At 45.8% G+C, this 72,089-nt stretch overlaps 1 protein-coding gene across 1 annotated transcript; it reads left to right on the top strand.

Moving 5' to 3' along the window:
* Positions 1-29,015: 29,015 nt before the first annotated feature.
* Positions 29,016-57,224, top strand: KCNJ9 (potassium inwardly rectifying channel subfamily J member 9). Its single transcript, XM_063439203.1, has 3 exons — positions 29,016-29,481; positions 31,024-31,974; positions 55,610-57,224. The coding sequence occupies exons 2-3, from the start codon at positions 31,062-31,064 to the stop codon at positions 55,927-55,929; spliced, it is 1,233 nt and encodes a 410-aa protein (XP_063295273.1). The 5' UTR covers positions 29,016-29,481; positions 31,024-31,061; the 3' UTR covers positions 55,930-57,224.
* Positions 57,225-72,089: the final 14,865 nt, after the last annotated feature.

Genomic DNA, 72,089 nt, shown 5'->3' with positions numbered 1-72,089 from the left:
CAGGCTAGAGATACCTCCACTGGCAACTCCTCAGATGGCTATCAGAGGTGCTTCCTGGGGCTGTGCAGCACTGCCTTTCAGTGTCCCCACCCTCTCCATGGACACAATGAACTTTCCTCACAGAGATGCATTGAGTCAATGTATCTCTATGAGGAGATGCTGATTGGCCAGGGCTGTGTTTGCATTGTGCTGGCTCTGCCCTGATCTGCCTCCTTGACAAACTCAGCCAATCCAATGTGAAAGCATTGTGATTGGCTCAGTACACAACTACTGATGATGTCGGCCAAGTAGGCAGTTCAAGGGCAGAGCTAGCAACACAGACTGCAGTAAAGGTAATATTTTGCTATATTTAGGGGGCAATGCGGAGTTGGGGAGGGGGCCAAATTATGCTTATTAACACTATAGGGTCAGAAATACATGGTTGTGTTCCTGATCCTATAGTGTTCCTTTAACATCAATGCTTTCACTTTCGATTAAGAATTAAAAAAATAAAAATTTGCCACGAAGCCAATAAATCAGTGACTGCGGATAAACTAATAAATTTACCTTTCACTGAAGACTCACCAAGCCAACCCTTGCTGTTTACCCTACAAAAACATTACACCTCAATAAACTAGCCTCTGTTATAACCCAGACTCTGACAATGAAACCAAGCTTTCCTAATAATCAGAAGAAACCCGTTTCTGCCAATAACTATTACAAATAAACCAACTGCCAATGAATCTATCATTGCAAATAAATCAACAACTCCCAGTATACCACCAAATGCAAGACTAACCAACAACTGCCAATAAGCCAACAATTGCAAGATGAACCTCTACAATAATTCAACATCTGCCAATGATCTAAGAAAAAATGCTGCCTCTAAGACACAACGTCTCACAGAGAATGATAAACCAAATTCTAATAGTAATTCAATAGCTTCTAAAAAAAAAAAAAACGAAACAAACTAATCATTCAAAATAAAACTACAACTGCTAATAAACCAACAATTGTCAATTCACAAATCATTGCAAATAAACCAACTACCAATAACCAAATTGCCAATTAACCATCCATTTTTCAATAAACCAAATGCCGGTAAATTAACCATTGCTATTCAATAACTGCAAGATTAGCCAACCTATACTCCTAAAACATCTGCTAGTAAGCTAAAATACATTCTACCAGTGGAATGCTGACAATAACCCAACACCTCAAACAAAACAATACAAAAATTCTACTAATAATAAAAAGGCAACTTAACCAACAACTGCCAATATACCAATCATTGCCAATACATCGACAACTGCAAATTAACCAACGTGTGTGGATAGGCCAGTGTCTGCCAACAAGCGATTAAACCAACTGCTGATAAACCAAACACTGAAAGTAAACCAACATATGCCAATAAACACCCTTTGTCAATGACCAACCTTCCACGCCCTCTTACAATAGACTAGTAAACAATCTCCGTTTGCCCTAAATTTATATTCCTGAGTGACAATCTCCCCCTCACCATTGTATATTCTCTTGTGAAACCAACCAAAAACACGTGAAAGTAGATGCTGATTACCTGTCCTAAAGGCTTTAATCGGGTCATTGTATGTCATTGTTCTTATTACGGCTAGATAACGAACTCCTCAAACAAGTGAATATTCATATCCTTGTTCCTAATGGTCCTGTAGCGAGAGCAACTTTTCTGTTTACTCCAAAACCTGAATTAAAGGTTTGTTTATGTTATCAGATATACGACCCTTCTTCATCTAATTCTCAACAGTTTTTTTTTTTATGTTTAAAGTTCAGCCTACACTGATTATAATCCAATAACCTTCATAATGTGTCCATGCCATGAACAAATGGCCCTCTCAAACTCATCCAAAAAATCAGACAGTATCCTCTTATTTTCTTCCTTGTGAATCTCTTCTCTCTGTGTTTGGGAAAAAGTGAAGTTATTGAGGCAGAGTTTCTTATCTTCTGGCAAAGAGTGTGGGATAGTACTCAGAGTCTGTGCTTCAGTGTTGACCCCACAGGTCCTCCAGAGAAACAAAGGTTTAATTTATGGGTTGAAAAACACTAAATAAAATATTTCTATATATCCTCCGTAGACTATATTATAAAAAATGACTTCTTCTGTGAACAGTTCTAAAGAAAAAATAATGTACTTTATCCTTTCGGTAGTTTTTGAACCAATTGTCTCAATGGCAGATCATCCGAAAGCTTGGTTACAGGTGTTAGGAAACACACCTACACTGACGCATCTTTATTGATCCAGTTGAGGTCTTAGTATCCTGGTGTCCACTTTGCACATGTGCATCAATTCAAGGGTCTTGCTCTAATTTTAATACACCTGGGTTCATTTCACCACACTCCCAAGGTTCTTGCTGCAGTGTAGATACAATTGTGTCAATACCAAAACTGCAACCGTGTTGGCATTATTGTTACTAGGTTGCTGTTGCATCATTCTGGCCGCAATTAAACTTAAAAGACACATGCTGCAACCTTCACCCTTTTTGTGTTTTCCTAATTATTGTCATCCTGTTTTTTTTTGTTTGTTTTTTTATTTCGTATGCAAAATGTTAGAAGACATGTAACAGGTTTGGAAAGAGGGTGCATTGTTGCCTACGCAAAGGCATATTACATCAAACAAACAAAAGGAAGGCTTATTACATATTTCGTAGTGGTTCCGACCTAGGTAAAGGTGGGCAATTCATAACATTTGATAGAGAACAGTTTACCCACGCAGGGGTAGTGTTGTAGATTTGATAGATGGTTTGAGATGCAGGGTTGTTACATCAGCAGTTTTGCAACATTAGCCTACGCAGAGGCTTATAACGTATGATCCCAGTGATTTTTGAGGTCGGCATTTTGTTTCATTTTGTATTCTACCTTTCTTAAGTACATTGGGTGTGTGTGGTCTCATGGGGCATAGTTACTGTGGTGATATTGTTTTACGATAGATTGCATAGTGGTCGCTGTTGCGTGCATTCCATAGGGAATCGGTTAGCCGATGTTAGAGTGCTATATAGTGTATCTAGGTCAGGTTTAGTAGAGGTGTAAAGCGGTACGTCTCTATTGGTTGCCTTGTAGGAATGTCCGTGTTCAGAACCCGTGTCGTGGGGCCCTTGTGTTGTTTCTCTCTGTTCGAGGCTGTCTCCGGGTTGGGGTCAGTCGGGCTAACTGCGTGTTTTCGTGTGGTTGTGGGTATGGGGGATGTGTGCTTGTGGGTGTGCCGCTGGTGGTGTTAGTTTAGTATTTTGGGGGTTAATGGCTTATAGTCCTGATGGGTGGGGGGCTCGTTTGGCGGGCTTCTATGGGTAGTGTTAGCCTCCCATTATCTAGTGTAGTGCCCTGGTCCTTGAGTCTGGTTTCATTCGCCCTGGATCTCAGTCTCAACCTTCCCATGTCTACGGTCGGGGTTCAGTGTTGGTTCAGGGCAGGTTCGTGTCTCGACTTATCGGACCGTGTGCGCGTTAGGGGTGTTGAGGTGGCGAGTGATTGAGTCGGGGTGAGTTCTTGGGTGTCCTCCCTCCTCCTCTCTACTTGGGCATGATGTTGTCACTTGTGTCTTGTGGAGGTTAGGACAGTGGGGAGGGGTCTGGTGTTCTGTGTGGTACCGCATGGTCCTGTGGTGGTGTGTCTGTGGTCGTTCTGTCTTCGTGTTTTGTGGGGGAGTATGTCATGTTCCTGGGGGGGGGATTCAGGGGCGGGGTCTCCCCAGGGGCCTGAGCCCCCACGTCCCGCCAGCGCCCAGGCCCCTCCTCGGTACAGTCTGTTGCATGTGTTCCCGTTGCGGTCTTCGGGTGTAGCTGCCTTGGTCCTCAAGTGCCCTGTCTCCAGGTGTTTGTGCAGTGATCTCCTGGTCTGCGGGGTGCGTTGCCCTTAGATCCGTAGGCCCTCAACCGTCGTTGTCCGTCCTTCGTGGGCGTGGTCCCGGGTTTTGTCTAGTGGTGAGCCATTGTAGCCAATGGAACCATGTCTTCAGGTATGTCTGGGGTCTTCCTTTTGCTGTCAGGATCATTTCCTCTATGGTCCTTATGTCTTCTACCCTTGTTATCCAGTCCGTCAGGGTTGGTACTATGGATTTTTTCCAGAATGTTGGGATCAGGCTACGTGCCGCATTTACCAGATACGGGGTGATCGTTTTTTTGTAGGCGGGGGGGCTGTAGAGGTGTCAGGTGTAGTAGGTAGTTTGCTGGTGTGAGTTCTATGGCGTTGTCTGTGAGCGTTGTGACCACCTGATGTATGTCGTGCCAGAAAGGTTCGATCTGTGGGCATGTCCACCAGATGTGATATAGCGTGCCCAGTTCAGTTCCGCATCTCCAACATTCTGGTGTGCTTGTGTCATACATAGAAGCGAGTTTCTCTGGTGTTTTATACCAGTGCAATATCATTTTGTATCCCGATTCTTGGTATCTAGTGCTTATGGAGGTTTTGTGTGTCATCGTGAATGCTGTGGTCCATTGGTCTTGGGTCAGCGGATGCCCAAGGTCTCGTTCCCAGTATCTGGTAAAGAAGGGAAGTCGGGTGTCTCCCTGTGGTGAGTTTAGCAGTCGGTACAGGAGTGATATGGCGTGCGGCGTGTGGGCGTCTTGCGTACAGATGGCCTCAAACGTGGTCAGGGGCCTAAGCATGTTTTGTTGCAGTTTCTGACTTGTGTTATAGACCTGGCTATAATTATTGACCTTAATTTGTTCCAGTCCTGTTTCCAGCATTTCCTAATTTGGCTACGTTATTGACCATGAGCATTCCTTCACTGTCCTTGTGTACTAGACCCGACTACCTTATTGACCATGAGTTGTTCCTCTTGTGAATACCAGACCCAACCCTGTTCTTGACCTTGGATTGCTGATAGTTTTCTATTGATATTATTTTATGTACTCCTCCTGATATTTTTCTATCTCCATCTAGCATTAACTCCCAGCCACTTTAAGGTCCGGTAATATGCCTATATAACATTTCTCAGTTCCTTAGGTAGGATTGATTATATGTTGCTGAGGACCATCACGTATGCGGAGAAGTCCATAGTCTATACTCGCCTCAAAGCTTTATAAATAAAGAGAGAAGACTGTTTCCCTAAGACCTTAACATTTGAGTATGACCAGGCAAAATCTACATGACTTGTTTTTATTGAGCTGGTAAACCAGAAAAGAAAATTGTCCAAGTCAAATCGAAAGAAGCCGAATACAGGTTTCAAAATTGAATCTTGAGCATCAAATATTATAAGTGAGGAGACCAATACAATGTTCAGCTGTTTTATTCCTAAAGTATTTTTATTGAGGTTTTCAGACTAATTAAACAATGATTAATCAATGGAGATTGGGGGATATAACAACGCAATTTACCGTACCAATGTTTTCATTTACATTATAGCTACCAAAGCTATTAGAAAAGATAACTGCAGGAATGCTACTTGTAAATATAGGCAGCTAGGGACCAAGTTTTCATGACTGCAGACCCCAAATCCTCCCAGAACCACCCGCTGCCTATTAACGACACAGACACAAAGTATAGTGGAAACAACAGCCACAACTTTATTAGCAATTTAACATTCCAAACCAGCCAGTCTTCACCCTTTACACACTGTCAGCTGTTGTGGGGAACAACCCAACAGATGGTTAACCCTTCAATTTCATAAGCCTGTGGCAGCTTGCACTTACCATCAGCCTCACTTGCAGACTGCGGGACTGAGGTGTACGCCATTCTCCCTCATTAAATCCTGATTGTCCCCCTCTAATGCCCGATGGTGTAGAACAACCCCTCCAATCTGCTGAACAAATCGTGATATTTTCATATTAACTTTCCTACGACTCCTCTCTGGCAAATTGCGCCAAACAGGATGCGTAACAATTTCCGACTAAATTAAAACTAACTCCCAGAATAGAGTATGGCTGTGCATCCAGTCATGTTTGATCGCATGAATCAGTTTGATAGTATGCTACTGCCTTAGATCCTTACCCCAGTGCAACACAGTTTGGGTAGAACTGAACACACCTTAAACCTTTTAAACCACTCCATCTAATTTACATTGCATACAATTAAATACCCAGGTTGTGACCATATGTTCTCTCCCCTGCCCACCAGGTAGATGAGTGTCGCAATATCCATGCATAGTTCAGCGGACAACCTAAATAAAACAAGTTAAACTAAATGAAGGGGAATATAAAGCCAATACCGGGACAATGCCCCAAGCGCCTCAGCGTATCTACCAGAAACTTGTGTAGCGGTCCCTATCCTAAAGGGGTGAGGAAAATAATGAACAGGGTAAACACTCAAGCTAACCAATGAGGAACAAAAAATCCAGCTAAATTGATATTTCATCAGAGAAGACATGTCAGCATGTATCAACAGTGCAACCAGGGAAACTGCTTGAGTTTGCAGGAACTGCCAAAGCAACAGCAGAACCCTTTTCCACCTGATTCTTTTGGACTCTCCCACCCCATTTCGAAAAGATGCGTGACGCGACTTTAATTGTTTACCGACCCCATCCCAGACAGGTATGACAAGTGATGAATTAGTCGACATGACCCGTGGGGTTTCTTTTTAGGCACCAGACCCAATGGTGAAACTTGCAAATTGACAAACAAAGGTCTATCAAAAAGACATGCCATTTGACTCAACTCAATCTCATTTGCCAATTTGTCAGTCAGGATTTCTTCTTTTCCTATTACCGATTTAAAGTAATGAGAAAACTGACTGAACAAACGGAATCCAGAAACCTCGTGAAAAATAATCCCACAACTCCTCTGTCTCCCTAACTCTGGAATACTGACTTAACCATGGTAGCTTCCTTGCCACACTCACTGGAGTCCTCCAAAACTTCATCGTTCTTGGACTGTGGTTTCCCTTTCTTAAAGCAGTACTCTGCAGGGGGAGAACACCCACAGTGGGAACCTTCATGTCTGAATCGACATGAACTGTACCATCTGCAATGGTGGTCATTAAATAGTCAACATCAACAAGAACAGTCTCGCTCAACTGATCCAACCAGATAGAAACCACATTATAAACCTTGGGAACAAAGTATCCTTACCCATTTTTTCCAAGGGGATTTCTAAAAACGGTAAACTTCTGATGACCTGTAGATGGCTACCTTTCTGGGTCAATCAAGCAAATCAGAGGAAGAAGTGTTCTGCACAGTGGCGTACATACCGGGGTCACAGGGGTCGCGGCTGCGACCGGGCCCGGCCCACCAGGGGGCCCGGCCGCCCTGCGACCCAGGTATGTACTCACTGGGCCAGCCTCTTCTCCTGGGGGGCCCAGGAGCCGGCCACCTCCGGGCCCCCCGAGGCTGGCCCTGCTTACACCCGGCGGGCAGTCAGGCTGGCGGGCGCGCGAGGGAGCACTCTCCCCTGAGTGCTCCCTCTTCAGCTCCCTCGCGCACCGCACTGAAACCGGAGCCGGAAGATGACGTCATCTTCCGGCTCCGGCATCAGTACGCGGCGCGCGAGGGAGCTGAAGAGGGAGCACTCAGGGGAGAGTGCTCCCTCGCGCGCCCGCCAGCCTGACTGCCCGCCGGGTGACACCACTGGACCCCAGGGAATCCCCTCAGCTCTCCCACAGGTAAGGAGGCTGGGGGGATTAAATAGAAAAAAAAAACAAAAAAAAATGTGTGTGTGTGAGAGTGTGTGTTAGTGTGAGTGTGTGTTAGTGAGTGTGTTTGTGTGAGTGTGTTAGTGTGTGTGTTAGTGTATGTTCGTTAGTGTGTGTGTGTGTTAGTGTATGTTTGTTAGTGTGTGTGTGAGTGTTAGTGTATGTTAGTTAGTGTGTGAGTGTATGTTAGTGTGTGTGTGTGAGTGTGTGTGTGTGTGTGAGAGTGTGTGTGTTAGTGAGTGTGTTAGTGTGTGTTAGTGAGTGTGTATGTTAGTGTGAGTGTGTGTTAGTGAGTGTGTGTGAGTGTATGTTAGTGAGTGTGTGTTAGTGAGTGTGTGTGTGTGTGAGTGTATGTTAGTGAGTGTGTGTTTGTGTTAGTGTGTGTGTGAGCGTGTGTTAGAGTGTGTTAGTGTTAGAGTGTTTGTCTTAGTGTTAGAGTGTGTGTGTTAGTATTAGAGTGTGTGTGTGTTAGTGTGTGTGTGTGTGTGTTAGAGTGTGCGTGTTAGTGTTAGAGTGTGTGTCTGTGTGCGTCTGTTAGTGTTAGAGTGTGTATGTATGTTTGTCACTGAGTGTGTGTCTGTCAGTTAATGTGTGCGTGTGTGTCTTAAGCACTTACCTTTCTCCAGCGCTGGACTCCCTTGGCGCTGGGGATCTCTCCGCCCCGATCCGCCTCTCAGCTCCGAATGCACATGCGTGGCAAGAGCCACGCGCGCATTCAAACCGCCCATAGGAAAGCATTCCTCAATGCTTTCCTATGGACGTTCAGCGTCTTCTCACTGTGATTTTCACAGTGAGAAACGCAGAAAATCCTCTAGCGGCTGTCAATGAGACAGCCTCTAGAGGCTGGATTAACCCTCAGTGAAACATAGCAGTTTCTCTGAAACTGCTATGTTTTCAGCTGCAGGGTTAAAACTAGAGAGACCTGGCACCCAGACCACTTCATTGAGCTGATGTGATCTGGGTGTCTGTAGTGGTCCTTTAAGTGTATGTGTTTATGCATGCACTGGCGTACATAACGTGGTCACAGGGGTCGCAGCCCTGCGACCAGGTGCCCGCCGCCATGTGTTGCGGCCCCAGCCCGCGCAGAGTAAGCGTGCGCGGGGGGGGCCCACGGATCAGTTTTCGCACCGGGGCCCCATGGGTTGTGTGTACGCCACTGGTTCTGCAGTTGTGTATATTAACAGATGTACTTAAACATTGAAAGTTTGTTGTTTAGAATTTGAGTGTTGAATAAGGAAGTGTTATATTTCTGGTATGCCCAAAATGGACTGGATCTGGTGTGCATTATGTCAGTAACATGGCTGGTACCGTGGTGGCCCATTACTGAATACCATGTCAAGTTGTAGGCACCACTAAGAGTTGAAAACACAATTTCCATTTTTCCAATTTACTGCACCAACGTATATTATATACCTTTTTAAATGGACAAAAGTATTTTAATTTGATGTGACATTCTGATTTCTAAAAAAAAAAAAAAAAATTTTAAATGGCAATAATTATTTTTACATAATTAATAAAACTAAAGAATATTCAGAATAAACTCATTTATTTGCCCTGATGTACAGAGTACATCATATGTCTAGCTTTATTTTGGCAGCTGGAAATCACAAAATACCATGAGTAAAATACAATTTCAATGTGGAGTGATTTTAGACTTTGACATGTGTGACTGTAGTCACCCTTACTGGGAGCAGAAGGGCACGTTACATAGGTTCATGATTTGTTCTAATGTTTTAGTTACACTGTACCCATTATAGATGCACGGTGTGTATAATATAATTGGTTGTGGTTCAATGTTTTGTGTGCTCTCCTGTCCTTCTGATGCTTGCTACCAACTAGGTGTATTTGGCTATGGAGCCTGTATAGCACCATCTGCTGGTAGCAACAGCTATATCCACTACTTGAAATGAAAAATGTGTTAATTTGCATATTCAGGTAGATTCACATTGTGAATTCTGCAGGCAGGAGAGAGAGTGCTTTTTATTATCTCCCCCACCCCATTATAAATATGTAATTATGTTATTATAAGTTCCTGTGTGTTTCCTGATATGATTTGATTATTTGTATTTTTATTGGGTTGTGACCATAAGTTAAATGTAATAAGCATATGTGCAAGTCCTGAGAAAAAATAACGATGTGTATGTTAGTTCCTTTTGGAACTGTGTCCTGTGTGGATTTTTACGGATCCCAGAAACAGAGTCTTTGAACCTGTTGGCTGGTTGCACAATTCCTCTAGCCCAGGGGCAAATCAAAAAGAGAGCTAGAGAGCCGCAAGCATCTTTATAAAGACAAGAGCTATCACATTGCAGGCATATCTGCCTAAAAGGAAAACTGCAGAGGAATGGGCTGAGGGGACAATACCTGCCTGGAAGAAGGGCTACAGAGGAATAGGCAGAGGGGACGACATCTGCCTGGAATAAGGGTTGCAGAGGAATAGGCTTAAGGGACTTTACTTGCCTGGAAGGAGAGCTGCAGCCTGGTCGGGTTGTAAATGCTCCAGAGAGACCGCAGTCAAGCTTTGGCGATTGAGGATGAAGTGCTCCAGGGTACCGGCAAGCGGCTAGGTAGTGAATTGGGCGAAGGTGCTCGGGCGTAGTGCAGAAGCTCCGTCTAGTGGCGGACGTACCACGGTCACAGCTTCAACCGGGCCCATCACTCCAGGGGGCCCGCTCGTCCTGTGGTCCCTTGTGACCGAGTGCGCATCCATGTGGTGCGACTCGGACTGCACTGTACAACCGCCAAGGCAGCATGTTCAAGAGAGCATCGGGTGGCCCATGCTGTTAGGGCCACACAATGCAATGTATTTCCAGGGGCCGGTCAGCTCTTTAACAGCACGGCCAGGCCCCCTGTGATGAGGTCAGAGCGCTGGGAGGTAGTGACAGCCCCGGTCACTTCCTCCCAGCTTACAGACAGTGCCCCGAGGTAGGAAGACGAGAGAAGGGAGTCAGTGGCCCCAGCTGACAGAATAGAGTCCAGTTATAGAGTGATAGGTGTGGTTCCCCAGTAACCAGCAGAGAAATGGGCCCTGCTGATAAAAATGCTGCATGACGGAATTATTCTGTCATGGGTTCTTAATTGTAGAACATTGATGGCTGAATAATGCCATCAGCCATCCTTAACAAATTCATTTCAAACATGTATTCATCACAGTAGATGTAATTGGGTTACATACGAAGCATTGGGTTGGTTGTTTTGCTGATAGACATTCAAGCATCATGAGATGCATTTGATGTGACACAGCATGAATAAGGAATTGTGTGCTCGACAAAAAAAGCAAGCAGAACAGCATTAGTTACAGAATTCTATTATATAACTAATGCAACTGTATATCTGTGTGTTGCATTGAGCATTTATTGTTGCATTATTCTGCTCTGCATATGACCAGTGTACAGTCGCCATATGGGCAGTCGGATTCCAGGACAACCCCCCACATACCTAACCCAATAACGCACTGACACTCAGGTATATGGTAAAATTTGTCCACAGCTTTATTTAAACAATCCTGAATCATAACAATTTATTGATTACAATATTATTAACCATAATAATAATTTAACAAACATGGGTAATTGCCCCCCCATACTCCGCATCCTTCTGTTAATATAAAAGGCAATGACCCCCATATAAATAATATATATATATATATATATATATATATATATATATATAACATATTCCAACTTAAAGTGCCAAACATAAATTAACCATGGCAGGGGTATGCCCGGATACCCCTGCCCCACCAGGTTCTGAGCCACCGACAGGACTCAGAACCTACCAACCACCAATGACCACAGTTTTACGTCTCCATGACGTTCATCCTAGGGAGCCTATTTCTTCTACTTCAGCTTCCTATCCCGCTGCTGTGAAAAAACGGGATAACCTCAATCAGGAACCAAAAAACTCAGGGAGGGTGGGTGGGACAAACTCAGCCAGGTAGGAAATGAAAAGTGAATGATTTAAAATGGATGCCTATTTAAATAGCCCAGCCTACTTACCCATAACTCTCTTCCTTCCTTGCTTCCTCCTATGCCCACCTCATGACCACTGTCAAGGCCTTTTTCCGCTTAGCTGCGCTTTGGCTACATGGGGCTACATTATACCAAGCTGAATTGATGTGTATTGTGTTACAATGTTCTGATCTGCATTGCATATTAAGCTGCTGTGTATTGTGCTGCGTTGTTTTCTGCTTGTTATGCTGCCTTGCATTGTGTTGAGCTGTGCTGAATATTGGATTGCAGCGCAAGTAACATTTTCTTTTCTTTGGTTTTTACTATATATTGGGGCTGATGTGTGTTGTAGTCCTTGCAGCTTAAGCGCAGGACTTCTCTTTTTGTATTTGTATTTACTTTGTATCACACAGCCTGGTTACAATGCTGCTACCCATCCCATGTGTTCCCTATTAAGGGTTAATAAGTAAAGGGGTGTATATAAAAAAATACCCCTTTCTGTCTCATTAGAGATATCTTTGCCAGAAGCTCAAGGAAGCAGGCTGAAGGGTCAGTGTTAGGACCCGCTTAGGGGGGGTCTGCCTTGATGTTGGCAGGCGGGCATCCCTCCAATGGCCATTGGAGCAACTAAATGACCTCCATTTGTCTAAATATACATAGGGATTAAGGAAAAAGCGCAAGTAACATTTTCTTTTCTTTGGTTTTTACTATATATTGGGGCTGATGTGTGTTGTAGTCCTTGCAGCTTAAGCGCAGGACTTCTCTTTTTGTATTTGTATTTACTTTGTATCACACAGCCTGGTTACAATGCTGCTACCCATCCCATGTGTTCCCTATTAAGGGTTAATAAGTAAAGGGGTGTATATAAAAAAATACCCCTTTCTGTCTCATTAGAGATATCTTTGCCAGAAGCTCAAGGAAGCAGGCTGAAGGGTCAGTGTTAGGACCCGCTTAGGGGGGGTCTGCCTTGACGTTGGCAGGCGGGCATCCCTCCAATGGCCATTGGAGCAACTAAATGACCTCCATTTGTCTAAATATACATAGGGATTAAGGAAAAAGCGCAAGTAACATTTTCTTTTTGGTTTTTACTGAATATTGGATTGTGTTGCTTTGCGTTGTTTTCGCTTTGTTGCTTTGTTCGTATTGTACCTTATTGAGCTGTGCTGCATTGTTGCACGTCCTTCTGAGCTGCATTGTTATCTTCATTTTTCTGTGTTGTATTGGGATGCATTTCAAGAATTTTCACTGTGTCGCTCTATGCTGCTGTGGACTTTGTTGGTTTGCATTGTTCTGCAATGTACATCAGATTGTGCTGTTTTACATTTTGTTACCTTGAATTGAATTGTGCTGTGTCGTTCTATTACACCACTTTCTGGGCTGCATTGTGTAGTATCTCGCTGCACTATTATAGGCTGCGCTGCTCAATACTGATGTCTGTTGGACTGCAATTGTGCCGTCACGTTGCGCTGAGCTTGTTGCATTGTACTCTTCAATATATGCCTGTGCTGCATTGTATTGTACTGTTTGTATTGTATAAAACTGTGTCATTGTGTGTTCTAGGCTGCGTTGTTCTGGATATCCCTGCATCTGTTCAAACAATATATTGAGTTAGGTTGTGTTGTTTTGTGTCAATGAAGTTGTGTTGCATTGTAACGTACTTTGTGGTGTTGTGCTGCATTGTTGTGAGTTGTGTGGCATTGTATTGCAATGCCTTCTTCTGGGCAGCGTTATAACTTAATGTGCTGTGTTGTATTGTAATGCATTGATTGGCACTGTATTTTGAAGTGTTGAGCTGAATTGCATTGCCTGGTGCTCTTTTGTATCGTACACTTTTTATTTGCTTTGTGATGTTTTTTGCATTGTGTTGTGCTTTATTGTATAGTGCTCTGTTACATTTTGTTGTGCTATGTTGATTACTTTGTTTAGATTATTATGCTGTATAGGCCCTGGGGAGATAGCGCAGCTAAGCGGACAAGGGCACATGTAGGAGTGTGGGGATAGATGCAGGGGAGGGTCTTTGATAGTGGGTGTATTGTGTGGGTGGGGGTTAGGGCTATGTGAGCTAGCAGGGGGGAGGTCTTACCTCAGTGCCACTTGGGATTCGGGCCAGTGAACAGCTTCCTGTCTCTTGCTCCTGTTTGCCTGGGCCTTTAGTTTCCACAGCTTGAGGGATGGATGTTGAGGCGATCCTGTCGCCCCTCAGGGCTGCTGCTGCGCTGGATGGTGGCCGGCAACTGAGGGAGCAATTTGCCAACATTACTGGAGGTATGGCTAGCGGTGTGGGCACCCCCCGTGGCCTACCCTCCCCTGGGGTATCCTCTGTGGTCCCCCCTGCTGCTCCCTCTGCGGCCCCTGCCCCTGGGGGCCGCACCAGCACTGGCAGGCGTTCCCGGCCGCCTGCCAGGCTCTCCCCTGATCCTACTCCTCGGGCCCGGTTGAGGACTGGGAGCCCGGGCCCGAGTCATCGCCAGAACCGCGTGTCTGGGGCTCCAGACACGCGGCCTACTGCTAGGAGGTGTAATTTGCGGCCTTCTGCGGCCGCGCGCGTGGCACGGCCTTCTGCGGCCGCGCGCGTGGCACGGCCTTCTGCGGCCGCGCGCGTGGCACGGCCTTCTGCGGCCGCGCGCGTGGCACGGCCTTCTGCGGCCGCGCGCGTGGCACGGCCTTCTGCGGCCGCGCGCGTGGCACGGCCTTCTGCGGCCGCGCGCGTGGCACGGCCTTCTGCGGCCGCGCGCGTGGCACGGCCTTCAGACACGGGGCCTGCCACTGCCGCGCGGCCGGCCGCCTCTACTGCCGCACGGCCTTCCAACTCGAGGCCGGGGACGCGGCCTACGTCTGCCGCGCGGCCTATCACTCCCAGGCCGGGGATGCGGCCTGCTTCCGCCGCGCGGCCCCCTGGTGCGGGTGCCGCGCGGCCTACCCGTGGATCCCCTTCTACTCCTGCCGCCCCGGCCGCCTGTGCTGGTTTGCGGTCCGGGGGCGGTGGATGGCGGAATATGCCATCCGGGCGGCGGACGGCCGCCCGGCAACGATCCAGGTCCCCCCGCGGCCGGCGGGGCAGTAGGGCGGTGAGTAGGCCCTTGCGGGCCGCGCGTGGTACCTCTGTACCGCCGTGGGGGTCTCCCTGCCCGTCGGGAGCCTCCTCTGCCAGTGAGGAAGGCTCCCAGGGCTCTGTCTCCCCTGCTCGTTCTGCTGTATCTTCTAGGGGGCCCAGCCTACCCTTTCCTGGGCCCCCTGGTCCCCCTCCCTCTGGCCCGGTTTCTGCCCCCCCCCCTTTCCTCCTCTGGGGGGCCCCTCCCCCTCTCCCTTCGTTTCTTACCCCTCCCCCCTCTTTCCTTGCTCCTCCTGTCTTTTCTTCCCCTTCTTCTGGTCCCCTTTCCTCCCTGTCTACCCCCCCTCCCTACCCCCCCTCCTTTCTATCCTGCCTCCTCTGCCCTGCCTGCCCCCCCCCCCCCTGCAAGTCACTTACCTCGGCCATCTCCGCTGGGGCATGGGCTCACGTCCTCTCTGCTGCTCTCTTCTCAGGATACTGCTGCACTTCATGGATCCGTCCAGCAGGTGGCGTCTGGATCCCAGCTGACGTCTTCAGTGGATGCTGGAACTGCAGTTTCCTTGCCTCAGCCTTCTGTGAGCGCAGTACCGGGCTTGGATCGCCAGTCTGCGACCAGTGAGTACCTTATTCCTTCCGTTTCTGGCGCTGCGGGTCCCGGGTTGGGGGGGTTCCTCGTAGGTCTTAGTTTTTTTTTGGATCAGTGGGAGAAGGGGGTGGCGGTTAGCGGTAATGCCATTGATGGTCAGCTCCGGTCAGCGTGGTCCCCTGCCCTGCTCCCTCCTCAGGTTCAGTCTTCTCCTACTACTGGGCCCCTTCCCGGGTCGGGTGGCGGTGCGGTGCCTCTGGGTTCCCCGGCGCCCACGGTGGCCAGTGTTGGTTCCGCCGCGGACGATGCTTGTCTCGCGGTCGCGGACGTGGCGCGGGGCGCTGCTTACATGTGCTGGTCTGGCCCCCTGGGCTTGCACTTGAAGCAGGAGACTAAGGAAAAAATTTGGAAGGGGGAGTTTGTAGAAATATTTTCCCTTCTGCCGCTGGAGGAGGCTCCTCCCGTGGCGGACAAGGACAGCAAGGAGTCAGAAAAGGATAGGGAGAAGTACCGTTATCGCAAAATTCCCAAAAACTTTGGGAACTGGATTCGGGCTTTCTCTATTTTGGCCAGCGTGGTGGGGGAGAAGTCTCCCCAGAAGTGTTCCGCTCTGTTCTGTTATCAGGACACGATTTGGAACGCTTGTCGCACCTATGGGGGATTAGGTTGGTGGAGGTACGACGAGCAGTTTCGACAGCGGCTGGCAGTGCGTCCCTCGCTGTCGTGGGACCAGATGGATATCGGTCTATGGCTCTCCATCATGACTCGTCCTGCCCCTCAACAGGGTGCTTTTTCGTCTTTTCTCGGGGGGGCCGGTGGGGGCGCATCCTCCTCCTCATCGGCCTCCAGTCCGAGGTCCGGCTGTTGTTGGAAATTTAACGACAGTCTCTGTAAGTGGGGGTCCTCGTGCCGGTTTAAGCACAAATGCTCCGGCTGCGGTGGGGCCCATCCTGCCTCCCGCTGTTTCAAGCGGGGCAAAACGGGGGAGAAAGGGGACATGGGGGCAAAGGGCGACGACGCCGGTCCTCGTAAACGCGATGCGCCCGTGGCTCGACCTTTATGAGAATCGGGCTGCAGCGCGTATCTTAGTGGAGGGGTTTGAACAGGGGTTTTGGATCCCGTTCACGGAGCGCCCTCCTATGCTCTCCGTCCGGAACCTCAAGTCCGTGCGGGCTTTTCCCCATGTGGTGCGGGAGAAATTGGATAAAGAGGTTTCCTTGGGTAGGATGGCCGGCCCTTTCTCCGCCCCACCGATGGCGAATTTGCGGGTTTCTCCCTTGGGTGTGGTGCCCAAGAAGGACCCAGGGAAATATCGTTTGATTCACCATTTGTCATACCCTCGTGGTGGATCGGTGAATGACGACATTTCCACGGAACTCTGCAGGGTTTCCTACGCATCCTTTGATGCGGCGGTTCGCATGGTGAGAGCAGCGGGTCCGGGGGCGCTGCTAGCTAAGGCGGATGTGGAATCCGCTTTCCGGCTGCTCCCGGTGCATCCGGATTGCCATCATCTTTTGGGGTGTGCCTTTGAGGGCCAGTTTTTTGTGGACATGTGCCTCCCCATGGGTTGCTCGCTATCCTGTTTTTATTTTGAGTGCTTTAGCACTTTTCTGGAATGGGTGGTGCGGAGGGAAGCGGGGGTCGCTTCCCTCCTGCACTACCTGGATGATTTCCTGTGTGTAGGCCCGGCGGAGTCGCACGTCTGTGCTCTCCTGCTGCGGGTTCTCGGGGAGGTGTTTCAGCGCTTCGGGGTCCCGCTGGCGCACGACAAGACGGTGGGTCCGGTCACGTGCTTGAGCTTTCTGGGCATCGAAATTGATTCGATGGCTGGGGAATGTCGGCTGCCGCCCGATAAGGTCTTGGACCTGCGCCTTGCGGTGTCCCGTGCACTGGGCCGGCGTAAGATCCAGCTGCGCTGCCTGCAGTCTTTGCTGGGGAAATTTAATTTTGCCTGTCGGATCTTGCCAATGGGGCGGATCTTTAATAGGCGCCTGGCGGCGGCGACATCGGGGGTCGCTCATCCGCTGCATTTTATCTGGCTTACCCGGCCCTTACGGGCCGATTTGGCTGTCTGGGACTCCTTTTTGGCCTCCTATAATGGCAGGTCTTACTGGCAGGCCCCGGAGGTCTCTAATGCGGACCTCCATTTGTTTACCGATGCGGCGGGTTCTGCCGGCTTTGGAGCCATTCTAGGGGCTAGGTGGTGCGCTGACTCGTGGCCGGAGTCCTGGTATGCGGCGGGGCTCACTCGGAATCTGGCGTTTCTGGAGCTCTTCCCAATCTTGGTAGCATTGGAGGTATGGGGTTCCCTGCTGGTGGATAGGCGGGTGGTTTTCCATTGTGACAACTTGGGTGTAGTCCAGGCTATCAACCAGCTGTCTGCATCTCCCCCCCCCCCCCCCCCGTGGTTCGCTTGCTCCGGCGCCTAGTGCTGCGCTGTCTGGAGCTGAATGTGTATTGTAGGGCTGTGCACATCCCGGATGTGCGTAATGTGATGGCCGATGCTCTCTCTCGTTCACAGTGGGACGTGTTTCGGGCCGTGGCTCCACAGGCCGAACTGGAGGGTGTCCCGTGTCCGGCAGAGATGTGGTCCTTGGGTCTGGCAGACTGATGGAGCTGGTCCGTGGGTCGGTCATTGCGGCAACATGGGACCGCTATAATAAGGTTTGGCGGGAATGGGAAGGGTGGGAGGGAGCCCACGGGGGCTTCCAGGACTCATCCTCTCGTCTGCAGGGTTTGGTTCGGCTCTTGGGGGATTGGGAGGCCGCAGGACTGTCGCCCTCGGCCATTTCGGCTCGCTTGTCAGGACTCAGCTTCCTGTTTAAGTTACGGGGTTGGGAGGACGCTACTAAGGCGTTCATTGTGCGGCAGGCACTAAAAGGCTTGAGACGGGGGAGGGTGTCTGTGCCGGACTCAAGGCGTCCTGTCTCAGGCACGCTCCTGACTGCTTTGTGTGAGGCGTTGCACGGGGTTTGCCATTCGGATTTCGAGGTTCGGCTGTTTCGCCTTGCCTTTTCCCTGGCATTCTTCGGCGCCATGCGGATTGGGGAGCTAGTATGCCCCAGCCGGCTGCAGGTAGGGGGGTGCTATTTGGTGACGTTTCGTGCGTCACTGATCGGATCTCGTTCCGAATCCGCCGCTCTAAGACGGATGTCTTGGGGAAGGGTAAGTGGGTCCGTTTGGGGGCTGTGCCGGGTTCCGGCATTTGTCCCGTGTGGTCCTTTGGGGAGTATTGTGCTGTGCGCTCTTCTCCTGCGCTGCCTCTCCTGGTGCATGGGGATGGTAGTTTCCTTTCCCATTTCCAGTTTGTTAGGGTGTTTCGTTTAGGGTTGGAAGCAATGGGGTTGGATAGCAGGGAGTTCGGGGGCCATTCCTTCCGTATTGGGGCGGCGACCGAGGCCTCTCGGCTAGGCATGCCAGCGCAGGTGGTTCAGAGGATTGGTAGGTGGGACTCAGGGCGCTATATTTCCTATGTTCGTCCGGCCGGTTTATTGACGTGATTTCTTTCCACAGTTTCTGTTCCCCCCAGGATCTGGATCGTCGGACACTCTTATGTTTACTGGGCTGGGCAGCGGGCGGCGGTTCGGCCTGGAGGTTCGAGGTTGGGTTTCTCGCCTTCCGAAGCGGAAGTTCGATGGCTCGGGGCGCGGGGTATGAGGTGGTCACGGCTCCTTCCCGAGTTGGTACGGCTGTCTATGCTCCTGGGTGCGCCGAGTGTCCTGGTTATCCACCTGGGGGGGAATGATCTGGGTTCGGTGCCCATTTGGGATTTGATCTCGGAAGTGAAGCGGGACTTGGCCCGCATCTTGGTTTTGTTCCCGGGCGTGCGCTTAATCTGGTCTGAAGTTGTCGCCCGCAACTATTGGCGTGGCGCCAGGAGTCAAAGTGCCATGGAGCGTTGCCGGCGCAAGCTGAACAGGCGGGTTTCCCAGTTCGTTTTGGGGGCTCATGGACTCCCGGTCCGTCATAGGGTTTTTGAACGGGAGGCGGCTCATTTTTTTTGTAGGGACGGTGTACATCTCACGGAGGTCGGGCTCGACCTTTTTAATCTCGCCCTACAAGAGGCGGTGGAGCAGGCCATGGCTGGTTTTGGTGGGGTTCCCCGCTGTTTTAGGGGTAAAACAGCTGGTCTGGTGGCGGGGGTATGTCCTTGCCAATTAAGTGTGGTTATGTTAAGGATGGAATAAGTTCCTCATGTTTACAGGTCTCAGCCTCCCCTGCTTCAAAAGGTTTAACTTTAGGTTGCCTGAGGTCTCGTGCCCATCGAGCGTGGATAAGGTCGGCTGATGGCAGGCATTGGATTATGTTTTTTATGACGGGGGGGGAGGTGAGAGGCAGTGGTGTTTAGGAGCCACTGCAGGTTTTTATTGGCAAGGACGGGGGCTTCTCTGTATAGCACTGTATGTTGAGTTGTTATTTATATATATATGTTATTTATGTTTTGTTGCTAACAATTTCGTTACAGAAAGAAGAGTTTAATATATGGAGTTATGGGTGTGTTATACAGTAATTTATTTATGTTATAATAAATGCTGTGGCCTGTTCATCCATACCACGTTGTCTGTCGTTATTGGGGGGAGGTTGAATGGGGTTAATTATGTTTATGCTTCATCGTAATTCCCCACTACGTACATACATGTAGTCTGAGTATTCTGGCTCTTGTTTTATTACTTGTTACATGCTCTGGCTTTTGACGTGCTGCATTATACACCGTTATGCAGTGTGCTGACTGTATTGTACTCTGTTAAGTAATGTGATGTGTTGTATTTTACCTTATTTTGTATAATGTCCTGTTGGTTGTTTTGCTGTGTTGTATTATGTTCTGTTGCGTAGTGTGCTGCATTTTATTGTGCTCTGGTGTGTAGTGGATACCTCCCAAGGGTACGTATTTAGGAGGGACAGTTCCAATTTTGGGCCCAAATCCATCTGTCCCCCTTTTCTCTCCTAATGTCTCAATTTTCTGGGAACTCCATTTTATTGATTTCGTTGATTGTGTAACAGAGCTCCACAGCAATAATAAGCAAATTAAGATCTACTTAAACTATAATAAAGGTGTTTAGAAATCAGTCTGTGTAAATAAAATACATTGTTTTTCTTTTAAATTATATTTTAGTAGCAAAAATGTTGTTGGTAACTCACAAAACATTTCTCAGAAGGACCTCCAGGGCCGATCCTGGGCGGGTGCACTCTTTAGCTGCAGGCTTATCGCAGCATCAGGCCCCGCCCCTTGTGAATGGCTCCGCCTCCTCGTGAGTAGCTCCGTCCCCTTAATTAGGCTCGCCTTTGCTTGCAAGGCACCTGGGATCACCAAGGAACAGGATTCCTTCCCCCTTCCTGGATTCTTCCCTAGATAAGACTTACGGAGGGGAAATTAGCCCTAATATAGCCGCTTAACCCCCTACTACAGCCCTTTAAACTCCCTACTTCAGCTCCTTACCACTACAGCCCTTAAACCCACTATTACAGCCCCTTACTACTACAGCCCTTAACCCACCCATACTACAGCCCCTTACTCTCTACTACAGTCTCTAACCAACCAGTTTCTGCCCCTAAGCCCCCAATTGCTGCCCATATACCCTACTACAGCACCTAATCCCCCAATTGCTGTACCCATACCCTACTCAGGGCCGCCATCAGGGCATAACAACCATAACGGTTGTCATGGGCCCGGCGGTCCTGGGGGGCCCGGACTTCTCTGGCAGTCTGAGCCCCACATTCCTTATGTGCACAGATATATAGCGAATTTCGCTATATATCTGTGCACTGAGGGCCCCCCACCTGTAAATTGCAGAGGGGGGCCCAGCAGCACACTCTGTCCTCCTTCCAGCTCCTCTCTGTAACTTTCCTGCGGCCGCCAGAGCGTTGCCACGGGTTACCATGGCAACGCTCTGCACAGCACGCAGGCTGGTCTCCTCAGAGAGGAACTGGAAATGAAGACAGTGTGTGCTGCTGGGCCCCCTCTGCAATGTAAAGTGGCTGGCTCCCTCCACCGGACCACCAGGGAATGCGATCTCCCCCCTCCCTGGCAAGGTAAGAACCAGGGGGGGGAATAAAATTTAAATTTTAAATATACACATTTATTTATTTTTTAAATACTTCCCTCCCCCCTGCTTTACACAAACACTGCATCCTTACAAGCACACACACACTACATTCACTAAACACACTCTGCACTACACACACACACTACATTCACTAAACACACTCTGCACTACACACACACACTACATTCACTAAACACACTCTGCACTACACACACACACTACATTCACTAAACACACTCTGCACTACACACACACACTACATTATTATTATTATTATTACTATTATTGCCATTTATATAGCGCCAACAGATTCCGTAGCGCTTTACAATATTATGAGAGGGGATTTAACTATAAATAGGACAATTACAAATAAACTTACAGGAACAATAGGTTGAAGAGGACCCTGCTCAATCGAGCTTACATTCTATAGGAGGTGGGGTGTAAAACACATTAGGACAGGAATTTACAATCAAATAAGGTGGGCTGCCCTTTAGGAGAGGGCAAGAGACAGGTATGTGAGGTATTGGTTAGTCTTGGAGGCCATAAGCTTTCCTAAAGAGATGGGTTTTAAGGCATTTCTTAAAAGATGCAAGACTAGGGGAGAGTCTGATGGCGGTAGGCAGGCTATTCCATAGGAAGGGAGCCGCCCGCGAGAAGTCCTGCAAGCGCGAGTTGGCCGTACGGGTGCGGACAATGGACAGGAGGTGGTCACGGGTAGAGCGGAGAGACCGAGAAGGGACATACCTATGGATCTGTGAGGAGATATAAGAGGGGCTAGAGTTATTCAGTGCTTTATAGGTGTGAGTTAGTACCTTGAATTGACTCCTATAGCATACAGGAAGCCAATGTAAGGACTGGCAAAGGGGTGAGGTGTGAGAGAAACGACTAGAGAGGAAAATCAGTCTAGCAGCAGCGTTCATTACGGACTGTGGGGGTGCAGTACGGCTTTTGGGAAGACCAATAAGGAGAGGGTTACAGTAATCCATGCAGGAAATTACTAGAGCATGGACAAGCTCCTTGGTAGTATCTGGTACAAGAAAGGGGCGGATGCGGGCTATGTTTTTAAGATGGAATCTACAGAATTTGGCAACATGCTGGATGTGAGGCTCAAAGGTGAGACCAGAGTCAAGTATGACGCCAAGACAGCGCACTTGCAAGGATGGACTGATGTTGGTACCACAAACTTGAAGGGAGAGCGAAAGAGGAGGATCAGTATTAGGAGGAGGAAAGACAAGGAGCTCATTTTTGAGAGATTGAGTTTCAGAAAGCGGGAGGACATCCACTCAGAGATGGAAGAAAGGCAAGCAGTGACACGTTGCAGGACAGCAGGGGAGAGGTCCGGGGAGGAGAGAGATAGCTGGGTGTCATCAGCGTACAGGTGGTAGTGGAATCCAAAAGAGGTAATAAGTTTGCCAAGAGAGGCAGTATAGAGAAAATAGAAGGGGACCAAGGACAGAGCCTTGGGGGACTCCAACCGAGACAGGACGAGGGGAGGAGGTATCATTAGAAAAAGAGACACTGAATGAGCGTTGGGAGAGAGAAGATGAAAACCACGAGAGGACAGAGTCACAGAGACCAAGCGATTGAAGAGTTTGAAGAAGGAGAGCATGATCAACGGTGTCAAAGGCCGCTGAGAGGTCAAGAAGAATTAGTATGGAGTAGTGGCCTTTGGATTTAGCTGTGATAAGGTCGTTAGTAACTTTGATAAGGGCAGTCTCTGTAGAGTGGAGATGGCGGAAGCCAGATTGAAGGGGGTCAAGGAGAGAGTTGGAATTGAGGAAATGAGAGACACGGGTAAAGACAAGTCTTTCCAGAAGCTTTGAGGAAAAAGGGAGCAGGGATATGGGACGGTAGTTAGAAAGGGTGGATGGGTCGAGGGATGTTTTTTTTTAGTATAGGTACTACAGTGGCATGTTTAAGGTCAGCAGGGACGATGCCAGAAGAGAGAGAGCAGTTGAAGATGTGTGTTAAAGAAGGTACGAGACAAGTGGAGAGAGATCTGATAAGGTGAGATGGGACAGGATCGAGTGGGCAAGTGGTGGGGCGAGAGGAGCAAAGAAGAGCAGCCACCTCTTGGTCAGTAGCTGGGGAGACTGTCTGAAGGGTAGGAAAGGCATGATCTATGTGTGGTTGAGAAACAGAAAGGCAAGGAGGGGAGAATTCTTTCCTTAGCTGTTCAATCTTGTCAGTGAAGTAACATGCAAAGTTATCAGCAGTAAGGTTAGTTTGGGGGGTGTTAAAGAGACGCCTGGGGTTGCGGGAACATGAACTAATGAGAGAGGAAAAATAGGACTGTTTGGCAAGGGCAAGGGCTGCACTGTATGAACACAATATGAATCTATAATGGAGAAAGTCTGATAGGGTGCGAGACTTCCTCCAGGAGCGTTCAGCACAACGGGAGCATCTTTGCAGGTAGCGCGTTGATTTAGTATGCCACGGTTGGGGGCGTGTCCTCCTCGAGGTGCTTGTTTGGAGTGGCGCTGCAGCGTTCAAGGCAGATGTAAGAGTAGAGTTATATGTGGAGATGGCCAGTGAAGGACAGGAGAGGGAAGGGATGGACAGCAGTCGTGAATCAATGTCAGCTGACAACTGCTGGAGATCAAGAGAATTAAGGTCCCTCCTGAGTTGAGGGGGGTTAGGCTGAGGTTGTTGGGTGAGGAGGTACGCGAGAGCAAATGATAAGAGGTGGTGATCAGAGAGTGGATATGGAGTGTTGCAGATATTAGATACTGTACATGCATAAGTGAAGATTAGGTCAAGGGTATTGCCAGCTACATGGGTGGGAGAATTTGCCCACTGTGATAGCCCGAGGGAGGAAGTAATTGAAAGTAGTTTAGTGGCTGCAGAGGTCAAAGGTGGGTTTATAGGAATATTGAAGTCCCCGAGAATTAGGGATGGAATGATAGAGGAGAGGTAGGGTAGCCAGGCAGCAAAGTGGTCAAGGAAGAGAACACACACTACATCCACTAAACACACTCTGCACTACACACACACTACATTCACTAAACACACTCTGCACTACACACACCATTCACTAAACACACTCTGTACTACATTCACTAAACACACTCTGAACTACACACACACTACATTCACTAAACACACTCTGTACTACACACACACTACATTCACTAAACACACTCTGCACTACACACAATGACACTACATTCACTAAACACACTCTGCACTACACACACACACACACACACTACATTCACTAAACACAATCTGCACTACACACAATGACACTACATTCACTAAACACACTCTGCACTACACACAATGACACTACATTCACTAAACACACTCTGCACTACACACACACTACATTCACTAAACACACTCTGCACTACATTCACTAAACACACTCTGCACTACACACACTCACACTACATGCACTACACACACTCACACTACATTCACTAAACACACTCTACACTACACACACACACTACATTCACTAAACACAATCTGCACTACACACACACACTACATCCACTAAACACACTCTGCACTACACACACACTACATTCACTAAACACACTCTGCACTACACACAATGACACTACATTCACTAAACACACTCTGCACTACACACACACACTACATTCACTAAACACAATCTGCACTACACACAATGACACTACATTCACTAAACACACTCTGCACTACACACAATGACACTACATTCACTAAACACACTCTGCACTACACACACACTACATTCACTAAACACACTCTGCACTACACACACTCACACTACATGCACTACACACACACACACTACATTCACTAAACACACTCTACACTACACACACACTACATTCACTAAACACACTCTGCACTACACACACACACTACATCCACTAAACACACTCTGCACTACACACACACTACATTCACTAAACACACTCTGCACTACACACACCATTCACTAAACACACTCTGTACTACATTCACTAAACACACTCTGCACTACACACGCACACAACATTCACTAAACACACTCTGCACTACACACACACACACACACTACATTCACTAAACACACTCTGCACTACACACGCACACAACATTCACTAAACACACTCTGCACTACACACACACACTACATTCACTAAACACACTCTGCACTACACACACACACTACATTCACTAAACACACTCTGCACTACACACACACACTACATTCACTAAACACACTCTGCACTACACACACTACAGTCACTATACACACGTTGCACTCACTACGAACACACTACATTTACTAAACACACTTTGCACTCACTACAAACACTGCATTCACTATACACACTCTGCACTACATTCACTAAACACACTCTGCACCACATTCACTAAACACACTCTGCACTACACACACACACACACTACATTCACTAAACACAATCTGCACTACACACGCACACAACATTCACTAAACACACTCTGCACTACACACACACACTACATTCACTAAACACACTCTGCACTACACACACACACTACATTCACTAAACACACTCTGCACTACACACACTACATTCACTATACACACGTTGCTCTCACTACGAACACACTACATTTACTAAACACACTTTGCACTCACTACAAACACTACATTCACATACACATTTTGCATTCACCACAATCACACTACATTCACCATACACATTTTGCATTCACTACAATCACACTACACAAACTATACACATTTTGCACTCACATTTACTAAACACACTTTGCACTCACTACAAACACTACAATCACTATACATACTTTGCACTCGCTGCAAACACACTACATTCACTATACACATATTGCATTCACGACAATCACACTAAATGCACTATACATATTTTGCACTCACTACAAACACACTACATCCACTACAAAAATACACACTGCATTCACTGTACACACACTACATCCACTACAAAAACACACTCTCCATTCACTGTACACACACTACATCCACTATAAAAACACACACTCTGCATTCACTATACACACCTACATTCACTACACACACTCTGCATCTAATGCATGCATACAAATATTACATACATTACACAAAACGTACAATCTGCATCCACTATACACACTGCATCCATGACACACCTACCACATCCACTATACACACTGCATCCATGACACTCATTCTACATCCACTATACACACACACACACACACACACTTCATCCATTGTGGGCGGACTCGGGGCTGGCCCAGGGGGCCCAGATCTTGAGCTGTGTCAGGGGCCCTAAAATTTCTGATGGCGGCCCTGGATGGATGCCAATTTTTTCCCCCTCCCTTGTCACTCTCTTCCCCCCTCTCCCCCCCCTTGTCACTCTCTTCTCCCCCCCCCCCTGTCACTCTCTTCTCCCCCCCCCTGTCACTCTCTTCTCCCCCCCTCCCTTGTCACTCTCTTCTCCCCCCTCCCTTGTCACTCTCTTCTCCCCCCCTCCCTTGTCACTCTCTTCTCCCCCCCTCCCTTGTCACCCTCTTCTCCCCCTCCCTTGTCACTCTCTTCTCCCCCCCTCCCTTGTCACTCTCTTCTCCCCCCCTCCCTTGTCACTCTCGTCTCCCCCCCTTGTCACTCTCGTCTCCCCCCCCTTGTCACTCTCGTCTCCCCCCCTTGTCACTCTCGTCTCCCCCCCTTGTCACTCTCGTCTCCCCCCCTTGTCACTCTCGTCTCCCCCCCTTGTCACTCTCGTCTCCCCCCCTTGTCACTCTCGTCTCCCCCCCTTGTCACTCTCGTCTCCCCCCCCTTGTCACTCTCGTCTCCCCCGTTGTCACTCTCTTCTCTTCTCCCCTCCCCACTCTCATTCCCCCTCCCAACCCCATCAATCCCCCTCCCTGTCAATTTCTTTCCCCCCAACCCTGTCAATTTCTTCCCCTCCCTTTCAATTTATTCCCCCCCCAGTCAATTTATTCCCCCGACCCTCCCTGTCAATTTATTCCCCCACCCTCCCTGTCAATTTATTCCCCCACCCTCCCTTTCAATTTATTCCCCCCACCCTGCCTGTCAATTTATCCCCCCCTGTCCATTTATCCCCCCCTCCCTTTCAATTTATTCCCCCTCCCTCCCTGTCAATTTATTCCCCCGTCAATTTATTCCCCCCGTCAATTTATTACCCCCCTGTCAATTTATTACCCCCCCTCCCTGTCAATTTATTACCTCCCCCCTCCCTTTCCATTTATCCCCCCACCCTCCTCTACCTATGTTGTAGCGTGGCCGAGCCCTGTATGGTCCGCGGGTACAGGGAGCTTTTGTTTCCTGTACCCGGCCGGATTAAAAGGAAGTGCACACCCAGTACACTAATAATTTACGTGGGCACAAAGATGGCACGGATTAGTTATGTTGAGAAAAAGATCACACTGATAGGCTATTTTGGGACACAGGTGGCTTTGGGTAGCTATACAGTGACAGAGGTGGCACTTGGCACAAAGATGGCACTAATGAGTTTTTTGGAGCAAAGCTGGCATTGTAGGAAGTGGGTAACATACTACCCTGTATAGTTGGGGGTCCCAAAGAGTTGGAGTGGTCTCCATAGGAAATGGGTGTAGTTAAAAAGTGTTATGTTTGTGAAGGGGAGGAGTTTGCAATATAGCCACGCCTACCTGGAGGCAGCAAAAATATGCAGTGTGCTGCACTGTTTTGTGCTGTGTTGTGTAGTATGATTTGTTGCATTGTGCTCTGTAGTGTGGTGCATTATGTTGTGTAGTGTGTTGTGTAGTACGGTGCATTGTGTTGAGCAGTGTGCTAAATTGCTCTGTGTTGTGTAGTGTGTTGCATTATAGTGTGTTGTGTATCACTGTGTTGTGTAGTGTGCTGCACTGTATTGTGCAGTGTTGTGTAGCATGCTGTTCTGTAGTATGCTGCATTGTGTTGTGCTGCCTTGCGTTGTGCTGTGTTGTGTAGTGTGCTACATTGCATTGTGCTGTGTTGTGTAATGTGTTGTGTTGTGCTGTGTTGTCCTTTGCTGTGTTGTGTTGTGTAGTGTGCTGTATTGTGTTGTGTAGTGTGCTGTATTGTGTTGTGTGCTGTGCTGTGTTGTGCCATGCTGAGCAGATTAAAACATATTGCACTCCAAGCTTGCCCATTGTCTTTCCAAAAAAAATCAACCTCACAGCTTGTTGTGAACAATGAAACCATGGGGGATGTCAGTCCTGCAGAGTGTGCTTGATCTTTAAAAATAAAAACCTTAAACCCAGCAGTTGTTTTCCTACAGATTCGTTCACAATTTCAAAGTGTACACAAGCAGCGATTGCAAGAGCAGTGCCCTCCCTTACCTGTCCCTTACACCCTCTGTGTGTCACTGGCACTCTCAATCCCACCCACACACACTAACACATGCTTCTATTTTAATAACCATGACAGTGTGTACAGCTCACTGGGAGATTTCATATTGCAATATCTCCCTGTACACAGCTCTGGGAGCCCAGGGAAATGGGCATAGGGCACCTCTCCTAAAAAAATTCCATATCCAGGAAAGACTGTGACTGGGTATCTTATCCCCGTCCACTTGGCATCTATCCGGAAAGATAAAGTGTGGACACCTCAACCAGCAAACTGCATGGGCATCTCACCCTCCTCTATAGAGGGCATCTCACTTGGTAAGATACAGACTTATCCAGGAAGGGTCACACAGGGCATCTCTCCTGGAAAGATACTGTGGTCACCTTACCCATTAAAGACTGTGGCTGGACATGTCACTTCCCTCCATACAAGGCATCTTGAAGATAAAACCTGGGCATCTTAACCAGGACATCTTAACCAGGACATCTTAACCAGGACATCTTACATACTTCCACACAGGGCATTTCTCCGGGGGACAAAAAACAAGCTGTCCGACTTAACCTGGAAAAACAATGACTGGGTACCTCTCATCCCTCCACTCAGGGTATCTGCTGACTGGGCAACTTAACCAGGAAAGGATGTGATAGGGGCATCTCACACCCCTAGATAGGGCAGCTCTCCTGAAAGAGAGGGAATTGTGACCGTCAAAGGCTTTAATTGGTCATCATACATCCCTACGCACAAGGATTCTCTCCTGAAAGATAGTCTGGGCACCTTCCCCAGGAATGGCTGTGACTACTCCCCCCCAATCTCCCTCCCTCCCTCCGCACACATACACATGACATTCCTCCTGGAAAGATACAGGCTGGGTACCTTTTCCAATGCCATGATTCCTGCTCAGGAAGTCTATTTTTAGACAGCGGCGCAGTGACCCTGGACTCTGAAATGAAGGAGCTAGTTGCTTTCTTACTTCTAACAAGGTACGTTCTAAAAAAACAAAAATAAAAAAACTAAAATCCATTCTCTTTTCCGTCTTCCTAACTCCCCATTCATGCTTTATTCTTGTGCCTCTGCTTAACCCTCAAACTCATCCCCCGTACAAACAAAAGGCAACGAGACATAAGATGATTTCCATTCTTTGACTGGGGGGCTAATTTTGAGGTTTAGGATGTGTTGTAAGAGAGATGGGTCAGAGGTAAATCTGCTGCTTCTGTTAATGGCAAAATTGTGTTTCATAATTTTTTGTTTTTGTTTTGTGTATTTTTGCACTTGACACTCACATCATCACGCTTAATCCCACAGTGAATTTAATCTGGGTAATAGCTTATCAATTTATCAAGAACTCAAGAGCAGAAATGTTTTTATTTTGTATTTATTATAACTGCTTGGAATGTCCACCTTTCACATCCTCTCTAGACTCATGACGAGAAAATCCCAATATTCATGTTTATTAAGAGAGCTAATGTCAAAACTGTTACCACTTGTTATGTAATATGTGCCGGGGGGGGGGGGGGGGGGGCTTAGTGGAGAATAGACATTTTTCAGTACATAGACCCCTGCCTTTGCATGGACGATCTATACATTAGATATAATAAGGAATTTAAGGGGGGGGGGGATTTTTATGTTATAATCCATGAACTTGATTATAATACTATGGAGAACGCAGTAAACAGCAATAAAACCATCACTTTCCTTGTCTTTATAGACGACATGATAGCTCACAGTGGTTTCCATGGCAACTGGAGAAGCAGGGGTGCATGGGTAGAGCGAGAGGACACACACGTATATATGTATATACATACAGACTTTTGTGCTAAATTTAGAAAAATTAAATATTGGAATGGGAGTTGATGGTATTCCAGATTTTTTTTTTTAACACTTGCACTGCCACATCGGAGATGTCGCCACAGATCCGCACTATAAACTCCACACTATAGATGAATTTCTGCAAGGGTATAGTAGATACTCCGCTGACTGTTTGGACATACATCACTGAACCAGCATAGCTGATGAGTCCTGGGAGGCTTGTTCTTGTTCAGATGAATAGCTAGGAAATATCCTTGCACGTTCATGAGATCAAGCATCTTGCACGGCTCATCTCCATAGAAAAATCTAATGATTAGTTTTTCTGCAGGCGTTAATGAACAAACACTCTGCGTGTGTTGACAGCTCCAGTTCTAGTCTAAACAGACAATATGGTGTAAACCGTTCCCTAGAGATCGTGTATGTTAATTGTCTCGTTGAAGCGTGACGTCTTTGTCCCTAAATTCTAGCTGAGGAAAGTGCAGGATCAATAAGAGCCAGAACAGGTCAAAAGGCCTCCAGAGGTCTGTCCGCTTCATCCTCTTAAATAATAGCACCAGATTTACAATACCAATATTGGGCTAAAGACAAAGCTCTTTAAAAAGATAGGTTATCATTTCACAGGAGGAAAAGGCTATAAGAAAAGCTCCATGTTTATAGCTGGTGATAAAGTTTTGCAGTCGAGTACATATCCAATTTAATTTTATATTTTTCTGTAGATTTTAACACTGACCCAGTATATTGGAATTTGGCTACCATGACCAAGGATAATAAGGCCTACAATTCAGTACCTGGGGCCCCAATCATCAGTGCTAAATCCATAGCTAACGCAACCAAGAAAGCTGAAAAGGCTGAGAAAGCGGATAAAAAACTACGACGACGGCAGCGGTACGTGGAAAAAGATGGTCGATGTAACGTCCAGCATGGAAATGTCAGAGAGACATATCGCTATCTGACTGACATCTTCACAACCCTAGTGGACCTGAAATGGAGAGTGAGCCTTTTAGTCTTTAGTCTTGCATACGCCATCACCTGGCTGTTTTTTGGTGTTATCTGGTGGTTTATTGCTTACTGTCGTGGGGACTTGGATCACTTAGAAGACCAATCATGGACGCCTTGTGTCAACAACCTTAATGGCTTTGTCTCTGCATTCCTCTTTTCCATTGAGACAGAAACCACCATAGGTTACGGCCATCGGGTCATCACAGATAAGTGTCCAGAGGGAATTGTGTTGCTCCTTCTCCAGGCTATTTTGGGTTCCATGGTAAATGCTTTCATGGTGGGTTGCATGTTTGTGAAGATCTCCCAACCCAACAAAAGGGCAGAAACATTGGTATTCTCCTCGCATGCAATTATCTCTCAAAGGGATGACCGACTTTGCCTGATGTTCCGAGTTGGAGACTTGCGCAACTCACACATTGTAGAAGCCTCCATTAGAGCCAAGCTCATAAAGTCCAAACAAACACAGGAAGGAGAGTTTATCCCGCTCAACCAAACGGACATAAATGTAGGGTTTGAGACTGGAGATGATCGCCTTTTCCTGGTATCACCTCTCATCATTAGCCATGAAATCAACGAGCACAGTCCATTCTGGGATATATCCAAACGACAACTAGAGAAGGATGATTTTGAGATTGTGGTAATCTTGGAAGGCATGGTGGAAGCTACAGGTACAATTAAATTTTCCTATTCTAACGAAATAAAAGGTTAAATTTAGCCGGTAGGGTCTCTTTGCAAAAAGCATAATAAATCCTAGCTATAACACCAGCAGGTATAATCACATTACATTAAGAAAACGACTCAGACAGTAAGACCAGGGGGCATGTTCATAATGCCCCTAGCCTAGGAACATTTACCCAAGAGACCAGGAGATTCAGTGATATTGCCCTAAGCAAAGGAACCCTTTGTAAGGTCACCAGCAGATACAGTCATAAACATCCAAGACAATTAATGTTTAGTTCTAATTATACACACTATACTAACTCTTTCAGTACTACAGTGCAGAGAGCAAAGGTTTCAGAGCGATGATTTCATAATGGTGCATTCCATGTCTGGTTGAGTTTTTTGCATGGCAGATGCCCACAGCTACCCTTGCCCCATGTGGCTTAGTCTCAGAGCAAGTCTCTAACATATCCACATTGTGCAATTTTAGAGTGTGGGTTCTAGAGGGTATTGAAACTGCCACTGTTGCAGTTCAGCCGCTGGATACTCTTAGGCTGTAGAAAGGGTCCGTCTTGGGTCAGCTAAGCCTTCTAGGGAAATACTTGACTTGGTTCATACATTCAGAGAATGAGTGAGTGAAAAAAATAAGAAACCGAGCATTATGTGTAACCCGTCCTTATCAAACAAGGTTAACTCTGTATAACATTAATTATAGAGACAAGTGATTATACACAGCAATGAGTTGCAGATAGTTTAAGACATTAAAGGAGAACCGTCAATTCTCTGGATGTCACACAACTTCAAATAAAAAATGAAAAAATTCCTACAATGCTCCATTTATTTAAAATAGTTTAAAACAAGAACATTGACAGATGAAACGCATGACATGTAGAGAATGCTGAATTTTTCCTGTTTATTTTGGAAATAAATCTCAACGGGCTAAAATATCCATGTCTAAGGGTAGAGTTAGTAAGGCGTATAAGATGGTGTAGACCAGGGGTAGGCAACCTACGGCACTAGTGCCATGCACGGCACTCGAGGTGTCTTTCCACGGCACTCCAGGCTGCTAGAGCCAAACAGGGTCTGGCCTATCAGGAGTCTCAGTGAAACTTCAGATATCTGCTAATACAAAGAGGTAGTGAATGACAATCCTCAATTTTTGCATTGCAGCACTTAGATCACTTCCTCCCAGCACTTGTGAATGGGAATCCACACTGTAGTAGAGCAGCCCACAGCTGATGTTGCAGCTCCTGTCCTTGACCTGTACCTGCCCAGGCTGGTCCCCACTGGAACCCACGGAAGCCACCCACACTGCTAGATATACACAGACCTGCAGAATAAGCCTCCCCTCATACAAATAATACGAACAGCCCACACACAAACATACACACAATCCCCACAAACGCAACACCACTAACAATCTACATACATGCACACAATCCCACATGCAGCCTCTCACGTGCAAAACCCAAAACAGCCCCCATACACTACCTAACACACAATGTGACATATCCATCCACACACAATTCCACAAGCAGCCCTCATACACAGCCCACATTCATATGTATCATACACGATACCATAAACTACTAATGAACAAATACAATATAATAGCTCATATACGCACAAATACAAGATACAAAGCAATTGCAGTATACATAACACAAGCAGAATACGCAAAGCCTACAGGAACCACAGCATAGCCATACAGTTTAAGTTCACCTACACTTTATATAAATAAAAAAGGTTTACAGTGCTAATACTGCTGTTGCATATAATGTGCATAAAACTTTTCAATTGGAAATTCCCTGCGTTCTCCTCATCTCCCCTTCTCCTCACCCCCCTCCCTGTGTTCTCCTCATCTCCCCTTCTCCTCACCCCCCTCCCTGTGTTCTCCTCATCTCCCCTTCTCCTCACCCTCCTCCCTGTGTTCTCCTCATCTCCCCTTCTCCTCACCCCCCTCCCTGTGTTCTCCTCATCTCCCCTTCTCCTCACCCCCCTCCCTGTGTTCTCCTCATCTCCCCTTCTCCTCACCCCCCTCCCTGTGTTCTCCTCATCTCCCCTTCTCCTCACCCTCCTCCCTGTGTTCTCCTCATCTCCCCTTCTCCTCACCCCCCTCCCTGTGTTCTCCTCATCTCCCCTTCTCCTCACCCCCCTCCCTGTGTTCTCCTCATCTCCCCTTCTCCTCACCCCCCTCCCTGTGTTCTCCTCATCTCCCCTTCTCCTTACCCCCCTCCCTGTGTTCTCCTCATCTCCCCTTCTCCTAACCCCCCTCCCTCTGTTCTCCTCATCTCCCCTTCTCCTTACCCCCCTCCCTGTGTTCTCCTCATCTCCCCTTCTCCTCACCCCCCTCCTCCTCACCCCCCTCCTCCTCACCCCCCCTCCCTGTGTTCTCCTCATCTCCCCTTCTCCTCACCCCCCTCCCTGTGTTCTCCTCATCTCCCCTTCTCCTCACCCCCCTCCCTGTGTTCTCCTCACCCCCCTCCCTGTGTTCTCTTCATCTCACCTTCTCCTCACCCCCCTCCCTGTGTTCTCCTCATCTCCCCTTCTCCTCACCCCCTCCCTGTGTTCTCCTCATCTCCCCTTCTCCTCACCCCCTCCCTGTGTTCTCATCATCTCCCCTTCTCCTCACCCCCTCCCTGTGTTCTCCTCATCTCCCCTTCTCCTCACCCCCCTCCCTGTGTTCTCCTCATCTCCCCTTCTCCTCACCCCCCTCCCTGTGTTCTCCTCATCTCCCCTTCTCCTCACCCCCTCCCTGTGTTCTCCTCATCGCCCCTTCTCCTCACCCCCCTCCGTGTTCTCCTAATCTCCCCTTCTCCTCACCCCCTTCCCTGTGTTCTCTTAATCTCCCCTTCTCCTCACCATCCCCCTCCCTGTGTTCTCCTAATCTCCCCTTCTCCTCACCTCCCCCTCCCTGTGTTCTCGTAATCTCCCCTTCTCCTCACCTCCCCCCTCCCTGTGTTCTCCTCATCTCCTCACCCCCGTGTTCTTATACTCCTCCCCCCTCCGTGTTCTTCTTACTCCTTCCCCCTCCCTATGTTCTTCTTTCTGCCCCATGTTCTTCTTACTCCTCCCCCTCCCTATGTTCTTCTTACTACTCCCCCCTATGTTCTTCTTACTACTCTCCCCCCTCCCCATGTTCTTCTTACTCCCCTCCCTATGTCCTTCTTACTCCCCTCCCACCCTCCCTGTGTCCTTCTTATTCCCCTCCCCCTGTGTCCTTCTTATTCCCCTCCCCCTGTGTCCTTCTTACTCCCCTCCCCCCGTGTCCTTTTTACTCCCCCGCCTATGTTCTTTTTACTCCCCCTCCCTCCCTATGTTCTTCTCACCTCCCCTTCCCTGTAGCGTGGCCGAGCTCAGGGTGCACTTCCTGTCAGTCTGGCCGGGAACAGGAAACTAAATCTCATGTACCGCGTGGTACCCAGCCGGACTGACAAGAGGAAGAGGAGCTCAACCACGCTACAGGGAAGGGGAGATGACGAGAGAGGCAGTGCTGCAGCCGCCTGAGGCTCTCTATAGAGCGCTCAGGCGGCTGCAGCCTTATAGAAATGGCGGCCCTGCTTGGGGGCCCAGGCCAGCTTGGGGCCCCAAGCAATTGCTTGGTTAGCTTGCCTGGTAGTGACGGGCCTGAGGATCGGCACGCTACGGGACATCACAATCCTATATCGGCACAGTGCTGCTAAAAGGTTGCCTACCCCTGGTGTAGACTATAAGGCATGTTAGAGATCAGCTGGAATAAACTTAGGACTAGTAAGCAGCCCATTTCTAGGAGCAAAAGTGATTTGATATACAAGACTAAATTTTAAGTAAGGAATGGGCTGAGGAAAATTCAAAAGATAGCGACCACTGGTGTGCCAATCTACATCTTAAGAGAGAAAATAAAACAATAGAAAGAAAATAAAGTTAAGCTCCAGGTCTGTAGAATAATATGTTAACACATAACTTCAACTGAGATTGTGTCGATAGGAGACTTAGCCATGACTGCCAAACAGAAAGATGAGTCCATCTTCAGCCAACACCAGACAACGAGATGCATGAAAGACCTGCAGGGTGATCTTCAGTGGAGACAGTCAGAGGTGAGTTGTTCTCCCATGTACAGGCCAGGATCTTCGCACTACAGACTTGAGAACTCTTAAGAGCGAAATCTTTCCCATCCGGGAGATAGCAGAAGGCTCCGGTAAGCTGTCGTCGCTGATGGCGAATAGACTTCTGCTTGTGTGGGTGATGCTTTGGGGACTTGCCCCTTTGTCGTCATCATCCCACAAGGGCCAGCACGAGTAATGGTAGGGTTTAAGGTAATCACTGAGCCCAGGGAAGATCCCATCCCTCCCCACTCTGCACACCTCCGCTATTCCACCTGAGGCTTGATAGGTGATGCTGGTACTCGGTGTCAGGGTACCTGAGGTCTCTACCTCCGAGAGAGGTAGAGACTTAGTCGTTCATCCATCCGGACGGCCTGATTTCCCCCTTTCTCGCGGTCCATCCGGTCATGCAAAGCCAGCCGCGAGGGAGTGACTCCCTTTTATAGCATGACGTCCGGAAGTCGACGTCAGGACGTCAACCCGGAACGACCTGTCACTCAATTGGTTCAGGACCAATCAGGACTCGTCGGAGGTGTGTCTACTTATCTGAACAGGGCATTTAACAGTGCTTCTTTCATTAGCTCATTGCCCTGTCGTGGTTCTAGCTTGTTCTAGTCACTCAGTGCTCGTGTTTTCTAGTTATCCCTTTTGGTTTTGACCCGGCTTGTTTGCTCTTCTCTGCTTATCTCTGTTACCCTTGATTCGGCTTGTCTACCGCTTACCTGTCTTCTGTTACCCTCGACCTCGGCTTGTCTTTGACCATTCTCTACTGTACTACTTACGTTAGTCCGGCCATTCTAAGGTCCGGTATACGTATCTGGCTACTGTTTGTACTCTGCGTGTTGGATCCCTGTCCCGATCCTGACACTCGGTCTGCTAATGTTGCCCAGAAGTGTTCAAAGAACACTAAGAGAGAGAACTGCTATTTTGGTGTGGTCTATCTCGTGGGGAAGACAATCTGAGGCAGTCGATGTGCTTTCCTGGAGGTATGTAATGTATCCCAGTGGTATCCGGGATGACCCCCGCTGGTCTAGAGAGGGGAGGGTGGTGCAGCAAAGAGACTCAATGCCTGAGCTTCGGAGTACGGAGCAGGAGAGCATCCGCATCTCCATCCCAATGGTTGAGTAGGCTTCACTTGGGCAACATGCTTATCCACTTTAGCTGCCGATCTCGGTCAGGAACAAGATGAGGCCAACTGCCGTGATTTCCACCAGTCTAAGAGAGATTTCAGCTGTGACAATACGGGTTAGAAGGCTGTAATGGAAGCTTTCTAGAACTCTCTTCTGCGGAGCTCTCAGGATGTACGACCGATGTATAATAAAAATGTAGCAGACAACATCTCAAACCAGTTCAGACTAGGCACAGCCAGGGCACACAATGCAAATGAGAGAGAAACAGAAGCATTGTTTTGTTTCTCGTCTTCACTATATGCTTTCTCTAAGCGCACTGCCAGATCAAAAGGACAGAGCTTATAGCAATGACTAACAGACAAAATGGAGGTGTCCAGCAGTAGAATAGAGCGTTGTAAAGGACTATATTTAATTATTTTTTTACATCTCCCATACATTTATTTGTTAAAAATGGAGGATAAGAAAACCTAAAATATAAAAGGCCAGAGAAGTGACTCTTCCCCTTTTAAGCATCTTACTGGTATTTAGATGTCTCTTGTGTCTTCACTATCCAAGTATATAATAATTCCAAGATAAAAACAGAAATATGTAATCCAAAGTTCACACACTTCGTACAATATAAGGTGGAGAGGTGCTTATAGTAGAAGAGCATTTATATAGAGAACTGGACATTTTACAATTGCAGAGAAGTAAATGAAAAAGTTCATAATCGGTATGTTCTCTGTCAGCAGCCTTTAAATCACAACTGTACAGAATCCTATACTTCTGCCTTCACAAGAGGCCTACATCGTTTCAAAAATTTGATTCCGCTACGGAAGGGCTGGCCTATTAAAGGCATCTCCAAACTTCAATGAGCTATTCTGGTATTAAATTATAACACTACATTCTGGTCTTGAATGGTTGTTACTTATTGGATAGCAAGGGTGCTGAACCTGAAAGGTAACCATACCTATTTTATTAGAACATGACCCTTGGGTAGATCAATCAATGGGAAGGTGGATAGAGTCTTCACCAGGTAGACTGACGGCCATGCCGAACAGTCTAATTCAAAGTTGTCCATAGGCACAACATTTCTGAACACATTCACATGTGCTGCATGCCTTGAGTGCACTTGCTCTTATTTTGGAAGCATGTCTCTGGTGTCCTCCGTACAAGCCTGGGAAGGTGGTGGAGGAGACTCATATTATGTATGGCCGAGTCAGGGACTGCTGTGAGATATGTCATTGACATGCAAGGAGCATTACTTACACCTATAGTGTGTTCAGAAACTATTTAGAACCCATCATGCCCCCCCCCCCTTTTTGTTTGTTTGTTTGTTTGTTTTTGTTGCAACTTCATGCCACAATTTGAACTATCTGAATACTAGGTTTCTAGTGCATTTAATTAAAACAAATAGGCAGCTCAAAAAAACAAACCAAGTCTCTCCTTTCCGTTCCAATAAAAGATACGTGTAATGGAAAGATGGGGTAGCGCCTTGGTATATTCTGTGAGTTAGATACGTTTTTAGTAGTAGTTGGATGCAGGACCGGTGCTAGGATTTTTAGTTACACAGGCGAAGATGCATTTTGGTGCCCCCCACCCTCGTTTAAAATAAGGTTCATACAAACACAGAAATAATCATACAGAGACATACAGACACAGACAGAGACATACATGCAGGCATATAGACATACATACAGAGGCATACCGTCATACAGACACATACATACATACATAGACAGACATACAGAAACATACATACAGAGACATCCAGGCATACAGACACATACACGCATACAGAGACATACCGTCATACAGACACATACATATATACAGGTATACAGAGACATACAGGCATACAGACACATACGTACAAAGACATACAGGCATACAGACACATACATTTGTACATACAGAGACATACAGGCATACGGACACATACATTTGTACATACAGAGACATACAGGTATACAGAAACATACAGACACATACATGCATACAGAAACATACATACAAAGACATACAGGCATACAGAGACCGACCTACATACATACATACATACATACAGAGACATACACACATACAGAGACATACACAATTACATACTTACATCAGTTCAATCTTGTCCCCTGGATGCATGCTGTCTGGCTCCTTGGAGTCCTGTCCTGCAGCCCAGCCCCATCACAGGGCGCCAGCCGCGCTGTGTGGTACACAGGGAGCAGGGATATGATGTCATTCATATCCTCGCCCCCTCCAACACATGGCGGCGGGCACCTGGTCGCAGGGGTTGCAGGGCTGTGACCCCTGCGACCGCGGTATGTACGCCATTGCATGCAGATGCACACACAATTAAAGGACCACTACAGACACCCAGATCACATCAGCTCAATGAAGTGGTCTGGGTGTCAGGTCCCTCTAGTTTTAACCCTGCAGCTGAAAACATAGCAGTTTCAGAGAAACTGCTATGTTTCACCGAGGGTTAATCCAGCCTCTAGTGGATGTCTCACTGACAGCCGCTAGAGGAGCTTCCGCTATTCTAAAACACTGAACGTCCATAGGAAAGCATTGAGTAATGCTTTCCTATGGGCGGTTTGAATGCGTGCGCGGCAAGAGCATTCGGAGCTGAGAGGCGGAGGGATGCCCAGCGCCAAGGGAGTCCGGCGCTAGAGAAAGGTAAGTGCTGAAGACACACACACACTCTCACGAACAGATGCATATACACCAGCTAACAGACACACACATTTACTGACAGACACAGTGACAGACATACATACACACTCACTTACAAAACATACACTCTCACTGACAAACACACACTCACTAACAGACATCAAACACTCACTAATACACACACAAACACACTCAGTAAGAGACACACAGTAACACACTTACTGACACTCACTAGCAGACACACTCACTGACACTCACTAGCAGACACACTCACTGACACTCACTAGCAGACACACTCACCGACACTCACTAGCAGACACACTCACTGACACACTAGCAGACACACTCACTGACACACTAGCAGACACACTCACTGACACTCACTAGCAGACACACACTGACACTCACTAGCAGACACACTCACTGACACTCACTAGCAGACACACTCACTGACACTCACTAGCAGACACACACTGACACTCACTAGCAGACACACTCACTGACACTCACTAGCAGACACACTCACTGACACTCACTAGCAGACACACTCACTGACACTCACTAGCAGACACACTCACTGACACACTAGCAGACACACTCACTGACACACTAGCAGACACACTCACACTCACTAGCAGACACACTCACTGACACTCACTAGCAGACACACTCACTGACACTCACTAGCAGACACACACTGACACTCACTAGCAGACACACACTGACGCTCACTAGCATACACACTCACTGACACTCACTAGCAGACACACTCACTGACACTCACTAGCAAACACACTCACTGACACTCACTAGCAAACACACTCACTGACACTCACTAGCAGACACACACTGACACTCACTAGCAGACACACACACTGACACTCACTAGCAGACACACTCACTGACACTCACTAGCAGACACACTCACTGACACTCACTAGCAGACACACTCACTGACACTCACTAGCAGACACACACACACACACTCACACTAACACATGTTTGTTTTTTTTTATTTAATCCCTCCGCCTCCTTACCTTTTTGGAGTGCTGAAGGGATTCCCTGGGGTCCAGTGGTGCTGCTGGGCTCCTGGGCTGGCTGGCTCCCTCCCTGGCTAGCTGGCTGGCTGGCTAGCTAGCTAGCTGGCTGGCTGGCTGGCTGGCTGACTGGCTCCCGGGCGGGCGCGAGGGAGCACTCTCCCATGTGTGCTTCCTCATCAGCTCCCCCGCGCACCGCGTAGGGATGCCGGCGCCGGAAGATGACGTCATCTTCCGGCTCCGGTATCAGTATGCGGCGCGCGAGGGAGCTGAAGAGGAAGCACACATGGGAGAGTGCTCCCTCGCGCGCCCGCAGAACCGGGCGCTCGGCCACGCTACAACAGGTCGTCGGTTGGAGGGGAGCGCAGTGCGCTTCCCTCTTTCCGGTCAGCCTGATTTTGCGCCCCCAGGGCCGGTGCACCCTAAGGCGGCCGCCTGGGCCGCCTTATGGTAGCGCCGGCCCTGGTTGGATGGAAATGCACTTAAAATTGGTTGAGCTGGAGTAGCTCTTCTTTGATACACTTGGGCGGTTTAATCCCCGCCTAGGGATAATTGGTGTCTTCTTTTTGTAAAGTGCATGGTATCATCAGCCAGGTAGGGGGGCTAAGGATGGTATACTTCCTCCATACTTCCTCTCTCACATTGCTTATGTTCAACAGAAGAAAACTGGTCCATTGATCAGTACCGGTGTCTTGATGGGCATGTAGACCCTGTTCTCAGGACTGTTCTGATAACAATGGGACACCTACAGCTAGTGAGAATAAATGATAAAGAAAACAATAATAACCCAGGTAGCCAGTAAAAAGAAATTAAACACAAATAAATGCTTTAGTGCACAAGTAACAGACGCCACAACCAGCAGTTTATTTGGAGAATGACTAAAAGTGTGTAAAAATAATTATAAAATTACAATTGCAAATAATTAGGCTCTGAGATTAATATTCCTCACTAAAGATAAGTGAGCTTATAAAAACAAACAAACAGAGAAAATGTTAAAGGATCACTATAGGGTCAGGAATGAAAACATGTATTCCTGACCCTATAGTGTTAAAACCACCATCTAGCCCCCCTGGGATCCTCATGCCTCCATTAATATAGCAAAACCCTACTGTATTCAAGCCTGAAGCTGTAACTCTGCATGCTGTTCGACTCAGAAAAAAACAAGCAGTCTGCTGACCTCATCAGAAGTGGTAGCCTGATCCATTCACAGTGCTTCTTTATAAGATGGTCTGAGACTGACAAAGAGGCAGATCAGGGGCAGAGCCAGCATGATTCAAACACAGCCCTGGCCACTCAGCATCTCCTCGTAGAGATGAATTGAATCAATGAATCTCTATGAGGAAAGTTCAGTGTCTGCGTGCAGAGGGTGGAGATTCTGAATGTTTGGATGCATTTTAGGCAGCCATGACCCAGGAAGGATCTCTAACAGCTATCTGAGGAGTGGCCAGTGAAGTTATCACTAGGCTGTAATGTAAACACTGCAGGTAATGATTCTACTCACCAGAACAAATTAAATAAGCTGTAGTTGTTATGGTGACTATAGTGTCCCTTTAAGATAAAGTCTAAAGAAATAAAAGCTCTGAATCTATTAACATTGTGACGTAGTACCTCCAAATGAACAGCAGATGGCAGCAAAGTAACATTTAACCACTGTTGTATTCAAATCTGCAGATGCAATTTCTGAGGAAAATATTTGATTGGTGTCCATTCTGAGGCAAAAATCCAGTTGCTTTCAATGAGTACAACGTTGGAATTGCCTGAAAAAAAAGGCCACGTCTCAAATTATCCTCTGAATAAATTATTACATATTAATAAAATATAATACAAATGCATTTTCAAAAAAATGATGGGGTCCTGAGCTCCCTAGGTAGCAGTACCCCCTTATTCATATCATGGCCAGCAGTGGGAATGAAAGTTAGCAGACATTTTCTCACAAACAGAATTCTCTGGATGTGCAAATTTGTACAGAATTGTGAGATTATAGGGGTTATTTTATTTATATTTTAGCAGGAAACCAAATTGCTCAGATTGCACTTACACTGTTGGGGTTTAACTTTTTATCTGATCCCAGAATGGCTTTATTAAAAATCCATTTTTACCATTTTAATTTGCTCTTGGGCCTTCAGTGTTAGTGATTCACTTTAAATATGTCAACTTTTCAAACCTCATCATTAAAAAGGAAATGTCATTATAACACCCTTTCTAATGTTGCTGTATCAAAAACAGAGGTGCATCGTTCTATGTAGTGCAATTTAGGATGGGCAGCATCATTAGAATGGGGTGAGCTCTGTACCAGGTACCATAGAGATGCCCAGGTACAGCAGTCTGCACCATGCCAGAGCTTTGAGGTTCCTACGATTAGGTAGACTGTGGGTTGGAGTATTTGCCTTTAATATGCGGTGGACCATAACTCCCATCACTCCAAGGCAAGTATCATGTCATCCAAAGTGTCCCCTTCAACTCTAGCCACCTAGTGCTAAAGAGCCTTTAATCTAAATGTTCAAGTACCACAACCTCCCCCCAAATCCTAATATTACCACTGCTGCTTCATTATAAATCGTTCTCTCGTTAATGACATTCTTATGAAATCTTTATAATAAGTCAGGATTTAAAATACATAATACAGATACGGGAACAGCACACACCTAAATTACATTTTACAAGGCTAATTAAAATCAACTATCTCAGCGAACAAATATGGGGATTCCGTTCCAATTCCAGATGTGTTTTTTATATATATTCACAATGCTCTTACAACAGATTATTAAAAAACACTTTCGCTTATTTAGCACTAGCACTATTTAATCTGTCTCCACGTTGGAATTAGTGTAGGACCCACCGATATTGGGGTACTGTGAAGTATTGGAGGGTTTAACGCAATATGGCAATACGGTGGAACTGAATCTCCATATTTGTTCGCTGAGATTAAGTAGTCTTATAAAATGTAAAAAAAAATTGTTTTATGTGTGCGCTGTTTGGTAATCTGTATTATGTATACATTTTGGTCTCTATGGCAGCACCGCTGCTGAGAAATGCATGTTCTGGGTGTACCCCCGATTCCCTTTTTGTGTTTACAATAGCATATAAATGGCGGCGTTTTGATGGCGCAGTTTTAGAAACATAAAATAATGCTGTTTTACGGAATAATGCCATTAAATCCCACTACATAGCTTTAGACATTAGTAATGGGATTGTAACGTTTGTTATGAAGACGTTAACGTGATGCTCTCCATGCTGAATGGTTGTCTGAGCGTCATCACGAACGCTGTGCACAAGAGCTGAGGTGCCAGATGTAGGCAACCAGTGTCTACTACAGGATCTGAATGGGTATTTCCATTGGTGGTGGTAACACTGCTGCCACCTGCTGTTCATTTGCTTTCAGTACAACATGCTGAAGTTCTTTAGGTGTTTGGAGCATTCTGTTAATTTGTCACCCAATATTAGGAGTAGACGGTTTGAGTGACTGGACACTCAGTGAGGGGGCAATGTGAACTTCAAAAAAAGACGTCTTAAAAGTCCAGCCCTGGCCCTCTTGGGATAGTTCTAACGATGGCCTTGATTTAATGCTCTTTTTTTTAAATTCTTTTTTTAAAATTTTGATCGTGCATAGAAGAACACGCTGTAGAACAATATAACATACATTCGATAGCATTTGTGTGGCCTGTCAAGTCTTGCACTTTTTATGTTTTAGTCGCGTCCTAGTGAGTGGTACCTTATAGCCAGAGGTATGTGCCCGGTTAGTAGTGAGGGCTCGTCGTCCTTGTTAGGTATTTTGGCCAGGTATAACCTTTTATGTGGTCTGTGGGTTGCTGTGGCGGTAGGTCCCTGACCGGCTCGTAGTGTGTGTGTGGAACTATCCGGGCCGTACCTTGTTATAAGTGGTGTTCGGAGGCAGGTTCCCTATACGGGAAGGTCCGGCCATGCTATGTCTCGCTGTGTGTGTTACGCCTGGCTGTGTCAGGTGTTGTTGTGTGCTCGTCGCTGAGATCCTGTCAGGCGGGGGGGGGGGGGGGGTGAGTCATGGCCTATAGGCCATTCAGTCGGTGGAGGTATGAATGTAATGTCGCGTCCAGTCGGCAACTATACATAGGTGAACTAACGGTGAAAAACAAGTAAAGTAAAAAGAAAACATATGGTTTAACAAAGTGTCCTTATTGGGACGTAACTGCTTCAGGTTGCTGTAGCTTCAGCTTGGTCCCGGTTCGCTCTGCGTGGGACAAAGGGTTGCACCCGGTCAGGATTCCACTGGTGAGTCGAAGCAGACCCGGCTTGGTTCGCCGTGGGTTGGAGAGAGTCTTTAGCCAGGCCCAGGGTGTGTAGCAAAGCTGCTGCATCTTCGAGGGAGCTAACTGTGTATCTGGTCTCATCCTTCTGGAGCCATATAGCTCGTGTCTTAAGCCATTTGTAGGGTATTTTTTTGCTGTTGCAACAGCATGGTAAACGGCCTGAGTGACCGACACCAGGCGAGTGTACTTCCAGTCAAGTCAGCATAAAACGAGAGAGTCATCTTCTCAAACTTATAAGGGGAGCACTCCCTGGTCGCTGCCACGACCGCCATCTTATCTTTATGGTGCTGGAATCTTATGATGAGGTCTCGGGAAGCCGCAGGTGCATTCGTTGGTTTCGGGACTCGGAAGAAGCCGTCCAGCTGCGCTGTCTTGGCTTGTCGCGGCGGTAGCACTGCCGTTAATAGACGCCTCAGCATGTGTGGGAGCTCCGCGGCCAGGATATTTTCCGGGATGCCTCGAATTTTTAAGTTCTTTGCCCGCCTTGCGTCCTCTATTGCTGCGAACTGGCGCTCATGCCTATCATTTTGGCTTTTGAGGCCTTGTACTTCTCGCTGTAATGCAGCTATCTGGGATGTGTGGCCTGTGGTCGATGTCTCCAGGGTTCCGATTCTCCCCGCTAAGCCGTGGATGTCGACCCGGAGGGACGCAACGTCCGTATGGAGAGTCCGTTGGAGGTCGGCTAGCAGGGACTTTAGAACCGCCGTTGTCACCGGTGAGGTGTCCGCTTCCCGGGCACTCGGCCTCGGCGTTGCCATCTGAGGTAATACTGGTGTTTCCTCCCCGGAGGAGAAATCATCTGATAGTTCAGAAAAGGTCTCAGGGTAGGCGGCCATTTTGGGCCCGGGCGCCCCCTGCGTTTGTCGGAAGAGTTCCGCGATGTTGGGGTCCTGTCTCGGTTTATCCGGCCTGGGCTTCTTCTTTTTACGCCCCATCTTGACGGCCAGGTGCCTGGCGATCTTGTGGGCTGTAAGGTTGCCGGTTTGGAGGTGGCAAACGGGTGAATTTGCTTCGTTTTTGGCTGGTACACCAGGAGCCCATGTGCCATGCGCCTTTCCAGCTCGGCTGTTAACTCCGCCCCTCCTAATGCTCTATTTAAATGAATCCATACTGTTAGCCTTTCTAAATCAAAAATGTTCATAGACTTCTCTGGTCACTTAAGTAGATAACTCATTTGGAAAGCAGTATTGAATCATTTGTAAAGCTTATTATTAAATCGAGGCCCATATTAAGACGGTTATCATTTAAGATTCGAAGGGGTACAGTAAATAAAAATATTTTCAATGAATCCCAAACAAGTTATGCACTTGTTCTTCTTAATCGACTTATTAAAAAAAACAAAAAAACACTTACATGCAAAGATAGTGAATAAAGGTCGCCGGGGGGTCGTTGCTGGCGCCGGTCAGCAGCCTTAGTCCCCCGGCAACAATGCAGAATAGGCACCGGCCTGCCCGAAACGGCAGGCGCCTACTCTGCTTTCGTATCGTTGGTGGGTGGGATGGAGGGCTGCAAGGAAGCACTGACTTACCTGCTGTTCCAGCACTGCTCCCTTTCGCTGATGCCGCCAGGAGACAGGAAATGACGACTATAAGGCGCTGCCGCCTGATTGAAATCATTTCCTGTCTCCCGGCAGCATCAGCGGAGGGAGCAGTGCTGGAACAGCAGGTAAGTCAGTGCTCCCTTGCGCCCAAACCCCCTCACAGCAACGCAACGGAATGGAATCGGATGCTGGGGGAGAGGAGGAGATGCTGAGGGAAAAGTGGGAGAGGAGAAGGAGGAGGAGATGCTGGGGGGAGAGGAGGAGGAGATGCTGGATGAGAGGAGGAGGAGGAGGCGAAGGAGGAGATGCTCCTCATTCAATTTCAGTCTGGCATGTAATCATATTACAAGTTGAGTATCCCCTTGTACGCATCTTTGGCACAGTTTACATGCAGTTTTAGTGCAGCTGGACGGACAGAAACCTGATGAAAAATACATGTCCATTGACATACATACAAAGCAGCACCAAAACCGGATGTAAGACGGATGTAATTCTGATGTAATTTGTGCCAAAGCAGCATGTAAGATGCGTGCAAACTGCAGGTGGATAGGTGGCAATAGGTCCTTGGTTAGGTGAAGCACCACCGAACACCAGTGTGTTTTCATTTACTAAAATTTATGTTTTTTTTCAATAAAAAACAGTTTGTGTCATTGAACTCTCTGTTGTTAGTTCAGACAACTGTACGAGTTGTTTTTTTCGAAACTTAAACAGTTAAACAGTATTCATGTTTAATTGCTGTGTTAGCACTTTGAGGAAAAAAACATTGGTTTGTATTGCAGTTTGGGCACTCGGGCTCAAAATGTTCACCATCACTGCTGTAGTGTCAGTTATACAAACCTGTGCAGAAATGTCAGTTTAGGTGCCCAGACCCCCTCTCCAAGGAAAAATAAACGTTTAAAATGTATCTCCATGACTGAGATGATCACTCTTGACGATCTCATCCAATCCAATGCTATACCATAGGAAAACATTGGGAGGCTATTGCACATGAGCTGCAAAACACTGCTCCAATCAGCATCTCCTCGTAGAGATGCAATGAATCAATGCATCCATTCGGGGAGTGTTCAGTGCCTCCATGCAGAGTGTGAAGACGCTGAACGCCAGTGCTGCATACTGTGCAGCATTGGACTAGGACGCATCGTCTGAGTGACTGTCACTACAGGTGTTACTAGGGAACCAATGTAAACACTGCCTTTTATCCGAAAAGGCAGTGTTTACAGTGTTAACAATATAGGAAAGGGCTATAGACACAAGAACAAATACTGTAAGCTGTAGTGGTTCTGGTGACTACAGTGTCCATTTAAATAAAAATATTCACACACAGACTTATACTATTAATATAATGATACACAACGAAATGAAATGAAAATAACTTGAAACAAATGTTACTTCTTTTAACCTTATTGGTATCACCCATATATATACAAAGAGCCACTTGTTCTGGGTTAAAAAGCAATTATGAGATAGGGGATTTCTCCACTTGTTAACAAGATCCCCCCATACACTTTGTTTTCTATATATAATAGGGCCAAAGGAGGCCTACTATCATTATACCATCCAGAAATAAATACAGTTGCAAGACAAAGTATGTGAACCCTTTGGAATGATATGGATTTCTGCACAAATTGGTCATAAAATGTGATCTGATCATCATCTAAGTCACAACAATAGACAATCACAGTCTGCTTAAACTAATAACACACAAAGAATGACATGTTGCCATGTTTTTATTGAACACACCATGTAAACATTCACAGTGCAGGTGGAAAAAGTATGTGAACCCCTAGACTAATGACATCTCCAAGAGCTAATTGGAGTGAGATGTCAGTTCTGGGTTTGCTTTTCACAAGAAGCATTGCCTGATGTGAATGATGCCTCGCACAAAAGAGCTCTCAGAAGACCTACGATTAAGAATTGTTGACTTGCATAAAGCTGGAAAGGGTTATAAAAGTATCTCCAAAAGCCTTGCTGTTCATCAGTCCATGGTGTAAGTCAAATTGTCTATAAATGGAGAAAGTTCAGCACTGCTGCTACTCTCCCTAGGAGTGGCCGTCCTGTAAAGATGACTGCAAGAGCACAGCGCAGACTGCTCAATGAGGTGAAGAAGAATCCTAGACATAGGCGTGCGCACGGGGTGTGCCGGGTGTGCCTGGGCACACCCTAATCCCCGTGGCACGCCTATGTATTGAGTCCTGCAGGAACAGCGTTCCTGCACTTTTATTTGAGCAGGAACGCTGTTCCTGCGGGCACTCAGTGCCCCCAAATGCCCCCTTCCGGACCCCATGTTCCCCCTGTCATGGCGGGGGGGGGGGAGGCAAGATGTGATGGACACCCCCCCCCCCCCCAGTCGGGTGCCTGTGTCCATCTCAGACGCGGTGAGGGAGCTGTGTGCTCTCTGCTCCCTCTCGCCGCGCGCTGTTTGCTGATGCTGGGAGCCGGAATATGACGTCATATTCCGGCTCCCAGCTACAGCAGACAGCCCGCGCGGTGAGAGGGAGCAGAGAGCACACAGCTCTCTCACCGCGTCTGAGATGGACACAGGCACCCGACCCACTGGACCCCAGGGACAAGTCCACGCCAGCACTCCAGGTAGGGAGGCTGGGTGGACATTTTTTTAATAAAAAAAAAAATTATTTGTATGTGTGTGTCTGTCTGTGAATGTATGTGTGTGTGTCTGTCTGAGTGTGTCTGTCTGAGTGTGTCTGTCTGTAAGTGTGTCTGTGAATGTATGTGTGTGTGTCTGTAAGTGTGTCTGTGAATGTATGTATGTGTGTCTGTGAATGTATGTGTGTCTGTAAGTGTGTCTATGATTGTATGTGTGTGTGTCTGTGAATGTGTGTCTGTAAGTGTATGTGTGTGTGTCTGTGAATGTGTGTCTGTGAATGTATGTGTGTGTGTCTGTAAGTGTGTCTGTGAATGTATGTGTGTGTTTGTGTGTCTGTGAGTGTGTCTGTAAGTGTATGTGTGTCTGTAAGTGTGTGTCTGTGAGTATGTGTGTGTCTGAGTGTATGGGTATGTGTGTGTGTCTGTGAGTGTGTGTGTCTGTGTGTCTGTGTGTGTGTGTCTGTGAGTGTGTGTGTGTCTGTGAGTGTGTGTGTCTGTGAGTATGTGTGTCTGAGTGTATGGGTATGTGTGTGTGTCTGTGAGTGTGTGTGTGTGTCTGTGAGTGTGTGTGTGTCTGTGAGTGTATATGTGTATATGGGTGTGTGTGTGTGTCTGTAATTGTGTGTGTGTCTGTGAATGTATGTGTGTGCCGGAGTATGTGTGTGCACGCGTATATATATCTGTGTGTCAGTGTATATATATACACACACACACGTGTATATTTTTTTTGGGGGGGGGGGGGTGGGAAAAGAGTTCCCACACTTTATTCCCCAGGACTTCTCTGGAGATGTCCGGATCTCCCTTGACGGCTCACGCAGAGTCGGCGCTGTTTGAGTGCCGGCTCTGCTCTTAGCCTCCATGGGCTGGCGGGGAGATCAAAGATCTACCTCAACAACCCACAGCAACACGGAGGGAGGCAGTAGAGGACCCGGGGAGCTCTAGACAGCAGCTCTGCCAGGTTCCTCTCACGAGATCTGAGCATTGCCACGGCAACACTCAGATCTCGCGAGAGTTAACTCTAGCTCCGCAGGCTAGAGTTCACTCTCCACTGGACCACCAGGGATGGCACATGGCAGCAAGGATCCCCCCTCCCTACATAAGGTAGGGAGGGGGGATATTTACTAATCTGCCCCCACCTGCACAATCCCTCCCAACATTCAGCCCACACACACACACAGCACATAGACACACACAGCACCCTCACAAACACACAACACCCTCACACACAGCACACTAACAGCACCCTCACAAACACACACACACACACAAACAGCACCCTCACAAATACACGACACCCACACACATCACACAAACGGCACCATCACACAAACGCACACATCACACAAACAGCACCCTCACACACACAGCACCCTCACACAGCACAGTAACAGGACCCTAACAAACACACAAACACCCTCACACAGCACACTACCAGCACCCTCACACACAAACAGCACCCACACAAACACCCTCACCCACATAGCACACTACCAGCACCCTCACCCACACATCCCACTAACACCACCCTCACACAGCACACTAGCAGCACACACACACAGCAGTGTATGTGTGTGTGTGTGTATATCTATCTATATATATATATATATATATATATATATATATATAGTAAAAATAGAAAAATAAAAATAGAATAAATATATACACATGCGGCGTGTTTGTGCTTTAGGGTGCAATTAACAATAAGGGGGGGACCTTTTGTCCCCCCCCCCAGCCCCCACCCCTGAGCGGTGGGTGGGGGCCCTAAATACAAAGGGGGGGTGCCCTTGTTAACCCTTCCCCCCCCAAAAAAATGATCCCTTCCCCCCTTCCCCCCCCCAAAAAAAATGACCTACCTACCCCCCTCACCCTAAAAATAACTCCAAAGAATTTTCCCACGCTGTGTAAAATGACACAGAGCACTGTGATTGGATGGATTTCAAGCCATCCAATAACAGTGCTCTGTGTCATTTTACACGCGTGGGAAAGTTCTTTGGAATTTTCCCACACTGTGTAAAATGACAAAGAGCACTCTGATTGGCTTAAACCAGCCAATCAGAGTGTTCTTAGCCTAATTGCAGGGCGTGGCAAGGCTTTATAAGCCTTCCCCCGCCCTGCAGAGCTCAGTCTGCGCGGAGCCCTCCATGGGTGAAGATGGATTATTTTTTTGTGCGGTCGTTTTTTTTTTTTTTTTTTATTGCGTCGGTTATTATGGGTTTTTTTTTGGCCTTTTTTGGGGCTGAAAAAAGAAGATTGTAGAAGAAAGAAAACATCAAATGGTAAGTTGTTTTTATCTATTTTTTTTTTACAGGGTTTTAGTTAAAGGTCCCCCCCCTCATTATTTTTAGGGTGAGGGGGGTAGGTAGGTAGATCCTTATTTTTGGGGGGGGGAGGGTTAACAAGGGCACCCCCCCCTCCCTTTGTATTTAGGGCCCCCACAATAGGTTAATTTTAGGGGTGGGGTGGTGGGGGGGGGACAATAGGTGGGGTGGGGGCTCAGGGGTGGGGGCCGGGGGGGGGGACAATAGGTCCCCCCCTTATTGTTAATTTTAGGGCCCCCACCCACCGCTCAGGGGTGGGGGCCGGGGGGGGGGACAATAGGTCCCCCCCCTTATTGTTAATTTTAGGGCCCCCACCCACCGCTCAGGGGTGGGGGCCGGGGGGGGGACAATAGGTCCCCCCCTTATTGTTAATGTTAGGGCCCTCACCCACCGCTCAGGGGTGGGGGCCGGGGGGGGACAATAGGTCCCCCCCTTATTATTAATTTTAGGGCCCCCACCCACCGCTCAGGGGTAGGGGCCGGGGGGGACAATAGGTCCCCCCCTTATTGTTAATTTTAGGGCCCCCACCCACCGCTCAGGGGTGGGGGCCGGCGGGGGACAATAGGTCCCCCCTTATTGTTAATTTTAGGGCCCCCACCCACCGCTCAGGGGTGGGGGCCGGGGGGGACAATAGGTCCCCCCCTATTGTTAATTTTAGGGCCCCCACCCACCGCTCAGGGGTGGGGGCCAGGGGGGACAATAGGTCCCCCCCCTATTGTTAATTTTAGGGCCCCCACCCACCGCTCAGGGGTGGGGGCCGGGGGGGACAATAGGTCCCCCCCTTATTGTTAATTTTAGGGCCCTCACCCACCGCTCAGGGGTGGGGGCCGGGGGGGGGGACAATAGGTCCCCCCCTTATTATTAATTTTAGGGCCCCCACCCACCGCTCAGGGGTGGGGGCCGGGGGGGACAATAGGTCCCCCCTTATTGTTAATTTTAGGGCCCCCACCCACCGCTCAGGGGTGGGGGCCGGCGGGGGACAATAGGTCCCCCCTTATTGTTAATTTTAGGGCCCCCACCCACCGCTCAGGGGTGGGGGCCGGGGGGGACAATAGGTCCCCCCCTATTGTTAATTTTAGGGCCCCCACCCACCGCTCAGGGGTGGGGGCCGGGGGGGACAATAGGTCCCCCCCTATTGTTAATTTTAGGGCCCCCACCCACCGCTCAGGGGTGGGGGCCGGGGGGGAAAATAGGTCCCCCCCCTATTGTTAATTTTAGGGCCCCCACCCGCCGCACAGGGGTGGGGGCCGGAGAGGGGGAGGAAAGTAGGTCCCCCCCTCATTATCTTTATGGCCCCCACCCGCCGCCCAGGGGTGGGGGCCAGGGGGGGGGGACAGTAGCCCCCCCCCCCTCATTATCATTATGGCCCCCACCCGCCGCACAGGGGTGGGGGCCGGGGGGCGGAGGACAGTAGGTCCCCCCCCCCTCATTATCATTATGGCCCCCACCCGAACCCAGGGGTGGGGGCCGGGGGGGGGTTGGAGGGTAGGTCTCCTCCCCCCCCCTTCAACCACTATTGTGGGTTTTAAAATTCGCCTGCCTATTGAAGGCTATGGCGGTTCGCACGGTTCGCCGGTTCGCGAACATTTGCGGACGTTCGCGTCCGCCGTTCGCGAACCGAAAATTTTATGTTCGCGACATCACTACTTGCAACTGTATATTAAAACACTGTTAAAAACGCTTGTAACGGATCGCCTGGCACCCCGACTGAGTACCTCCGTTAATGGATGCTCCTAGTGCTTCCTGAGGACTCCAAGCACTCTGGCAGACACCACAATCACCGAATCCGAGAAACCTTTTAAATTCTCCCAAGCATATGAATGCTGTAGACCATTGAATAGGAACCATACGAATAGGCTTGTACTCCTAGCAGTCAACTGGAACAGCATGCAATAAATCCTTCCCCCCAATAATGAGACGACACATCACTTTGAGGGTAAAACAGGAACTGAGGACTGGGACACCCAGTCTGGCTTTTATTACAAACAAGTACCTACAGGACACTCCCAGGGGGAGGATGAAATTAACCAATCACATGGATGTACCTCCCACACATTTCCTCCCCTTAGATTAACAGTTAAACCAATTATTACATACAATAAAAATACAGTTTTTACACACACACTGTAACTTTAAAACCATACATTCAATTTCAAAAAAAAGACTTCATATTCAGACTCAGCATACATCAAACATAAACACTTCCAAAAATCAGCCAAATCCCTCCAGTGGATCAAAAGTTAGCTGGAAGTCCTTTATGACCGACCGCAAGCACAATTTCCTGCCCAAAACAGTTCCATAGATTTGGGCTGTGCGGTCGGTCAATTTCATGCCGAAAAACGACTAAGTCCCATTTCGAACGGGACTTAGTCTCTGGAGCTGCAAGTTCCGTATGGGAGAAGGTAAGGGTCAGCGGTGTTCGGCAGAATGTGTAGCCGATTTTAGTTCCACAGAATCTTTAGCATACACCGCTGACCGCATTCGAGGAAACCAAGATGGCCGCCGCCACGTGCAATTAACCGGCAGTAACCTCACAGCCTGGGAGGTAAATTGCCTGCACACTTTAGCTTCTGGGTGGTCCGCCTGTGTGGCACTTGGTTCAGTAAGCCCTATTTACTGAACCAAGTGGGGGAAAGCCAGGAACAAGTTATTTTACCGGTCTGGGGACATAGTCTTAAAGGGGCATTGTTCACCAAAGTCACAATATGTCCCCAGACGGTTCTTAAAGGGCCATACACACCAATAAAAGTCCATACGTTTTCAGGGGCCATAGTCTTAAAGGGTATTGTTACCCAAAGTCTCAATAGGTCCCCAGACAGTTCTTAAAGGGCCAGCAGCAGTACAATAAAATACCATTCACTTTACTTAAAGGGCCAGCAGTCGCACGATAAAATACAATATGCCCCAAATATGTCCAGGGGCCATAGTCGCAGGGCAGGAGGCTAGCAACCAGGCTTCTCCAGTTCACAGTGGCGAAGTTGGTTTCGCCACAACGCTCACTTAGAATCCAAATGTATCTGCTACAAGAGTAACCCACAAAATACAATTAATCAAAAAGGTTTCAGATCACCTCCTTCTCAATCTTGTTTCTTCACATTTCACCCATTTTGCCCCAATCGTGTGACTTCCTCTGACGATGCTTTAGTCCTTCTATTTCTCTTTATTACAATCTTTTTTTGGCACTCCACACATTTAAAGAAATCATCTTTATCTAGTTCCTTCTTTTATATATATATATACACGTTTTTTTATTGAGTGGTTGCAAACTTTAGCGACCATAACATTATATACAAGGCTGGCCTTTAATCAAACATTACAGTACAACACATAAATAGAACATAAGAAAAACATCAAACTCTGGAAGAATAATATAAATTAACATAAACTATATAGGACATAGCATAAAGGTTAGGATTGAGTAATTGCAAATATTTTAATTTAAAAATCAGCAATTTTCGGAAATGTTTTTTTCAATTGCCTCTGCAGTTTGATACAGTTCTCCCATTTTTTATATCCTTTCACCATGCATTATATTACCTTACATTATATTACTCTGGCCTACATTACAATCTTACATTGGTGACCAATCAATAATGTTTTCTGACTTTCTGGTGTTGCACAACCATTTAGCAAATCGTTTAAATGTGAATCTTAATTTAAGTTTAGATCCAGGTCTTTGCAGTGGAATGTCCCTTTAAAGTTCAATTAACAGAAGAGGAGATAACGTCTAAAGTAAACAAACTGTGCTGTAAGATCTGATTGAAAATGAAAATGTCTTTCATGGAGGTTGTGTGAGTCATAGCCAGGGAAAGTAAAGAGACACAAAAGTGACTTAAAACCTACATGGTAGAGAACTGCGCAATGAGACTGCAGGGACATGATCTATACACTAAAAGAGCTTAATTAGACTAAAGTTGTTGTGCTCACAGGAGGCAACATTGTACAGCCAGGTACATGGCTAAAATGAACATTGTGTTATCTCAAAATTCTTTTGCAGGTATGACGTGCCAGGCAAGGAGCTCATACCTTGTGGATGAGGTGCTTTGGGGACATCGGTTCATGTCTGTGCTTAGCCTTGAAGATGGATTCTACGAGGTGGATTACAACACTTTTCACCAAACATTTGAGGTTCCTACCCCAACATGCAGTGCCCGAGAGATGGCCGAAGCTGCTGCACGAATGGATGCCCATCTCTACTGGTCAATTCCAAGCCAGCTGGATGAGAAGGTGGAGGAAGGGACAGAAAAAGAAAACAAGGATAAGGAAATAAATGGAAGCCTGAACAGTCCTGAGAGTGAGCAAGTCCTCATGGAATGACTCGGGCTATCAAAGAGACATGTTTTTTTGCTTTTTTCTGGGTGGTAAATGGTGGCATCTACAGAATTTCAAGAATAAATTGAGAATCCCAGGGGAAGGGAGTTGGGCACTTCTGAGAATGATGGGGTGCACAACCCATGGCACAAATACAACAGTGTTTAATAATAATCGCCCCAATCTCCTTGCTATTATACAGTCTAGAAGTTGTCGGACATGTTTCGACAAAGTTTGTTTACATTTTCATTATTATACCAAAGCATAAGCACAAGACCAGAACCTGATCATTCAGAAAAGTGTGAACATGGCTTGATTTTAAGGACGCGAGTTATTAATAATATTCACTCACGTGAAAATATCTGTTAAGTTACAGGAAATGTATTGATGGGATGTATCCACTAAAGGCCAAGTTCTAGTGGCATGCACAGTGTGCCGTAGCAAATAGCTGTATTGGAGAAAAATCTCAAAGTGGCAAATTCAAGTTGGTTGCAAAGTGAGCTGTAGCAACTAACTCACTTTGCCTGGCTTGGTTAGAGTCAGGTGTAGGTAGAAACGGGTCCATTGTGCAAGCTGGAGATTTCAAGTTACATTCTAACTTCAACAGTAAAATTGCAAATAAATTTCAGATGGATACAAATGTTTATTCCCCCACCTGCATAACTGTAGGAGAAGAAGCAGGTCGGTCTATGAGCATCCATTATAACAAGGGAAGACCCAAAAAACTGTTATCACTATACATGTCCCGCATGCCGCGCAGGTTTCCCCCACTTCTTCACCTTTCTGTGGCTAGTGATTGGTGTTAATAATATTAATAGGATTCCATTGGAAACCACTATTAACCTTCTGCAACTGTTAGTTTATAGTATGGAGCAGATGTCGCCTCTGCAGCCGTCCAATTACTGCCACATCTTCTTTGTGTAAAAGTTAAGGCCTTGACTTATGGGTCACCAAACCTGATCCGTTAAAAAGTCTTCTTTCTGACTAGTAGTTGCAGTGCCCATAACCATCCTAAACCAGGCACCAGCTTGATGGTCAGACCCTTTAGTTATCTAATTTTTTTGGAACTCCATACTATTACTTTACTGAATAATGGCAATTACAGTGCCACTGAGTATGCTCCTCATCTGTTAATAGGTGGTCTGGTAAACCCCATGTCCAGCCTAAGAAACCACGGAATGAAAAAGGAATGGGGGGAACTGTGTAGCCTACCACTCAATATTATGAATCAAATATCCACCACTGTTGAGATGTAGAAAAATGGAAGAGGGACTTTCATTTTACCATAATAAAGCCATGCCTCGCATGTTGTTTCCCAGGTCACCTCTTTTTTACCTTTCTAAGGAGGATCCTGGGTACCCTTGATAACTTATTTATTTGTTTAGGTGTTTTAAGTTTTTTTTTACTGTTTGCCTGCTAGTATCTCAATGCTGTGAATATACTTTTTTTTTAAACATTATTAATTAGTCTTCTGGTGCTGATTGGCTGATCGTTAACATTTACTTTTTTTTCCACTGTTCGTTAAAGTTTTGAGCAGGCAAGTGACTTTACCTCAATAACATTTTAACAATCATAACAGTACATTGAACATGATTTTGCATGTCTCAGAATGCAAGTTTTCTGTAGTTGATAATGCCTTGATAGAAAGCAAAATTATGGCTTAAGGCAGTGATCAGCAAGGTACAGTATGTCACAAATGGCATCGGTGGAACTCGGAGGCCACTGAGGTGTCACTTTGGTCTGTCGGCAAAAAAGGGCAGAGGTGGCGGGTATGAAAAGGATACTGACATTTAGTAGAAACTGTGAGAATGTGAATTGAGAAGTGGGAAGTTAGAAGTTAGAGCTGATAAGGAATTAGGGAACTGAAACCCTGAGTGTTGACATAGAGGATTCTCATGGTAGGGAATGAAGCTAGAATAAAATCAGAGAACATTGAGAAATGGAAACACAAATACGAGAAAACAAAACTCACTCGGCAAAGGATCTCATTCACTGTCAAAAAAGAGAAAGGGATCAGGGAACTTAAATTTAGAAAGAGAGGCTGAAAATTTTGATATTTTTTTTTAAAAAGAGTATATGGAAGAATAGGTTTCTGAAGATTAAATGAATGTAATGTAGCAATAATGATTTTTTAATCAATGTAGTGTTTTTTTTTTGTTTAGTTATGATAGTTTATAGTTATCTTTTTAGTTTGGAATATAGTGTGGAGAGGCATTGAAGGTTATTTGACACCCAGGGTGGTTAATGTAGCTTATCTGGTTTAATGCATATGTGCGCATGCATCTTTTTATTTTAGGTTTTCTTTCACAGCTCATTAAATCACACAAGTACACCCCTATAGGCCATGCATTAAAACAGTCTGGCTTTTGGCGGGATAGTCCCTATTTTAAGGTCCTGTGCCCCCAACCAGGTTGTTATCTGATGCCATGCATGTGTTGACACCAGGGAAGAGTCCCCAGACAGCAAAGCACGAGTACATCATTAGATGGTCTTAGCAGGCACTAGCGGGGCTAGATTAACATAGGGGCAAGTGGAGCTGTAGCTCCAGGTCTATGCCCATGGAATAGGTCCATTGATTTAAAAAAAAAAATAGATATATTATTTATTTTTATTTTCTTTCTACTACTTTTCATATGCTCTTGCTTCGTGCAGAGGAAATAAAGTATGTAAACTTGGGAGGGAAAACAACTTGTGTGGACTGGCTGACCCTAAATTAGTTAAGGTAAATCTGATTTTGCAAACTGCTTTTGTCTCTCTAACACTGTGGCATGTCCCCTTTCTTCTACACTCACTACATCCACCTTTTTGTCTGTCCCAGACTGCATACCAGGGGCTTCTGCCTGCTAGTAAGAAAAGGAGAGGAGTGGGCAAGTGAATGAGGAGGGGACACCAGGTAACTGTCCCCAGAAAGTGTAGAGCGAGTGTATCATTAGATGCATTAGCGCCAAGCTCAGGGTACTGAAACCATCTTGTCTGTCTACTCCGCCCTTAGTTGGCCTGGCTGAGATATTAGCAGGCAGCCTGTCATGCATTCACGCCAGGCTAACCTTCAAATTCTTTGGACAGACCTGCCCCAAGCGATCTGCTCATTTACGCCGTGCCAGTGACGTGATTCTTGTCACTGGCCTTCCCCCTTTTACTCTGCCTGTCGACATCCCACTTCCCTAGATGATGAATGTTGGGGGATATGGGTCTGGTTGAAAAATGAAAGCAAGAGATTAGCATAGGGTATGTGTTTTCTTAAAGCTACATCCTGTTTCCCTCCGGCACCACCTTCACCAAATACATAACGCTTGGGAAGTATGACTGTTTTAGTGTTTTCTGTCAGTAGGACTCTGTAATTAGTAATAATTGTCGGCACCAGGTCCAATGGGTTGTTAATCTGGTCCTGGGCACTAGGACTATACAGGGAGTGCTCCTTCAGTGCTCCCTGCATGGGCCTGAAGGCTGATGGAAGGCCAGACAAACTGTCAGTGGGTGGGCACACAACTTTTCTGGGTGGGCCTGCTTATTATGGGCATTACTGGCAACACCCCCTTAAGGCCCCAACCACCCCATCCCGATTCTCCCCTCATGATTGTTGGGATGTATGCTATAGACAGCACTGCAGTCAATCACACAGATATATTAAACATCAGATATACACAAGCACACACACATTCACATTTACACATACAAGAACACACTTAAATATACATACAGACATACATTCAGATACATTTCACATTGACACGAACACACCCAGACACATTAAACACTCATATGCACACACACACAGATACATAATACACACTCACATGCACACAAACACAAACGCACAGAGACATAATAGACACTTACATGGACACAAACTGACCTAGATACATTACACACTCACATGCACACAGACACACCTAGATACATAATACACACTCACATGCACACAAACACACCCAGATACATAATACACACTCACATGCACACACACAGAGACGTAATATACTTACATGCACACAAACACACCCAGATACATTACACATTAATTAAGGAATCTTGAAACACTGCACAACCAGATTTATTTGCACTTGTGTGCAGAGGACTAGTTACACCCCTGGCCCATGTGACTTTGGCAGCCAAATGTCAATTCTGTGCATATTCTACATCTGTCTTCCACACACAGCACATTAGCGACAGATGTAATCTGATTCTGCCCTGCCTGCAAGGGGAGTCTTATGTCTCCCCTCCCTCCTGCCACCTTACCACCTGCCTGTCCCATCTGTTCAGTTTATTTCAGACTCCCTCTCTCCCGACTCCCTCTCCCATGCCAGCTCTGAGCCAGCTAAATGGTCCAATCAAAGGCTTCTCTAAGAGAAGTATTTGATTGGACCGTGCGTCGGGCTCCCATGAAGTCTGGTAGGAGTATGGAAACCAGCGCGGGAGCTTAACCCGGCTCTAGATTCTTGGTAAGTAAAACTGCCTTTAAAATAATTTTTTTATCTTTTGGAAAGGGGGAGGGGGACTAAAAAAATAATGCCCAATAAGGAATTTTAAGGATTCCTTATTGGATATTATTTTTTAAACCTTTGTCCTCTTGTTGTGGTTGTTTTCCTTATTTTAAATATAGTCTCCTCCTTTACTGTGTTGATTCCCTTTATGTATTTAAATGTTTCTATCATATCCCCCCTGTCTCGTCTTTCCTCCAAGCTATACATGTTAAGATCCTTAAACCTTTCCTGGTAAGTTTTATCCTGCAATCCATGAACCAGTTTAGTAGCCCTTCTCTGAACTCTCTGAAGAGAATTGCATGTTTTGCAAGTTGTTTTCTGATATATAGTCTCAATGAAAAAAATACATAATTAAATGCATCCAAGTTTTCATTTGGGATGTATGTACTAACAGGTGATTTTTATTTATTTAGTATTTCGGCAGTGGAGTGTCACTTTAAAGGACAACGGTCTCTCCAAAGCTAATTTTGATTATATTGATCTTTTCATTAGATCTGCTGCGGTGGTAGCTCTGTGTGAATATGCAGCAGCAGGCAAGTTAGGTTGAGCAGCAGTTGTTCAGAGAACTGTAGAGTCACACCCAATATGGCAAATAAAAAAAGTAATATTTCTAAAATAAAATAATATATATATATAAAAATAACATTAAATAAAATAATAATTATAAAAACCGGGAAGTAATATTTTGAAGACTGTTATCCTTCGGGGGAAGGGAGGGGCTGGGGGGGGTTCATATTTTGTAACACTCAAGGGATGGAGCTTAAGGGACTCCTGCTGAGGCTGTCTCCGGTGAGTATTGTCATTGTTTTTCCTTCAGTTGCATTATTGCTGTACACTTGCGTATGCGGGAGAGTAGAACTCTGAGGTCTATGGAGGATCCCAAGAAGACCACAATGTTCTATAGCCAAACCGTTGCAGTGTGTGCTTAGACGTCTTTTCCAACAGCCATTCTTATTGACAGGGGAAACTCCACAATCTATTAACCCAGGGTTTCCCCATCTGACAAAATAGTCCACACTTTGTCAAATGATGTCTTTTGACCGTGCTTTCAACTGAGTCAATATTAATATTTCACAAAGACTTAAACTTTGGTAAATACTCAGGTAGTGATATGAAGTGACTGAAACACTTGAATTTACATGCGACACTGTGCAGATTACATGAATTTACATGTTATGCCCTGGTTATGCCCAAGCATACTATTTAAATGAACAATATAACGTTTGGATTACAAATGTGGTGGTGGTGGGGGGTGGGGGGGGGAGAGATTAAGTGGTCTGGGAGCCTATAGAGTCCCTGCAAGCAATAAAAAACGTTGGCTCTGGGTTGTGCACAAATTTGACATGTGACAGTTCCACTTTGACAAACAATATAATCACATCTTCAATCACTGTGGAGTTTGATCTAGAGAATCTATTTTTGTTGCATTCGTTCTCTACGCGCAAGCAGTATGTTAAATGCTGGCTGTAAAATGACCCAGAGAACTAGGGAGTTTCTTAACTAAACAGCTAATTGTGCTAAATTCAAAAGTAAATTGTGGATTTAAGGCATCGATAGTTCTCCACCTCAGTTTGTAGCTTTGCTAATTTATTCATCATTTTTCAATTTGGATTACAATTTGTATTCGGTATTTTGTGAAAATTCCATCCAGGTTAAAAATAGAAATATCTGTGTAAGCACAAAATCACCAAAAGTTCCACTGTCGTTGAACATATTTTATGTATTACGTAACAGCCAATCAGCATCGAGAGTGCCCTCATTGTCAGATTAAGTTTGTCTTTTAAAACCGTAATTAAAGGGGCACTATAGGCACCCAGACCACTTCAACTCATTGAAGTGGTCTGGGTGCTTTGAACCTCTCCCCTTAGTCCTGCAATGTAAAATGTAGCAGTTTCAGAGAAGCAGCAATGTTTATATTTCCAGCTTAAGACTAATTCTGGAGCCTGTCTCTCCGGATGCTGGACTTCTTCACGCGTGTTCTAGATCCCTATCGGAAAGCATTGAGTCCATGCTTTCCTACGGGGAAAGCTTAATGCGCGCACAAGGCGCTCGCCGCTTATGCGCATTCATTTCCCGATCAGCGGACGTTGGAGGAAGAGGAACCGTCCCAGCACAGAGTAATCTGGGAGCTAGAATCAGGGAAATGTTTAAAAGCTTATTTAACAATTTCATGGAAGGGACGGGGGAGGGAGCCCAGACGCACAGGGACATTTTAGTGTTAGGAATACAGTTTTGTATTCCTAGCACTATGGTGTTCCTTTAATCCCCCATTTTGACCTGGCATGAAAGTACTTTGTTTGTTTGTTTGTTTGTTTTTTTCCCAATCCACTTTCAGTAAACTGAAAATAATGCATCTTTGTGGATAGAGCCCTGGGAGAGGTTTGTAAATGTCCTATTCACACCCTTTTCCCCTGGAGTAGGCTTTCTGGGTAGCCAATGCCACTTGGCAGTTTCCAAACACGTAGAACTAAATCGGAACCTGGATTTAAGTCAATCTGTATCGAATTTCCTGTATTACAAATAAAGATTTTTACCACTGTGGTTTTAACTTTGTGATTTTTGTATTTCCTCTCTCTTGGATGCCTCCCAAAATGGGAAATATGAAATAAGGGACGGAAGGGAGGGGTGGTGCCGTGTGCCAGCGATGGAGCACAAATAGGGCACAAAGCTCTGCCAACCAGCGTGCCAGGGAATGCATGTGCACTGAAAACACTTGCCTAGACAGAAATGCCCTGCCCTTGTGCGGCCAAAAGTATGTTTAATAATACACTTTCTCCTCCTCAAGATGTGTCTCTGGTGTTTCCAGAATCTGTTTATCAAACATACATTAGGATGGATGGATAGGTGTACCAAGTGGAAAGTCCTGGTGCTGTATTGAGCTTGGCACTATTTACAGAGCATTGTATGCAGGAAGAGGCCGTACCACCCAAACCATTACATTAAAGGGACAATCCTGCTATTACTCCATGCAATCTCTCCCAATAACTCCTCCCATTACACTATGTAACCTCTCCCAATAACTCCTCCTATTACTCCATGTAATCTCTCCCAATAACTCCTCCTATTACACTATGCAATCTCTCCCAATAACTCCTCCTGTTACACTATGCAATCTCTCCAATAACTCCTCCCATTACACTATGTAACCTCTCCCAATAACTCCTCCTATTACACTATGTAACCTCTCCCAATAACTCCTCCTATTACACTATGCAATCTCTCCCAATAACTCCTCCTATTACACAACGTAACCTCTCCCAATAACTCCTCCCATTACACTATGTAACCTCTCCCAATAACTCCTCCTATTACACTATGCAATCTCTCCCAATAACTCCTCCCATTACACTATGTAACCTATCCCAATAACTCCTCCCATTACACTATGTAACCTCTCCCAATAACTCCTCCCATTACACTATGTAACCTCTCCCAATAATTCCTCCTATTACACTATGTAACCTCTCCCAATAACTCCTCCTATTACACTATGTAACCTCTCCCAATAACTCCTCCCATTACACTATGTAACCTCTCCCAATAACTCCTCCTATTACACTATGTAACCTCTCCCAATAACTCCTCCTATTACACTATGCAACCTCTCCCAATAACTCCTCCTATTAAACAACGTAACCTCTCCCAATAACTCCTCCCATTACACTATGTAACCTCTCCCAATAACTCCTCCTATTACACTATGCAATCTCTCCCAATAACTCCTCCCATTACACTATGTAACCTCTCCCAATAACTCCTCCAATTACACTATGTAACCTCTCCCAATAACTCCTCCCATTACACTATGTAACCTCTCCCAATAATTCCTCCTATTACACTATGTAACCTCTCCCAATAACTCCTCCTATTACACTATGTAACCTCTCCCAATAACTCCTCCTATTACACTATGTAACCTCTCCCAATAACTCCTCCTATTACACTATGTAACCTCTCCCAATAACTCCTCCTATTACACTATGTAACCTCTCCCAATAATTCCTCCTATTACACAACGTAACCTCTCCCAATAACTCTTTCCATTACTCAATGTAATCTCTCCCAATAACTCCTCTTATTACACTATGTAATCTCTCCAATAACTCCTCCTATTACACTATGTAACCTCTCCCAATAACCCCTCCTATTACTCCATGTAATCTCTCCCAATAACTCATCCCATTACGCTATGTAACCTCTCCGAATAACTCCTCCTATTACACTATGTAACCTCTCCCAATAACTCCTCCTATTACTCCATGTAATCTCTCCCAATAACTCCTCCTATTAAACAATGTAACCTCTCCCAATAACTCCTCCTATTACACTATGTAACCTCTCCCAATAACTCCTCCTATTACACTATGTAACCTCTCCCAATAACTCCCCCTATTGCACTATGTAACCTCTCCCAATAACTCCTCATATTACACTATGTAACCTCTCCCAATAACTCCTCCTATTGCACTATGTAACCTCTCCCAATAACTCCTCCTAATACTCCATGTAACCTCTACAAATAACTCATCCTATTACACTATGTAACCTCTCCCCATTACTCCATGTAATCTCTCCCAATAACTCATCTTATTACACTATGTAATCTCTCCAATAACTCCTCCTATTACACTATGTAACCTCTCCCAATAACCCCTCCTATTACTCCATGTAATCTCTCCCAATAACTCATCCCATTACGCTATGTAACCTCTCCGAATAACTCCTCCTATTACACTATGTAACCTCTCCCAATAACTCCTCCTATTACTCCATGTAATATCTCCCAATAACTCCTCCCATTACACTATGTAACCTCTCCCAATAACTCCTCCCATTACACTATTTAACCTCTCCCAATAACTCCTCCCATTACACTATGTAACCTCTCCCAATAATTCCTCCTATTACACTATGTAACCTCTCCCAATAACTCCTCCTATTACACTATGTAACCTCTCCCAATAACTCCTCCTATTACACTATGTAACCTCTCCCAATAATTCCTCCTATTACACAACGTAACCTCTCCCAATAACTCTTTCCATTACTCAATGTAATCTCTCCCAATAACTCCTCTTATTACACTATGTAATCTCTCCAATAACTCCTCCTATTACACTATGTAACCTCTCCCAATAACCCCTCCTATTACTCCATGTAATCTCTCCCAATAACTCATCCCATTACGCTATGTAATCTCTCCGAATAACTCCTCCTATTACACTATGTAACCTCTCCCAATAACTCCTCCTATTACTCCATGTAATCTCTCCCAATAACTCCTCCTATTACACAATGTAACCTCTCCCAATAACTCCTCCTATTACACTATGTAACCTCTCCCAATAACTCCTCCTATTACACTATGTAACCTCTCCCAATAACTCCTCCTATTGCACTATGTAACCTCTCCCAATAACTCCTCATATTACACTATGTAACCTCTCCCAATAACTCCTCCTATTGCACTATGTAACCTCTACCAATAACTCCTCCTAATACTCCATGTAACCTCTACAAATAACTCATCCTATTACACTATGTAACCTCTCCCTATTACTCCATGTAATCTCTCCCAATAACTCCTCTTATTACACTATGTAATCTCTCCAATAACTCCTCCTATTACACTATGTAACCTCTCCCAATAACCCCTCCTATTACTCCATGTAATCTCTCCCAATAACTCATCCCATTACGCTATGTAACCTCTCCGAATAACTCCTCCTATTACACTATGTAACCTCTCCCAATAACTCCTCCTATTACTCCATGTAATCTCTCCCAATAACTCCTCCTATTACACAATGTAACCTCTCCCAATAACTCCTCCTATTACACTATGTAACCTCTCCCAATAACTCCTCCTATTACACTATGTAACCTCTCCCAATAACTCCTCCTATTGCACGATGTAACCTCTCCCAATAACTCCTCCTATTACACTATGTAACCTCTCCCAATAACTCCTCCTATTGCACTATGTAACCTCTCCCAATAACTCCTCCTAATACTCCATGTAACCTCTACAAATAACTCATCCTATTACACTATGTAACCTCTCCCTATTACTCCATGTAATCTCTCCCAATAACTCCTCCTATTACTCCATGTAATCTGTCCCAATAACTCCTCCTATTACACTATGTAATCTCTCCAGTAACTCCTCCTATTACACTGTTACCTCTCCCAATACCCCTCCTATTACACAATGTAATCTCTCCCAATAACTCCTCCTATTACACTATGTAACCTCTCCCAATAACCCCTCCTATTACTCCATGTAATCTCTCCCAATAACTCATCCCATTACGCTATGTAACCTCTCCGAATAACTCCTCCTATTACACTATGTAACCTCTCCCAATAACTCCTCCTATTACTCCATGTAATCTCTCCCAATAACTCCTCCTATTACACAATGTAATCTCTCCCAATAACTCCTCCTATTACACAATGTAACCTCTCCCAATAACTCCTCCTATTACACTATGTAACCTCTCCCAATAACTCCTCCTGTTACACTATGTAACCTCTCCCAATAACTCCTCCTATTGCACTATGTAACCTCTCCCAATAACTCCTCATATTACACTATGTAACCTCTCCCAATAACTCCTCCTATTGCACTATGCAACCTCTACCAATAACTCCTCCTAATACTCCATGTAACCTCTACAAATAACTCATCCTATTACACTATGTAACCTCTCCCTATTACTCCATGTAATCTCTCCCAATAACTCCTCTTATTACACTATGTAACCTCTCCGAATAACTCCTCCTATTACACTATGTAACCTCTCCCAATAACTCCTCCTATTACTCCATGTAATCTCTCCCAATAACTCCTCCTATTACACAATGTAACCTCTCCCAATAACTCCTCCTATTACACTATGTAACCTCTCCCAATAACTCCTCCTATTACACTATGTAACCTCTCCCAATAACTCATCCTATTGCACTATGTAACCTCTCCCAATAACTCCTCCTATTACACTATGTAACCTCTCCCAATAACTCCTCATATTGCACTATGTAACCTCTCCCAATTACTCCTCCTAATACTCCATGTAACCTCTACAAATAACTCATCCTATTACACTATGTAACCTCTCCCTATTACTCCATGTAATCTCTCCCAATAACTCCTCCTATTACTCCATGTAATCTGTCCCAATAACTCCTCCTATTACACTATGTAATCTCTCCCAATAACTCCTCCTATTACACTATGTAATATCTCCAGTAACTCCTCCTATTACACTGTTACCTCTCCCAATACCCCTCCTATTACACAATGTAATCTCTCCCAATAACTCCTCCTATTACACTATGTAACCTCTCCCAATAACTCCTCCTGTTACACTATGTAATCTCTCCAGTAACTCCTTCTATTACACTGTTACCTCTCCCAATACCCCTCCTATTCCACAATGTAATCTCTCCCAATAACTCCTCCTATTACACTATGTAACCTCTCCCAATAACTCCTCCTGTTACACTATGTAATCTCTCTTAATAACCCCTCCTATTACACTATGTAATCTCTCCCAATAACTCCTCCTATTACACTATGTAACCTCTCCCAATAACTCCTCCTGTTACACTATGTAATCTCTCTCAATAACCCCTCCTATTACAGTATGTAATCTCTCTCAATAACCCCTCCTATTACACTATGTAATCTCTCCCAATAACTCTTCCTATAACACTATATATAACCTCTCCCAATAACTCCTCCTATAACACTATATATAACGCTCCCTATAACTCCTCCTATTACTCCATGTAACCTCTCCAAAGAACTCCTCCTATTACACTATGTAACCTCTCCCAATTACTCCATGTAATCTGTCCCAATAACTCCTCCTATTACTCCATGTAATCTCTCCCAATAACTCCTCCTATTACTCCATGTAATCTCTCCCAATAACTCCTCCTATTACACTATGTAATCTCTTCCAATAACTCATCTTATTACACTATGTAATCTCTCTCAATAACTCCTCCTATTACACTATGTAATCTCTCCCAATAACTCCTCCTATTACACTATGTAACCTCTCCCAATAACTCTTCCTGTTACACTATGTAATCTCTCCCAATAACTCCTCCTATTACACTATGTAATCTCTCTCAATAACTCCTCCTGTTACACTATGTAATCTCTCTCAATAACCCCTCCTATTACACTATGTAATCTCCTATTACACTATGCAATCTCTCCAATAACTCATCCTATTACACTTTGTAACCTCTCTCAATAACTCCTACTATTACACTATGTAACCTCTCTCAATAACTCCTCCTATTACACTATGTAATATCTCCCAATAACTTTTCCTATACCACTATATATAACCTCTCACAAAACCTCCTCCTATAACACTATATATAACCTCTCCCTATAACTCCTCCTATTACTCCATATAACCTCTTTATAACTCCTCCTATAACACTATATATAACTTCTCCCAATAACTCCTATTACTCCATATAACCTCTCTTTATAACTCCTCCTAATACCCTATATAACCTCTCCCTATAACTCCACCTATTACTCCATATAACTTCTCTATAAAACTCTTCCTATTACTCCATATAACTCTTCCTATTACTCCATATAACCTTTCTCTATAAAACTCTTCCTATTACTCCACATATTTCCCTATAAAACTCCTCCTATTACTCCACATAAACTCTCCCTATAAGTCCTCCCATTACTCCATTTAACCTCTCCCTATAACTCCACCTATTACTCCATATAACCCTTCTCTATAAAACTCCTCCTATTACTCCATGTAACCTCTCTCTATAACTCCTATTACTCCATATAACCTCTCCCTATAACTCCTCCTATTACTCCATATAACCTCTCCCTATAACTCCACCTATTACTCCATATAACCTCTCCCTATAACTCCACCTATTACTCCATATAACCCCTCTCTATAAAACTCCTCCTATTACTCCATATAACCTCTCCCTATAACTCCTCCTATTACTCCATGTAACCTCTCACTATAACTCCTCCTATTACTCCATATAACCTCTCCCTATAACTCCTCCTATTACTCATATAACCTCTCTCTATAACTCCTCCTATTACTCCATATAACATCTCCCTATAACTCCTCCTATTACTCATCTAACCTCTCACTGTAACTCCTATTACTCCATATAACCTCTCACTATAACTCCTCCATATAACCTCTCCCTATGACTCCTCCTATTACTCCATATAACCTCTCCCTATAACTCCTCCTATTACTCATCTAACCTCTCACTGTAACTCCTATTACTCCATATAACCTCTCTCTATAACTCCTCCTATTACTCCATATAACCTCTCCCTATGACTCCTCCTATTACTCCATATAACCTCTCCCTATGACTCCTCCTATTACTCCATATAACCTCTCCCTATGACTCCTCCTATTACTCCATATAACTTCTCTATAAAACTCTTCCTATTACTCCATATAACTCTTCCTATTACTCCATATAACCTTTCTCTATAAAACTCTTCCTATTACTCCACATATTTCCCTATAAAACTCCTCCTATTACTCCACATAAACTCTCCCTATAAGTCCTCCCATTACTCCATTTAACCTCTCCCTATAACTCCACCTATTACTCCATATAACCCTTCTCTATAAAACTCCTCCTATTACTCCATGTAACCTCTCTCTATAACTCCTATTACTCCATATAACCTCTCCCTATAACTCCTCCTATTACTCCATATAACCTCTCCCTATAACTCCACCTATTACTCCATATAACCTCTCCCTATAACTCCACCTATTACTCCATATAACCCCTCTCTATAAAACTCCTCCTATTACTCCATATAACCTCTCCCTATAACTCCTCCTATTACTCCATGTAACCTCTCACTATAACTCCTCCTATTACTCCATATAACCTCTCCCTATAACTCCTCCTATTACTCCATATAACCTCTCCCTATAACTCCTCCTATTACTCATATAACCTCTCACTGTAACTCCTATTACTCCATATAACCTCTCCCTATAACTCCTCCATATAACCTCTCCCTATGACTCCTCCTATTACTCCATATAACCTCTCTCTATAACTCCTCCTATTACTCCATATAACATCTCCCTATAACTCCTCCTATTACTCCATATAACCTCTCACTATAACTCCTCCATATAACCTCTCCCTATGACTCCTCCTATTACTCATATAACCTCTCACTATAACTCCTCCATATAACCTCTCCCTATGACTCCTCCTATTACTCCATATAACTTCTCTATAAAACTCTTCCTATTACTCCATATAACCTTTCTCTATAAAACTCCTCCTATTACTCCACATAAACTCTCCCTATAAGTCCTCCCATTACTCCATTTAACCTCTCCCTATAACTCCACCTATTACTCCATATAACCCTTCTCTATAAAACTCCTCCTATTACTCCATGTAACCTCTCTCTATAACTCCTATTACTCCATATAACCTCTCCCTATAACTCCTCCTATTACTCCATATAACCTCTCCTTATAACTCCACCTATTACTCCATATAACCCCTCTCTATAAAACTCCTCCTATTACTCCATATAACCTCTCCCTATAACTCCTCCTATTACTCATATAACCTCTCACTGTAACTCATATTACTCCATATAACTTCTCCCTATAACTCCTCCATATAACCTCTCCCTATGACTCCTCCTATTACTCCATATAACCTCTCTCTATAACTCCTCCTATTACTCCATATAACCTCTCAATATAACTCCTCCTATTACTCCATATAACCTCTCCCTATGACTCCTCCTATTACTCCATATAACCTCTCCCTATGACTCCTCCTATTACTCCATATAACTTCTCCCTATAATTCCTCCTGTAGACCCAATCTAAACTATTGCCCTGTTTAATCTTTCCAACATCCCAAACGTTCTCTATAAAGCCTTTATTTAGGACTTGCTATAAACTTCTCATAATGTGAACACTGACAGAGAATAAAATGGTGGGCAGAGTTTTCTCTCTAATGGGAGGAATTTGTAAATCACAGAAACTGCTAAGACAATATTTTTTACATATGTACTTGAGATCCAAGTACTCCCCCTATAGCAAATAAGGAAACCACTGCCTCCCTTCCTGTCACTAGAGGACCCTCTGCCTGACCTCCACCCACTGCCAGGACGGAGATCCAGGTAGAGAATGCAGGTTTAAAGAGAGAGAAAAAGAGTGCGGTGGACATATAAGTGGAAGAAAGGCAGAGGATGGAGTATGTGGAGGAGATCAAATGCAAATGGAGAAGATAAGGATAAAACTGGAGTCCGAGGAGACAAGGAGAGAAGAAGGAACAGGTGGAGAATATGAGTGAGATAAGGTTCTATCAAGGACAAAGAGAGAATGAAGGGTTAAAAAAGAACTCTGGATGAAAAATGTTTAAACTACAGGTAATAAAGATTGATGGGGAAGGAAGAAAAGTTCAATATCAATAAAGCTACTATGTTCTCACATTAGGTGGATATGTTTAAAGTAACACTATAGTCACCTAAATTACTTTAGCTAAATAAAACAGTTTTAGTGTATAGATCATTCCCCTGCAATTTCACTGCTCAATTCACTGTCATTTAGGAGTTAAATCACTTTGTTTCTGTTTATGCAGCCCTAGCCTCACCTC

The sequence above is a fragment of the Pelobates fuscus genome, chromosome 13 (assembly GCF_036172605.1).
Source record: "Pelobates fuscus isolate aPelFus1 chromosome 13, aPelFus1.pri, whole genome shotgun sequence".
Lineage (NCBI taxonomy): Eukaryota > Metazoa > Chordata > Amphibia > Anura > Pelobatidae > Pelobates > Pelobates fuscus.
Note: the sequence above shows the minus strand (reverse complement) of the source record. Positions and strands in the feature narration are given on the sequence as shown.

Excerpts from the sequence above, each read along its gene's own strand:
- KCNJ9 (XM_063439203.1), top strand. The coding sequence starts at position 31,062 with ATGACCAAGGATAATAAGGCCTACAATTCAGTACCTGGGGCCCCAATC. Across the intron at positions 31,975-55,609 it reads AGGCATGGTGGAAGCTACAG|GTATGACGTGCCAGGCAAGG; the intron begins GTACAATTAAAT and ends ATTCTTTTGCAG.